Below are 55,250 nucleotides of genomic sequence, written 5' to 3' on the forward strand. Positions count from 1 at the left end.
CATGTCTTCTACTGACCATGTGAAAACGTCCTTTTTGGCTCGTAAGAAGTTGGTGAATAGTTTTTTCTTGATTGGTCAACTTCGAACCAATCTTAATCTTCATTTTCGACCTGTTGGGGTCGAGGCTAATGTAAATGGCATCTTCGTCAGCCTTCGACTCTAGCGTGCCGTCATCCTGGGGATCAAAGTCCAGGTCAAACTCCTTGTAACTCGTCTCCTGACCCCCAGGCTGTGATTGCTATGTTGTTTCATCCATTTGTGCACTAGAGCTTTGTTCTCCTTTCCAGATCATGTTCATGCTTTTAATGGCTCAATAGCATACTACCGACTGACCTCCTTTTATTTCCTTTACCCAGCTGAGAGCCGAGTAGTGAAGTAACTGGTGATAACTGGACAGAACGGCGTTCACCTTATGGAACAGTTTCAGCTAAAAATGGCATTGTGCGGAGTTAGGCAATCCATCACATGAAAAGTTACCAAGTGGTTATAGGGTTCCACTTGGACTAATAACTTCAGATGATGCTTTTTCCGTCGAGTATTGGACAAGGTGCACATACTAAAGCCTTGGGGATTTTCTGGGGTGCCTCTCTAGGGTAGTTCGTTGAGACGACCTGTCTAACATTAGTTTGATCACCTTTTCTTTCTGGGTGGTTAATTCTCCAAAGCGAGTTACTGCTTCTTTGAGATCTTTATTACATGCCTTCATGTCGGCGAGCCTAGTGGGTTTTTTAGCCAGGGAGTTTCGTCAAACGCCCTCTAGGGAAAAGCAGATTTTCATGACATCTTCCCATATCTCGTCAATTGCAATGATGTTGTCGTGCCTTTTCTAGGTAATGCTTTGAGAGGTGGTGAAGTCGATATGATCAACTGAATTTTCTAACATCTCAAATGGTAAAGTGATATGGCCAAGAGGAATATAAGTTCACTCTCAATGAAAGCACTAATTGTTAGAACCAAATTTGCTCACCTTCATGAGTGCTGATCGAGTGCAAATCCGAGTAAACCTGAGCAACCTACAACATAGTAAACAATTGTGAGCAAACCTAAGACCGTGCGGAAGGGGGTGGTGGGGGTGAGGAAGGGGGCGTGCCCGCCAAAAGCTCATTGATGGTCAAGTTAGTGAATGATTTTAGACTTAAGTAGTAGGCAAAAGAATTTTAAGTGTTTAAATGGTGCTACCATAAATGAAGCCTAGGTGGGTGTATTTATACCATGGGAAGAGAGATATTTTTAGGACATAATTCTCATTCCCAGCCAGGAGAATCCTAAAGGATATCCAGTAGTAGATATTGCACCCTTTTTGAAATTGTGATTACTTGTGGTGCACATCAATCCCTAGGTTGTAGGAACCCTAAGACTTAGAAGATCTAATTATGTCCATATCCGGATCAGATTATATGTCATGCGGAAAAGGAATGGTCATCCATCGAAGTCACTAGAACTTTGCCTAGTGCTTCAGAGTAGAGCGATGGTGGCAAAATTCGATAGAAAAATCAAACCAAATAGTAATTTCGGTTTTGACAAAAAATCGAACTGATTGAAACCAAACCCAATACTAGTCTTGTGCTTACATGTGAACACTATGTTGGGTGCATCTATATATTAGAGTATCTATAATCATATTTTCTATCTTATAGCAAAATTTAAGCTAAAACTATCAAAAAAATTATATTAGAAGCTTCGTGGAAAAGTAAAGTTATACTTCAGCCATACTCTTTACTTGAGAGAGTTATAATGACTATGATTCAATAATTAGCCAATTAGAATGATTAATGATTTAAAATAATACTAAAATAGTTAATATTACTTATAGAGAACACTAGGAGCTCAATTCTATCCCATTGTATTTAAGAGCTTATAGATGAATCCCTACCCAAGGTTCCAAAAGGTGTTAGGTGCTACTTAGGCGGTTAGTAAGAGCTTAGGGGCCTAGGTGGTTTTTATATTTTAATTAAATTATTAATAGGGTAAATTACATAGTAGCCCCTCAGGGTTGAGATCTATTACAACCCTATACAACATCTTTAAAACATTTCACTTTCATACCTCAATTACTATTTTATTTCAAAATAATACATCCGTTATATTTTCCATCTATTGATCCGTTAAGTGCTGACGTTACTGCCACATTTATGCCACGTGGCAAAAAAAATTAGAAAATCCAGATCCCTCCCCCCCCAAAGCCCTCGTACCTGAACCTTGAACCAAAGAAAAAAAAACATAAAGATCTGAAACCCCGATCCCATTATCCCCCCACCCCCGCAAAAACCCAGTTCCCATTAAAAAAACCCCAGATCCCATTATTCCTCCCCTCCCCAACAAAAAAACCCAGATCCCATACTTGGCGAAGTCCGACGGTCCGCCCCATCCTCCACCTCCTCATCTGCACCCAACTCCACCTCTTCCGTGCACCCATATTCTGCTACCCCAACCTACAACCCAGAAAGAAGAAGAAGAAAAAAAACCAGCGCACCCACCCTCGCACGCATTCACTTCCCTCCTCTACACACCTCACTCCTTAAAACCACACTCGTTGGAGAAGACGGGATCTGGGTTGCAGGGAAAGGGAGATGGTTTTTTTTTCTTTTTTAGGTTGCAGGTAGTGAGTACGGAGGAGGAGGTGGAGGATGGGTGCACGGTGGGTTTGGGGAAGACAGGAGGGGGAAGAAAGGAGTGGGTTGCAAGGAAGGGGGGTCGGGGAAGATGAAGATGGGTTTTTTTTTTTTTTCCCTCTCCTCTTCTTCTTCTTCTGGGTTGCAGGTTGTGTAGGTGTGTTGCGGGTTCAGCTTTTGATTTTGGTTTTTGGTTTTTTTTGTTTTGTTTTTTAATTTAGAAGATTCAGGTTTTTTTTTAAAAAAAATTGCCACGTGGCGCACATTTGGCAGCCACATCATCACTTAACAGATCAATGGATGAAAAATGTAACGGATGTATTATTTTGAAATAAAATAGTACTTGAGGTATGAAAGTGAAATGTTTTAAAGATGTTGTATGGGGTTGTAATAGACCTCAAACCTGAAGGGCTACTATGTAATTTACCCTTATTAATAATATATAAATAAGTGTCTACTTAGGTAGCAAAAGCAGTCGCTCTTATGAAGTACCAAAGAGCGACCGCTTTCGCTACCTAAGATCTATATTGCAAAAGAACGGAATGTTGGATGGAGACCTCAACCATAGAATACAAGCTGGATGGATGAAGTGGAAAAGTGCATTCGGCGTGTTGTGTGACCGTCGTATGCCACTAAAGCTCAAGGGAAAATTTTATAGGACGGTAATAAGGCTGGCAATGCTTTATAGCACAGAATGTTGGGCGGTGAAGCATCAACATGTACATACAATGGGTGTAGCGGAGATGAGAATGCTTCATTGGATGTGTGGGCACACGAGAAAGGATAAGATTAGGAATGAGGATATCCGAGGTAAAGTAAAAGTAGCCGAAATTGAAGGAAATATGAGAGCAAATCGGTTACGGTGGTTTGGACATGTGAAATGAAGGTCTATTGACGCTCCGGTTAGAAGATGCGATTACGAGACAGAGGTTGAAGGTCGAAGGGGTAGAGGAAGACCTAGAAGGACTTTGGAAAAGACTCTAAGAAAAGACTTAGAGTACTTGGATCTAATGGAAGACGTGACACAGAACCGAGCACAAGGCGTTCTAGGATTTATATAGCCGACCCCACTCAGTGAGAAAAGGCTTTATTCTTGTTGTTGTTGTTGTTCTTGTTAGGAACATAAATTACAAAATACAATGATATATGTTATAGATAATATTTATTATGAGGACATTCACTTTTGAGTCAATAAGTACTACCTAAATAGTTGAACATCTTTCTATTTAAATTCTACGCCTATAAATAGGCACTCTAATAAGAAAGAAAACAAACCTTAATTTCTCCTCCCCCAAAGAAAAAAATAAAGCTCAAGGTGTGGAATATCCACTCTCTCTTGTGAATACAGAGGTTCTATTTTTCATTTGTTGTCTATGTATTCCCACATTTTCCTAATTTATAAAAATTATTTGTTACTATGAATTTCTTAATTGAGCTTATTGTTATATCCATTTGTATATCGGTCAATTTATTTTTCCAAATTAGTGTACACTTGTCAAGAACCAGAAGTTCAGTGGTCAAATAATGGCATATGATTAACATGGTCATTCATGATATACAATGACGTGTCAGACTATTATAAATCCATATGGACATTTTTTTTAGGCATAAACGAACCTCTGAAACTTGTTTACCTTAGTCTTTTCAAACTTAGACACATCAGGTTGAGTCATATAAAGCTCGTCCTCTAGATAGCCATTCAAAAAGACTGTCTTCACATCCATCTACCATATCTCATAATGATGGTATGCAACTATAGCAAGCAAAATCCCAATGGGACTTAACCATGACTATAGGAAAGAAAGTTGCTTCATAGTCAATCACTTCGCAAGATGTCGAAAGACAGATATCTCAGCTCATTAGGTAATGACCACATGGGCACTTATGAACCTTTTCTATTGGGGAAGATGTCCAAATCTCAATTCACTGGGAAATGAGAGCATGCCAAAGATATACTAGGGTTAATCCACACAGATATGTGTGGTGTCCACCACATCAGGCTTCTCATACTATACCACATTTACCGACGTTCCCTCTCGATTTGGCTATGTGTATCTTATGAAGTACAATTTAGAAACCATTGAAAAGTTCAAAGAATTCAAGAATGAAGTAGAGAAGCAAACTAGGAAACAGATAAAGATCTTAACATCAAATCGCAGGGGTGAGTATCTAAGCACTAAATTCCTAGATTATCTCAAAGTGTGGAGTAGTATCACAGTGGACTCTACCGAGAACTCCTCAACATAACAAAGTTTTGGAGAGGAGAAACTGAACCTTGATGGACATGGTTCATTCCATGATGAGTTTCGCTGATTTACCACTATCATTCTAAGGATATGTACCACAAACGGCAGCTTATCTGCTAGACACAGTGCCTCCAAATCAATTCCACAAACACCATATGTGTGATATGGCATGGGAGAAGCCAAGTCTTAAACATCTTAACCTAGTGCATTGTGCACGTCCTTACAAGTAGTGCTCACATAGAAAATTGGTCCTCAGACCATCTTAGTCAACATGTAAATGTGGATTATTTGACCTAAATGTATTTACAAGATAGTCATCATATAATTTGCTTGTTATTACAAGCACAGTGTCCTAAGTTTTGTTGGCTATTTCATGCCACTTGGGATTAAATTATGAGCACACAATGTTTCATGGCTTACCACAAGTTTTAAGCAATTTATTCATTGTCATTTTTTGCTTATGAGATGCATCTTGATCACATGCATCATCATGATCAATTCGGTTGAGGTAAAATTTTCCAACCAATAAGTAATTGTGTACTGATGAGTCAATATTATGTATATATTTTAGAGAGCTTTAATAAAAAGGGGTTAAGCTGAGTTTAATTTAACAAAAAATCATCCTATAATATTAGTTAATCAAAAGGGATTCATATTAAATCGTAAGAACAAAACTAATCTATATCAAGTCCCACAAACATTGAACACATATGGACTGAATTAAAAGCCCAAAATGAGATAAATTTGTTTCCAGCCCTTGCCCCTAACAGAAACCCTTTCTCTCAGCCAATTCTAAAAATTAATTTTTTATTTACAAGTGTGCCACTACCTCATTAATCCACCAGACAAAGGGCTGGTTTGGTATTGATGTGCTTTGAAAAAAAAGTTGTTTTTGCTGTGCTGTAAGAATAAGCGGCTGTGAAATAAAGCTATAGAGTGTTTGATAAATTTTTTTGTAAAAATGCTTTTGAAAAAAAAAAGCAGTATTATAGTGTTTGGTAAACTTTTATGTAAAACAAATGTGAAAAAAAGCCGGTTTTTCAAAGCTGGGTTTTGCAGCTTCTTGTTTTTAGCTTTTTTTCACCCAAAATTGTGAAAAAAAAAAACTGAAGCTAAATGTTTACCAAACACAAAAAAGCTTCCAGCTTTTTTTCATATCAATTTTCTTTTTAATCACCTCAATCCCAAACTGCACCAAAGATTAATGGGTTGGTTATTCAAAAGGTGCCTACCTCCTCCAACGAGGCGCAGCCGACATTCTCGTCGAGATGAGGAAGTTTGACTGAGCAAAAATATGAGAAGGATGGAGGATCAACATCCCAGTTTCATTTTCGATTCGTGGTTTTTTTAAGGAGAAAGTTTAAATATGGGGTAATTTCTTGATGATTTATATCAGTCAACATAGAGCTTCGCTAATTCCCAAAATTTGGGTTGCGAATCAAGCGAAGAATCAAAACAAGCAACAAGGGAGCAATCAACAGCAGTAAACCCAGGATGGCGTTAAACCTTTGTGGGTTACGGATAAGGAAAGTAAATTTTAAATATAAAATTTAAATTTAACAGCTTAGAGTATCTTCAAAAGAGATGTCAAATATAACTAGTATTTGCCTACACACTTTGTGTGTATGAAAACAATTTTTTAGAAAATGAGAAGGAGAGAGGGAGAGAGAGAATGTGGGGGGAGGGAAGTGGGAGGTTTTTGTTTTTGTTTTTTTATTTTTAATATATGATGTATTTTAAGATCATATGTAGGTGAAGCTTCAATAAAAAACAGTAAAATTTGTACCTATGAAATTACATTATTGCCCATCAATTTTTTTGTTTGATAGAAGACTAATTTGTCTTTTCACTCTCTTTTGGTTGACAAAATTTTTTTTATTAATTAGTAGAGATATGTCAAAATTTTATTTGATGGCTGATATGACAAATTGAATACAAGTGTTAAATTCTTTTCTTTTCCAATGGATGTATCAAATATTTATTTTATTATTTTATTGGGCCTAGAGTTACATTAACTATTAAAAAATAATCAAAATTAATTGTAGTTTTTATTCTATTGGTTGTTAATGGGACCCATGTATTAAAAATTTAATTAAATATATTTGACTCCTTCTTTATTTGCTGTCAAAAAGGCAGCTAGAAAATAAGGAATCAAATGATTCACATGCCACATCATATATGGCATATCCATTGGAGATGATCTTATGTGGCACTTTGATATTTTTGAAATTTTTTCTCTCTATCATTTGTCAAATTAAATTATTATTTTATTAAAAAAATTTCCTTTAATTCTGTTTTAATTTTAAAGATAATGTGAAATTAATAGAAAAATAGTAGTCTTAAGCAAAAGGAACAGCTTCTAAAAAAATGACAGGACATGGCCTTCTACTTCAGTGAGTATTTCACCGAAGCAAATCTTAAGCAAATACGCTTTGAGTTTTTGTGCAAGATCAAGTTCCCAATTGAATTCTAGGTGATGCTCTATTGCACTGTATGAAATCCGCCTCCACCGCACCGATGTTGCTTCCACCCGAATACTCATCAAGTTTTTGTGTGAGATCGAGTTCCCAATTGGATTCTAGGTCATGCTCTGCTTGCACTGTATGAAATCCACCTCCACCGTCGCCGTTGTTGCTTTCAACCCAGTTTGTCTCTGGCGTTAGTGATCTTCTAGGAGTCAGATTGTGCATTGGCGCATTCTAGAGGTGCTGGATTCATATTTGGGGGAGACTGAGTTTTCAATTTGGGGGTTTTCTGAAAGCGATGATTTTCTTTAGTCGAAATTAGTCCACAGTGTGTGATAGATGGAAAATCAAAGATTTCCTCTTTGTGAGCTTGGTCTTGGTTCGGCAGGAAGATAGATAGAGCATGAGAGAGAGCGAGAGAGGGCAAAAAATTTAATAAAAAAGATTTAATAATAAATTATAAATTATTTGAAACTGTTGTCAAATTTGACAGCAACCCCTTCTGCTGGAGAGATTTTTCAGTGTTCAGTTGGAAAATTCTTGTGCTGTTTTTTAACTGTTATTAATGATTTGGACTTTGGACATCTCCTTTAAAGATGCTTTAAATGAAGCAGAAAAATAACATTTAATAAGGTTTTACTCCCTGCTTTTCGAGCTCATATAGATCAAGATTCATGGCAAACCTTTATAATTAAGTCAAGTAAGAGAAAAGGCATGTTAAAAACTCGTTCAGCCAAGGCCATGTGAGATGCAAGTTTGAACTTTCTTGCGAATACATTTTATCCCATTTAAACAGCCCCTCCAACTTCCGAAAAATAACATCAGAAAGATGTAATTAATTTGACTACAAGTCAGACTTTACAAGTAACCGAGAATTAATTTTTCAACTTCATTTCATCCCATAATATTTCAAAAATAAATTGAAAATTCTAGAAAGTAGATATTATATGGGGAGGAGAAGGCCTACGAGATAGAGAAGGGTGACGAAGGCTTGGTGGATGAGTTGTCGTCAAAGATGTGGGGGGTAAGCTGGGTGGTGGCTTTAGTAGGGAAGGGTAAAATTAAGAGAGAGAATGAGAGGCGTCATCTTAGAGAAATTTTTCATTATGATGAGAACATTGGTGGTACATCACATGTTTTTATATAAGTGGTAGAAAATTATATTTTTTAAGTTATTAACTTTTTATAGCACACATATTCCATCATTGATATAGTGAGACGTGATGTACCATTCCGTATTCCAATCACCCTGAAAAATCTCTCGCCATCCTGGGGTAATTTTTGTGCTAGTTGGTATATCAATATTTTTTAAACTGAATACTGATTATTTCTAGAACTAAACATGAGTATTATCATTATTTGTTGAACTGAACACGGGTAATATCACTATTTCTTAAGCTTAAAACTAGTACCATAACTATTTTTTAAACCGAACACTAACTATTTCTAAAACTGAACACGGATATTACCAATATTTCTTAAACTTAATACTAGTATTATCACTATTTATTAAACTGAACACTGACTATTTCTTAAATTGAATGCTAACTATTTGTAGAACTGAACATGGATACTATCACTATTTCTTAAACTTAACACTAGTTCTATTACTATTTCTTAAACTAAATACTGACTATTTCTTAAACTAAAAACTGACTATTTCTAGAATCAAACAACGGTACCCTCACTATTTCGTAAATTGAACACTGACTATTTCTTAAACAGAACATTGACTATTTCTAGTACTGAACAACGGTACCATCACTATTTCGTAAACTGAAACTATTTCTAGTACTGAACAGCGATGCCATCCCTATTTCGTAAACTAAACACCAACTATTTCTAGAATTGAACACGGGTACTATCACAATTTCTTAAACTGATGCTCACTATTCCTAGAACTGAACAGCGATACCATCACTATTTCGTAAATTGAACACTGACTATTTCTTAAACTGAATGCTCACTATTTTTAAAACTAAACAACGGTACCATCACTATTTCATAAACTGAACACTGATTATTTTTTAAATTGAACACTGACTATTTCTTAAATTGAACACTGACTATTTCTTAAATTGATCATTGACTATTTCTAGAACTAAACAACGGTAGTAAACTGAACACTTACTATTTTTTATGTTGAACACTAACTATTTCTAGAACTGAACAACGGTATCATCACTATATCGTAAACAGAACACTGATTATTTCTTAAACTGAACACGAGTATTACCATTATTTCTTCAACTGAACACGTATGATATCACTATTTTTTAAATTGAACACTGACTATTTCTAGAACGGTTTAGGTTCGTGATGAGAGAATGTAGAGGTTATGAAGATGGAGAAACTAAGGTTTGATCATGAGATTGGAAGGCAAAGAGAAAATGGAGGCGCTAGCTTTCCCTAATGACATTAGAGATGTTTAACGAAGTTCGTTACTTAACAAACTTAGGCCATTCTAAGCATTCGTATTTTATTTGGCTACTGGATGCCCTGGAGTCTTTCAGTTTTCACATTTGAATTTGAATGGTTCGTTGGCTATCCATTGTTACTATCTATATGTATTATGGCGATTAAATAAAACACCTTATCACAGATAAACAAGAAAATGACAAAGTAACGGTTCTTGCATAAAATTTCGATTTAATAAAATAAACAACACATAAGTCAAGAAAATAAATAAACCCACCACTTCCAATTAACCAATTTGTAAAAAAAAAAAACAAATAGATTCAACACAGTTTTACAATAAGCAGCAAGCAACCCTTGGAGCTCTTTGCATTCATGTCAAAACTTCCAACCCAATAAATAGATAACGCCAACATTTTTTTGACTATATATACCAAAAGAAGATGAGAAAAAATAGGGAAAATTGCAGATAATGGCCACATGAAAATATTAGACTTGGAGTGCATGGAACCCTCAGCTTAAATCCTTGACTATGCGAAGGTAGTACGGATCAAAGTGAAAAATCATGTGAGTTGAAGTTTGGGAGCTACTACCTTTTTTTTTTTTTTTTTTTTGGTTTTTTAGAAACTTTGGGAGCTACTACCATTAGTTGAATATCAGAGTGCTCATTAAATAAGACTAACAAGAATAATAAGAATATTATTAATAAAGAAGAATGCCGGAACAGCTACAAAACCCTAAGAGACTACATTATGACTAACTTGTTTATTCTACGAGCTATAAAGCATCATATATATATATATATATATATATATATATATATATATATATATAACTAACCTAACCCTAATAAGCAAGAAAACGAAACCCTAGTACTAACGGGATAAGCCCAAATTCAAATAACAAAATAATCCTAAATTCCAACACCCCCGTCAAACTTATGGCGGTACACGTCATGAGTTTGCCAACAAGAAGATGCGGATGCAAGCTCCGTTAGGCAGACAAGACAAGACAAGCTCCGTTAGGCCAACACGACAAGGTAAGCTCCATTAGGCGGACACGACAAGACAAGCTCCGTTAGGTGGACACGACAAGGCAAGCTCTGTTAGGCGGACACGACAAGACAAGCTCCGTTAGGCGGACATGACCAGGCAAGCAAGCAAGCTTCGGTGTTGAAGCGGACCTCAAGTTTTCACTTTGATTTCGTGATTTTCGGGACAAATTCGTTATGCGCGTTTGTGTTGAATCTGGTGGTGCTTCTGTTGGTGGGAAAGACCTCTGCTTTGACTATGAATGTTGCTGGGGTCAGTGGCGAAGCCAGGATTGGCCAAGGGGAGGGGCGAAATTCAAAAGAGTGCAAGGTTCAATCGAAGCAGTTGCTTTCACATTTGAGAGTGCAAAGTTTTGATTCAATATTCATAGCAGAAAATAATCTCTCCGCCAAAGCGGTTGTAAGCAATAGTATCAAAACCAATGTAAGAAGCTTAAATTGGCTAGGATTAGATTCTAAAAAATATTAGGCACTAGTCAAACAACAAACTGGGACCTAGCAGCTTGGTGCCTAGGCAAGATCTAGGCAGGAGCCTATATGGATTTAAATTATCGTAAAATAAGCATTAAACAATGTTTACATTGTTTTTAAAAAGTAATACAATATTTATAAATAATGTGAGAGTTTAAAATAAATAATGTGAGAGTTTAAAAATACATACAGGAATAAAAAAAATAAAAAAAAAGGAGGAGAGAAATGGGTTAATAAACCACAAAAAAAATATTGGGTCAGAATAGAAAAAAGGGGGGGGGGATGGGTAAACAAACAAGTAGGGAAAAAGATAAAGACCGGAAGAGAAGTGGTGGGTCAGCATAGTATTTTAAGAGAAAAAAATGTAAACAAATGGCCAACAAGATAATACCTGATAAGGTATCAGTACCCAATTTTTACTAACTTAAGGGCACGTTTGTTTGGACTCTTTAAGTCTCACTGGATTGGACTGCCTTAGATAGGAGTCCTAGCCCGTGTTTGGCGCAAACAAGGACTATCTTTAATGACGTTAAGTCGGACTCGCTCCGACTAAAACCTTCCCTAGCTGTTCTTAGCGAGGCCGGTCCAAAACTGGAGGATTGCTAATCCCGTCTCTAGCGCCTACGTCGTCTGTGGCGTCGCCCTCATCATCCAGCGAACCCAATCACCAAATCTGGCCTTCTCCTTTGTACATGAGCTGCAACCCCCTTCTCCAGCCACCAAATCAGATTAAATCCCAAATACAGAAAACACCAAAATTTGCGATAAACCCAGAAAATTATTACCTTGGGTTGTAATGCTCTTCTCCATAAATCCGTAGGCATAAACTAAATCGAATTTGGAGATGGAAATCATAAATTCTATTAGAACTTGATTTGGGATTTTTGAGTAAAAGAGATGTGAGAAACAAAAAGAAATACATGTTGATCTTTGAATCCAAATGAAATCAGGTGCAGAATTGGTTTCCCCCTTTGAAGAAGAAAACATGGAGAAACAGGGGAAAAAAAAGAGAGACGGGAGAGGGACGGTTGGTCGGAGAAAATGGGATAGAAATCAAGGGAGAGGGAATGGAAAATGATAGACCTTTCGAGAGAAAGGCAGAAATATCCTAAAACAAAAAAAATAAATTAATGATAAAATATTAATTGATATGAATAAAATAATATAATATTATAATTTATTAATTATTCTGCTCCTTAGTCCGACACTGCACCAAACGCTTCACTAAGTTAGTTCAGCTTAGTCTAGTCTAAGACAGTCCAGCTTAGTCCCTGCAGCTAGTCCAGTCCGAGACAGTCCGGCGCAACAAACGCCCCCTAAATCGCCTAATAATTGTCCAACATCTATCTTTAAAACTCACATCCAAATTCTTGCTATCCTGATAACCGAATCCAGATCCCCTCTCAATCATTCATTACGGATCCACGCTGACCAATTCATCCTAGCCTTTGATTTAAATCTCACGGCCTAGGTTTAATTTTCACCTTTTTAATTTCCTTCTTTCGCGCAAAACGAAGTCTTTTTTTCTTCCACCAGATGCATCTTCTTCGTTCTTTCCTCTTTAAGCTGTCCATTCCCAATGAAAAAAATGGAGCAACAATCACAAAACAAATCTGGTGGGGAGGTATCAAAAGAATTAGATGGATTTAAGAGGCCTTGTCCCACTCTCGCTCTCTTTTGCCCAATCTCTTTCTCTATCTGCAATTTTTCCCTAAATTTAGCCTTCCGTCACCAGAATAGACGCCGGAGACGACGGGGTCGGTGATGTCGCTGAGTAAGTGGGTGAAGTATCGAGTTTGAAATCAATATTCATCCTCGTTTTGGCCTGGATGTTAAAAAAAAAAAAAAAAAAAAAAAACTCAGCTCTGCTGCACGCAGAGCAGAACCAGACAGACACCGACGGAGAGCAGCAGCAGCATAACCAAATAGGTTTTCAGGCAAGGGGAGGGGCTGAACCAGCGCTCCAGTCTTGCTTTTTATTGCATTTTCGTGGTATGTGATCAAGGATACCGTGACACAGTGGCGGAGCCAGGAATTTAAGACAATGGGGTCAAAAAATAACTTTAAAAAATCGATCATACTTTCATTCATAATTGTCCACGACGTGTTCTCATATTTTGGAAACGTCGTATTACAACATCATTACTAATAGAATCATATACATCTTTCTCAATGTACACAACCAAACTATCATTCAACCATTGATCACCCATCCTATTACGATGTGGATTCTTCACAATTTTCATCACCGAAAAAGCTCTTTCAACTGAAGCAGTCGCAACAGGTAAAATCAATGCTAATTTCACTAGCAAGTACACCAGGGGATACTGTCTATCCCTCTTTGTCTCCACCAACTTTTGTGCAAGGTTATTAATTCCTTTCAAAGCAGAAAATTCATTATGCAAACGCATATCAAATATATAATTCTTCAGTTCATCTTCAAGAAGTGTGAGCTCCATATCAGAAAAATCCTTTGGATAAAATTTAGCAAGTCGAACTAACTTTTCAATGTCAAAAGCTGAGAATGAGTCATCTGGGCTTAAGCATGCAACACAAAGAAGCAACTCTGTACTTGTCTCATTAAAACGATTGTTCAACTATTGAAGTTGCTTATCAATAACATCAATAAAGAGATCAACACGGTAGTGATGAAGGTTTGTCAATTTTTCAACTCTACGTCGTGACCTCCCTCGAGCTACAAAGATGTCATTCATATCAGGAATATCAATATCATGCTTGCCACAAAAAGAAGAAACTTTATCAAGCCAAGCATCCCATCCATTATCCCTCATCGCTTGTAGTTGTTGCTTACATGCTTTGACTAAAGCCATAGCACTCACTATATCGAGATCTTTCTTTTGCAATGCATGTGACAACACATTTGTGATTCCCAATATTTCTTTCATCAAAAAGAGACTAGAGACAAAATCAAAAGATTGCAAAAGATTCAACAAAATATCCGCTTCACCTCTTTGATCAAGACTTACACCATCATCTACAATCATCTCAAGCACCTCAATTACAGAAGAAAACATATTAACCAAGCTTACCAAGGTACCATAGTGTGAGCCCCAACGTGTATCACTTGCACGTTTAAGACTAGTTTCTTGGTTCAAGCCTTGCCCACTTGGAAGCTCATAATCTTGAATAGCTTCCATAACTTTGGTTTGTTGTCTTTCTCTAACCATGTCTCGACGTTTACATGATGCTCCGACAATAGTAACGACATTATTAACCAAGCAGAAAAAAGAGCCAATTTGAATATGATTTTTCGCCACGGCTACAAGAGCAAGTTGAAGTTGATGTGCAAAGCAATGAATATAAAATGCACTTTCATTTTCTTTCAAAATAAGTGTCTTAAGGCCATTAAACTCACCTTGCATATTGCTAGCCCCATCATAACCTTGTCCACGCAATCTAGATATGCTTAATCCGTTTATAGAGAAGAATTGATCAATTGCCTCTTTAAGTGAAATAGCAGTGGTATTAGGAACATGCTTTATGCCCACAAATCTTTCAACTACTTGTCCGTTGGTATTCACATAGCGAAGTACAACTACCATTTGCTCCTTGACTGATATATCACGCGATTCATCAACCAAAACAGAAAAGAAAGCATCATCACCAATATCAAACATGATAGCATTAGTGGTTTCACATGCTGCTGCATACACAAGATCTTTTTGAATATCAGGTGATGTTAACTTGAGATTTTCAGGAGCATTTTTAAACACCACATCTTTAATACCCTCATTATGATCTGCGAGAAACTTCAAAAGCTCAAGAAAATTACCCTTATTGCTTGAATCTTCACTTTCATCATGACCGCGAAAAGCAAGACCTTGTCGCAATAAAAAGCGAATGCAATCAAGTGATGCATTCAAACGAGTGCGATAATCAATACGTGCTTGATCCGACTGCTTGTGAACAATTGTTTGAATATGTTGATTCTGATTCATTAAAGCTTCACAATGAAGTAAAGCTTGGTTGTGAGCACTATTAGGGCCTCCAACATGAACTCGAAGTCGACATTTTTTCTTCCAATTATGAAAACCTTTACTAGTAAAATTGTCATTACCTGCTTGGTCTGGAATCTCTAGCTTGAAGAGATAACAACTTCGACAAAAAACAGCATTTTTGGATATGCTATACTCCAACCAAGTAGGAAAGTCATCGAACCATTTCGGATTGAAACGGCGTTGTACTCCTGCAAATGAAGTATATGGAAATTGATGGGTTCGAGGTTGAACCAATTCCCTTTGTAAATAAGCTCTTCGAACCTGATCTCTAATATTTGGATCATATTCTGATATCCGGAGTCGAAGCCCAGGATCTCCTGGAAGATTTGCCAGTATACTTTCTATGTTATTTTCATTTGAACTTTCAGGAATATCCGTTGTAGAGGGTGAGATGTTATCTTCGGTTGATTTTCTCTTAAAATACCTCTCCATAACTGTTTTAAATAAAACCAAAAAGACTTTCAACAACATAATATAACTAAGTTCGGGATTCCCGAAATATTTTGTGTATTTCGGGATTTCCCGAAACCGAACCTGCATTAAAAATTTAAAATAAGAGACTGGTGAATCGATCAAAATTGAAACCCTAACCTTGATTTATCGGAGTCTGATTGTGAGAGGATGAGTGGGTCTTTGAATTCGAGAGGAGAGACAGAAAGAGTCTGATGGGAGAGAGTCTCTTCTTCTCATTTCCATCCGAGAGACACTTTGTCCAAGGAGTGAGTCTTTAGACACATTTCTGCAACTTTCCTTATTTTAATGTTATATAATAATCAAAGTTTGCAATTTGCTTGATTGTAATTTAGACAACACACAACAGTCATGTGCTTTTCTGCACACTTGATTATTTTAGTAATATATATTGATATTGCAGTTTGCTTTTCTGCACATTTTGATTATTTTAGTAATATATAATTGATATTGCAGTTTGCTTTTCTGCACATTCGCTGGAGCTGCTGCAAAGCTGCTGTTGCAGTGTTATTAAAGGGGTCAAATTTTTATTTAAAGGGAGAAATTACAGATCCATTGGGGTCAAGGGAGCCCAATGCCCCCGCATTGGCTCCGCTACTGCCGTGACACCTATCAATTTGATGGGGTACTTTATTGCGTTTGGCGGTGTTGCGTACTACAATCATGCCAAATTGCAGGCAGCAGTGCGGCGGGGATCGTTGCGAATCACAATGGTGGGGAAGGATCAGGCTAAAGACATGTTCTGGGTGCAGCGACAGTGAGTCATGCAGGCTAGCTGGGGCGAGTCAAATTGGTGCAAATGCAGTGGATCTTGTACTGGTGCAAGAGTGGTCCAGGCGGGCCTGGATGCGGTGATGCAGCGGTGGGGTTAGGGCAGATTCAACTTTTTTTTTCTATTTTTTTTCAAACAACAAAACCCTAACTAAAACAAAACCGAAAGTCTAATACTGAACAAACAAACAAATCGATATCAACCCAAAAAAGAGATTAATTCCCGAATGATTTAACCTGCTCTAATACCAAGTTGAATATCAGAGTACGTAATTAATAAACGAACAAGACTAACAAAAATAATAAGAATATTATTAATAGAGAAAGATGCCGGAATGACTACAAAACCCTAAGAGACTACATTGTGACTAACTTGTTTATTCTACGAGTTACAAAGCATCATATATATAGAGAACTAAATTCCAATTAGGAGCTCATTTAGAGAGCCTATCTTACGTTTTATGATTAGACTTTTTAGTAAAAATGGTCCCTTAGATTGACATAACTCCTCATTTTGGTCCTTAGGATTTGAAATTGATAGAAGTAATCCCTGAGTTTGTCTACTATCAATCATTTTGGTCATTCCGTGAAAAATCTATGTTAAGTAAGGACCAAAATAACAAAAATGCCCACAATTTAATAGGAAAAATAGGGCAATTTGATTTGACAAAGTTTTGAGAGTATTTTTGTCATTTTACCTTATTAAACGGAGATTTTTCACGAAAAAAATTCAAAATGATCGATGGTGGAAAAACCCTAAGGAGTGGTTCTATCGATTATAAATCTCAGAGACCAAAGTGAAGAGTTATGTCAGTCTCAATGACCAATTTAACTAAAAAGCCTTATTATTGTTATTATTCACATAAGCGTTGCACCTTAACTGGTTTCGTCCCCAACTTTGTACACCATTTCACAGTATAGGAGTTTGATTTAGCAGTATTGGGACAGAGCGTTTGGACAATAATGACCCCATTTCTGCATAGAATTTTCCTCAAGTATAAATATAAACAGAAAACACCCAATTTCCGGGACCACGAACCATTTGTCTCAATATAAGTTGCAAACACAAAAGGTATAATAAGATAGTTCATGTTTAGTTGTCTTTCAGATTAAGGCTTATTCAATAGTAACGTTCACAAACTGGACAATGAACCTCAACACAAGTAACATGAGATGGAATCGCATCTATCGCCAGTTCTCGTTTCTTTTTAGTTTCGCACTATAAACAAATCTAAAATATGTTGTAAAACGTATATACTTGAACCATATTCGTATCCTTACTGAGATCAAGTGATGGCGATTGACTCACATTTTAGGTTCTTTGGCTGTGATGGACAAATTAACCAGCATGATCATGCCTTCCAGCCATAACGTACGTTTATTCTCTGCCTACAATCCATTCCAAGTACCTCTCCACAGCTTCCAGCCCACACAGCTCCTTCACAACAGGCATGGTAGCGGGAACATCCAACTGGAATATTGATGCCGATCCATCTAGGCCGCCCCACTCAAGAAGCTGTTTTCTTGATTCTTTAATGGCAGCCCTTGTCGCACAGTGAACAGAAACCGCAAGAAGTAATGGTGGCTCACCAGAAGCTGCACACAAGATTTTCAATGTGTTTTTTTTCAAAATTTGGCTACTTTTATGCACACAAAATACTTTTCAGGCATCGGTTGTAATTGATGTAAGTAGAATTGTGCAAGGCACGACATGGCATACCTTTTGAAGAGAGCACGCGTTTTTTGTGATGCCCACTGCTCAATACTTCAACGTTGAACCGTTTGGGTATGGTGTCCATTGTAGGAATCTTATACGTCCATGTACCTTCTGAAATCACCAACCCATCAGAGTTTTCCGAGTATTCTTCAAGCATGAAAAACCCAATACCTTGAACAAAAGCACCTTCGATCTGCAAGAAACATGTAATGTCAAACTTAAGTTAACTAAACCACATTGACTACGCGCCAGTGAACTGGTGTTATGGATCTTAACAGATTGTAGAAAGTTGAAAACTACGATCTTATTCCAAAGACGACTAGATGATTAAAATGCTACAAAGCTTCGAATAGAGAAGGCCTAAAGACGCTAAATAACGAAAGTATCCTTAAAATGTGTAAAATAAACCAAACTATTAACTTCTCTTACAATGGATTTTGAAAAATTCTCCAAGGCAGAACCTACCGATTAGCAATACAACAACAACAACAACAACAACAAAGCCTTTTCCCACTAAGTGGGGTCGGCTATATGAATCCTAGAACGCCATTGCGCTCGGTTTTGTGTCATGTCCTCCGTTAGATCCAAGTACTCTAAGTCTTTTCTTAGAGTCTCTTCCAAAGTTTTCCTAGGTCTTCCTCTACCCCTTCGGCCCTGAACCTCTGTCCCGTAGTCACATCTTCGAACCGGAGCGTCAGTCGGCCTTCTTTGCACATGTCCAAATCACCGGAGCCGATTTTCTCTCATCTTTCCTACAATTTCGGCTACTCCTACTTTACCTCGGATATCCTCATTCCCAATCTTATCCTTTCTCGTGTGCCCACACATCCCACGAAGCATCCTCATCTCCGCTACACCCATTTTGTGTACGTGTTGATGCTTCACCACCCAACATTCTGTGCCATACAACATCGCTGGCCTTATTGTCGTCCTATAAAATTTTCCCTTGAGCTTCAGTGGCTTACGACGGTCACACAACACGCCGGATGCACTCTTTCCATCCAGCTCGTATTCTATGGTTGAGATCTCCATCTAATTCTCCGTTCTCTTGCAAAATAGATCCTAGGTAGCGAAAACGGTCGCTTTTTGTGATCTTCGCTAGATTGCTCCGGTCATTAGTGTGGATAAGTATATAAATGGATAGAGATAGGAAAGCAAACACAAGATGTACGTGGTTCACCCAGATTGGCTACGTCCACGGAATAGAAGAGTTCTCATTAATTGTGAAGGGTTTACACAAGTACATAGGTTCAAGCTCTCCTTTAGTGAGTACAAGTGAATGATTTAGTACAAATGACATTAGGAAATATTGTGGGAGAATGATCTCGTAATCACGAAACTTCTAAGTATCGGAGTGTGGTGTCGTCTTGACTTGCCTTATCTGTCTCATAGGTAGATGTGGCATCTTCTCTGGAAGTACTCTTCCTCCATCCAGGGGTGGTATCTTTAACTGGTGGAGATGCGCAAGGTAATGTATCAATTTCACTTGAAGCTTACTTGTAGTTGCAGGCTTGGTCAAGCGCGATACAAACCATGTAGTAGGAGTCCCCCAAGTCGCCGAGCTAGGGGGTCTGCTGAAAGAGGTGACAGACAAGGTAAGCAATCAGAGCTCCGACTGATTGTTCACCTTCTCCCCATCTTGCAGCAGCATGAAGGATAAAGAGAAGAAAAATGAGAAGAGATGATATGAGATACTTTTGCTTTTGAAGAAGTAACTTTCCACAGACTTATTCTTGAACTAAGCTGGAGGGTTTTCTGGTTTCCTCCAGAGTATAAGGCCGACTGAAGAATTTGAGGGTCAAAACAAGTCCATCAAATCTAGAGTACGTTCCACCCTGCTGATATGGGATACTTTTGCTTTTGACAGAGTAATGGATGAATCGGCACGTGTGCTGTTACGCTTGTCTCCACATGCTTCATTGTATCCTTCGCACTTGCCCTATCTGCTCCTCAAGCAGATGCGGAATCTTCCCTGGAAACATAAGATGTTGAAGATGAGTACTCGAGAGCAATGCCAGGTAAGTAATCAGGTAAGGGGTTCCAGGTAGTCAGTTCCTGGCTGGAAGCTTGATTCCAAGTGCTGACTGATTGCTCTCTTTCTCCTTGTCTTGCAGGTAAAAACAAGGCCAAAAGAAAAGACAGGGAAAAAGCATGATATGGGATACTCTTGCTTTTAACCCTGATGATATGAGATATTCTTGCTCTAGTATAGCTTGTTTGCAGAGGTATTATCGGGGGGAAAGAAAGCTGAATATTTCGAAAGGCTTCGTTGGGAGTGCCCTCTCAGATATGATGAAGGGTTGAGCATTTTTGCAGGTCTGCCTGTCCGTTGGGGATGGAGGTCGACATATATAGGAGTCTCCCTAACAACAAGTAGTAATGCTATTCCTTTACCCTGCTTGGTCATAGCACGGTAGTGGGAGCTGTCAGTTTCACATGTTTTAACTCTGTCAGAGCACTTTGAAAAAGTGGTCTGTGGTATCTGGCTCTCGAGATTCGGAGAACGATGCCTCTTCGATTTTTGAGAAAGCAATCATGCTGGGGGTCTGACTCTCGAGATTCGGAGAGCAGTGTCTCTTCGATTTTTGAGGAAGTAATCATGTTGGGAGTCTGGCTCTCGAGATTCGGAGGGCGGTGCCTCTTCGATTTTGGAGCAAGCAATCTTGTTGGGAGTGCTGTCTCGAATGTGAGTAAAGGTTGGGCATGTTTGCTAGTCTACCTTGCCACGAAGCACAAAGGTTGACACACAGGGACTTTCCAATTATCCAGCAATGGTACTGTTCCTTTACCCTCTCTTCGATTTTGAGAAAGTAGTCATGTTGGGAGTCTGGCTCTCGAGATTCGGAGGACGGTGCCTCTTCGATTTTGGAGCAAGCAATCTTGTTGGGAGTGTTTTCTCGAATGTGAGTAAAGGTTGGGCATGTTTGCTAGTCTACCTTGCCACGAAGCACAGAGGTTGACACACAGGGACTTTCCAATTATCCAGGAGTGGTACTGTTCCTTTACCCTTGTGGGTAATAATATGGTAGCTAGACCTTCAAAATTTATGTGCCTAAACTTTGTTAGTGCTGTTTCTTTGCTATTATTTTACCTTTCTTGGTCAGAACGATGTAGTGGGAGCTGCAAGCTTCACGTGCTCAACTTTGGCAGAGAACTTTGGCAAAGTTTTCTGTGGTACCCATGAGCTATTGTTGCGTGTGGGAAGTGGGTGATTAAACAGTAAGATTCATGTGCTTTCTACTTCACCAGAAGTCTTCGACATAATGCCCATAATTTCTGCAAAGCTGAGTGTGCGTGTGACAGGTGCTGACAAGGCTAGAAAAGTAGGTGCCTCTTCGATTTCTGAGATCGGCCCTCGTGGTCTCTCAGCAGCCTAGCTTTTGAGAAAGCGAGCGCCTCTTCGATTGATTCGGAGAACGATGCCTCATCGATTTTTGAGAAAGCAATCATGCTGGGGGTCTGGCTCTCGAGATTCGAGGAGCAGTGTCTCTTCGATTTTTGAGAAAGTAATCATGTTGGGAGTCTGGCTCTCGAGATTCGGAGGGCGGTGCCTCTTCGATTTTGGAGCAAGCAATCTTGTTAGGAGTGTTTTCTCGAATGTCAGTAAAGGTTGGGCATGTTTGCTAGTCTACCTTGCCACGAAGCACAGAGGTTGACACACAGGGACTTTCCAATTATCCAGCAATGGTACTGTTCCTTTACCCTCTCTTCGATTTTTAAGAAAGTAGTCATGTTGGGAGTCTGGCTCTCGAGATTCGGAGGACGGTGCCTCTTCGATTTTGGAGCAAGCAATCTTATTGGGAGTGTTTTCTCGAATGTGAGTAAAGGTTGGGCATGTTTGCTAGTCTACCTTGCCACGAAGCACAGAGGTTGACACACAGGGACTTTCCAATTATCCAGCAGTGGTACTGTTCCTTTACCCTTGTGGGTAATAATATGGTAGCTAGACCTTCAAAAATTTATGGGTCTAAACTTTGTTAATGCTGTTTCTTTGCTATTCTTTTACCCTTCTTGGTCAGAGCGATGTAGTGGGAGCTGCAAGCTTGACGTGCTCAACTTTGGCAGAGAACTTTGGCAAAGTTATCTGTGGTACCCATGAGCTATTGTTGTGTGTGGGAAGTGGGTGATTGAACAGTAAGATTCATGTGTTTTCTACTTCCCCAGAAGTCTTTGACAGAATGCCCATAATTTCCGCAAAGCTGAATGTGCGTGTGACAGGTGCTGACAAGGCTGGAAAAGTAGGTGCCTCTTCGATTTCTGAGATCGGCCCTCGTGGTCTCTGGGGAGCCCAGCTTTTGAGAAAGCGAGCGCCTCTTCGATTTCTGAGATCGGCCTTCGTGGTCTTTGAGCAGCCCAACTTTTGAGAAAGCAAACGCCTCTTCGATTTCTGAGATCAACCCTCGTGATCTCTAAGCAGCCCAGCTTTTGAGAAAGCAAACGCCTCTTCGATTTCTGAGCAGGCGCCTCTTCGATTTCTGAAGCTCCGTCGAGTGCAGATTTTTATAGGGGCTGGCATTAAGTTCCAAAGCACACTTGAATCTCCACCAGCAGAAGCTTCATTCTTGCACTTCTAAGATCTTGATTTGTCCGACCTCTTCTCTCTTCAACACCTTTGAAAATGTATGGCCCCTCCGACCGTCGTTTTGACTTGAACCTTGTTGAAGAGGCAGCCCCGCCTTCTCCAGACAACATATGGCGCCCATCCTTCGTCTCCCCTACTGGTCCTCTTACCGTTGGGGATTCCGTGATGAAGAATGATATGACCGCTGCGGTGGTGGCCAGGAACCTTCTCACTCCCAAAGATAACAGACTACTTTCCAAACGGTCTGATGAGTTAGCTGTTAAGGATTCGCTGGCTCTCAGTGTTCAGTGTGCAGGTTCTGTGTCTAATATGGCCCAACGCCTATTTGCTCGAACCCGCCAAGTTGAATCATTGGCGGCTGAAGTGATGAGTCTCAAACAGGAGATTAGAGGGCTCAAGCATGAGAATAAACAGTTGCACCGGCTCGCACATGACTATGCTACAAACATGAAGAGGAAGCTTGACCAGATGAAGGAAACTGATGGTCAGGTTTTACTTGATCATCAGAGATTTGTGGGTTTGTTCCAAAGACATTTATTGCCTTCGTCTTCGGGGGCTGTACCGCGTAATGAAGCTCCAAATGATCAACCTCGGATGCCTCCTCCTTCTAGGGTTCTGTCCAGTACTGAGGCTCCAAATGATCCCCCTCCGGTGCCTTCTCTTTCTGGGGCTCTACCGACTGCTGAGACTTCTCCTAAGCAACCTTTGTGAAGGCTCCCTCTTGTGTGTTTATTTTGACTCATGTATATGTACATATTTGTATCTTATCGGGGATATCAATAAATAAGCTTTCCTTCATTTCAACGTATTGTGTTAAAAACACCAAAGCCTTCTTCGCTAAGTTCTTTGAATTTTCTTTTGTTGAAGCTTGTATGTTGAAGCTTTCTGAGTGGAGCATGTAGGTTGGGGTAGTGTTCCCTTAATTTCCCGAGTGAGGAAAACTTCTCGGTTGGAGACTTGGAAAATCCAAGTCACTGAGTGGGATCGGCTATATGAATCTTAGAACGCCATTGTGCTCGATCCTGTGTCATGTCCTTTGTTAGATACAAGTACTCTAAGTCTTTTCTTAGAGTCTCTTCCAAAGTTTTCCTAGGTCTTCCTCTACCCCTTCGGCCCTGAACCTCTGTCCCATAGTCGCATCTTCTAATCAGAGCGTTAGTAGGCCTTCTTTGCACATGTCCAAACCACCGTAACCGATTTTCTCTCATCTTTCCTTCAATTTCGGCTACTCCTACTTTACCCCGGATATCCTCATTCCTAATCTTATCCTTTCTCGTGTGCCCACACATCCAACGAAGCATCCTCATCTCCGCTACACCCATTTTGTGTACGTGTTGATGTTTCACCGCCCAACATTCTGTGCCATACATCATCGCCGGCCTTATTGCCGTCCTATAAAATTTTCCCTTGAGCTTCAGTGGCATACGGCGGTCACACAACATGCCGGATGCACTCTTCCACTTCATCCATCCAGCTTGTATTCTATGGTTGAGATCTCCATCTAATTCTCCGTTCTTTTGCAAGATAGATCCTAGGTAACGAAAACGGTCGCTCTTTGGTATTTCTTGATCTCCGATCCTCACCCCTAACTCGTTTTGGCCTCCATTTGCACTGAACTTGCACTCCATATATTCTGTCTTTGATCGGCTTAGGCGAAGACCTTTAGATTCCAACACTTCTCTCCAAAGGTTAAGCTTTGCATTTATCCCTTCCTGAGTTTCATCTATCAACACTATATCGTCTGCGAAAAGCATACACCAAGGAATATCATCTTGAATATGTCCTGTTAACTCATCCATTACCAACGCAAAAAGGTAAGGACTTAAGGATGAGCCTTGATGTAATCCTACAGTTATGGGAAAGCTTTCGGTTTGTCCTTCATGAGTTCTTACGGCAGTCTTTGCTCCTTCATACATATCCTTTATAGCTTGGATATATGCTACTCGTACTCCTTTCTTCTCTAAAATCCTCCAAAAAATGTCTCTTGGGACCCTATCATACGCTTTTTCCAAATCTATAAAGACCATGTGTAAATCCTTTTTCCCATCTCTATATCTTTCCATCAATCTTCGTAAGAGATAGATTGCCTCCATGGTTGAGCGCCCTGGCATGAACCTGAATTGGTTGTCCGAAACCCGTGTCTCTTGCCTCAATCTATGCTCAATGACTCTCTCCCAGAGCTTCATTGTATGACTCATTAGCTTAATACCCCTATAGTTCATGCAATTTTGTATGTCGCCCTTATTCTTGTAGATAGGCACCAAAGTGCTCGTTCGCCACTCATTTGGCATCTTCTTCGTTTTCAAAATCCTATTGAAAAGGTCAGTGAGCCATGTTATACCTGTCTCTCCCAAAAGTTTCCACACTTCGATTGGTATATCGTCTGGGCCTATTGCTTTTTTATGCTTCATCTTCTTCAAAGCTACAACCACTTCTTCCTTCCGGATTCGACGATAAAAAGAGTAGTTTCTACACTCTTCTGAGTTACTCAACTCCCCTAAAGAAACACTCATTTCATGTCCTTCATTGAAAAGATTATGAAAATAACCTCTCCATCTGTCTTTAACCGCGTTCTCTGTAGCAAGAACCTTTCCATCCTCATCCTTGATGCACCTCACTTGGTTTAGGTCTCTTGTCTTCTTTTCCCTTGCTCTAGATAGTTTATAGATATACAACTCTCCTTCTTTGGTATCTAGTCGTTTATACATATCGTCGTAAGCCGCTAACTTAGCTTCTCTGACAGCTTTCTTCGCCTCTTGCTTCGCTTTTCTATACCTTTCACCATTTTCATCGGTCCTCTCCTTGTATAAGGCTTTACAACATTCCTTCTTAGCCTTCACCTTTGTTTGTACCTCCTCATTCCACCACCAAGATTCCTTTTGGTGTGGGGCAAAGCCCTTGGACTCTCCTAATACCTCTTTTGCTACTTTTCGGATACAACTAGCCATGGAATCCCACATTTGGCTAGCTTCCCCCTCTCTATCCCACACACATTGGGTGATTACCTTCTCTTTGAAAATGGCTTGTTTTTCTTCTTTTAGATTCCACCATCTAGTCCTTGGGCACTTCCAAGTCTTGTTCTTTTGTCTTACTCTTTTGATATGTACATCCATCACCAACAAGCGATGTTGATTAGCCACGCTCTCTCCTGGTATAACTTTGCAATCCTTACAAGTTATACGATCCCATTTCCTCATTAGAAGAAAATCTATTTGTGTTTTTGACGACCCACTCTTGTAGGTGATCACATGTTCTTCTCTCTTCTTAAAGAATGTGTTGGCTAAGAAGAGATCATATGCCATTGCAAAATCCAAGATAGCTTCCCCATCCTCGTTTCTCTCCCCAAAACCATGGCCACCATGAAAACCTCCATAGTTGCCTGTCTCCCTGCCCACGTGTCCATTTAAATCTCCTTCTATAAATAACTTCTCCGTTTGAGCAATTCCTTGCACCAAGTCTCCAAGATCTTCCCAAAATTTCTCCTTCGAACTCGTATCCAACCCTACTTGAGGTGCGTACGCACTAATCACATTGATAAGTTCTTGTCCTATTACAATCTTAATTGCCATGATTCTATCTCCTACCCTCTTGACATCTACAACATCTTGTACCAAGGTCTTGTCCACGATGATGCCAACACCGTTTCTCGTTCTATTTGTGCCCGAATACCAAAGTTTAAACCCTGAGTTTTCTAGATCCTTTGCCTTACTACCAACCCACTTAGTTTCTTGTAGGCACATAATATTTATCCTTCTCCTCACCATAACTTCCACTACTTCCATAGATTTTCCCGTTAAGGTTCCTATATTCCACGTTCCTAAACGCATTTTGCTCTCTTGAACTCTACCCTTCTGTCCTAGCTTCTTCACCCTCCCCCGTCTAATAGGATCAAAGTACTTCTTTTGTGTGTCCCGGGTAAAGTTGATAGGAGCATATGCTCCCAAACAACTTTGAGTGGAGTCGTTCGAAAAGAAGTTTCTATGGCCCCCTTGCTCATTTAACACTGCATCCGGGTGCCGATGGAGATACAGCAACCCTTGCTCACTTATCACTGTGCTCGGGCCATACAGCGCGTCACTTACGGGTGACGCCCTAGCTTTAGCGCGATTTTGTTCTGGATTCATTTTCATAAGGATTCGACGTGATCATGGAGTGCCGGCTGTCGACTACCTGACGCCCTCCCCCTCCTCCTTTATCCGGGCTTGGGACCGGCCATGTAAGACATAGGCGGAGTTACCTACCGATTAGCAATACGAAAATAAAATCTAGGTAGAGCTTAACTCAAAGAAAACGTATGCAAACATTATAAAAATCTGAGTAGCAAGTTCAATCATGCTAACCTGTCCTAAATCCACAGCAGGGTTGAGACTCTGACCACAATCGTAGATAATATCCGATTGCAGAATTCTGGTTTGTCCAGTCAGAACATTTACCTCCACCTGTGATCAAGTAGTTTCATTGTTATTACTCTACAAAATTTAAATGATACAAACTGGTAGTAATCACCCTCAGACCACCTCCAATGGTGGGCTAAATGCTAAATCCCCCCCCCCCCCCCAAACCATCTCCAACCCATGCAAAAACATTGGGCTAAATGCCAAATGTTAAAGCTGGGCCAAATACCCCCCAAAATTCCCCCCTCCCCCCCCCCCCCCCGAGCGACTGGACTCGCTGGCCTTTAGGCGAGTCTCAGCCCGTTCAAACTCCAACGCGCCCCATGCGGAGCGCCTGCAATTCGCGCTATCAACGGTTTTTCGGCCACCCAACGCAGTCCAACGGCTACATTTTCAATCCGATGGCTGGTTTTCACGGACCGTTGGTTGATTCAACGGTCCAAATTTAAATCCAAAGGCTAAAATAATTTTAAAAAAAAATATTTAACTCAAAATTCACCCAAAAAAACTCTATAAATACCTATGTATTTGTTCAAACATCCACACAAAACTCAATTTTCTCTTACAATTCTTCCAGTTTATCTTTCTACCATTTCTTTCCATTTCCAAATTGTTCAACATGGCAAGAGAGCATATTAGAGGTTGAGGTGAATTGAAAGTTAGCCCAGGGTTGAAAGATTGGTAAAAGTTGAAGACTTGCTTTGTGAAAAATTTAGTGATTTTTCAATATTTATAGGAATTTAAATTTTTTTTAGATTAAAATGTTCATAAAATTAATTTACAATAGTCTACATATTTATTTATTTTTTTAATTTAAGAAAAAAAATAACCTAAGTTCATTCTTTAATAATCTCGGGCTAAAATTTTATGCCATAACGGTTGAAGCAAAAAAGTTGTTTCTGGGCTAAAAGCTAAATTTTCCGGACTAAAATATTTGGCTTTTAGCTCAATCGTTGGAGATGGTCTAATAGTGTGACTGTGACATTGCACTATGATTTTCTCTGCATTTTGTAAACCTGCATCAATGCCCTTTGGTTGCCGAAAATTCAACAGGCGCAAAAGAACTACAATATACAAGAATGAAAATGGAGTAAGACAGTCAACACAAACTTGCCTCACTCACAGCAGCGCCATAGTTAAGGTATCTCTTGGAGGCAAAATCAGGGACATAATAAGAACTTGCTGATAAGTTCACATCTTGCAAGGATGCCTGCATTTTGACAGAAGAAAGATAAACTGCAACGAGTACATATAAATTTCGGAATAAAGGAAAATGCAAGCTAGAGAGATTTTCTTTTTCTTTTTTTTTCGGTCTATTACTCGGAGAGAATGTTTGCTAGTCCTAAGCTGCCACTGGGAAGTAGGGCAAGCCTGAAACTTTGAGAAATCATTAAATTCATAAGTCTAGAGAAGTTTTCAAAATCACCCATTTACTCCACCTGCAAGAGTTTCCTACAAAGGAATTCTAGGGCGTGGTGTTGCTACTTAAGTGCGCTGATTAATTTTTATTCCTCTGGGGTTTGAGTTTCTTGGGCAGTTCAAGATTCAGTGTGAACTATTGGAGCGCCATGGCATGGATGTGAAACAAATCAATAAATTAATTCTTTCAAAAGAAAAAAGTGATGCATCACTAATTTCCGGGCAATCCAAATAGAATACCTGCTGAATAAGAGTCTCCCAGTTAATAGAGCCCATTTGCTCCTTCAATCTCCCTTTGAGAGTAGCTAACCTCTCAACCAAAATATTACAGCAAAGTCTAACTGCCTCACAGCTTGCCTCAGATGTAGTGCTCCCGACAGTAATTCCCCCTTGAATTAAGCTCAACGTATCTGATTGCACCACCCGTACTCTATCCGAAAGATCTCCACTACCATCGCATTGAATCGAACCAAGAGCAAAAGCTGTCACCTGTTTTACCTTCGTCCAGAGCCCCTGACCCAGTTCAATTCCTCCAACTTCAACAACAACAGACCCATCACTTCAAATGCTTACTTTTCCCGGAGTTGGCCTCAAAGACACTTCACACAATATCGGTACTCGAGAAATTCCTCTTTTCTGCCATTTAGTACACCTATTAAATTCTTTTACCATCTCAGTCCTTGGGTTAAAGCTTGAAGACATGGCCAACTTGTTCCATATCAATGGTAAAGTATACTCCAGAGGTTCACCAGCGCTGTGCTCGTAAAACAAATCAAGGCTGCGAGACGTGTGAAGATTAACACTTCTCACAGAATCTACTTCTATAGAAAGGGTGGATGCTACATGTTCAATTACAGCTTCAGCGATAAATGACCCCTGCACCTCCCCAGGGGCCCGCATAGTAGACCTACTCGGAGTGTTTGTTTTGCACACCTTGATATCGAAAGCCAGAGCACCCCAGTCATACTTCTTAAGTGCCCACAGAATAGTTCTTGGCAATACTGGACTAAAGCCTATGGAAATCCCAGCATTTATCAATATCTCAAGTTCTAAAGCTGTAATCTTCCCATCAGACTTGAATCCCACACTGTAAGTTATCTTCATGGGATGCCTTCCTCCAGCCATTATCATATCAGTCTTGCGATTGAGATACATCCGCACCGGTCGATGTAATTTGTGTGCTGCAAGAGCACATGCAGTTGCGACCTAAAACATCAGAATTGCAGCAGCTTTATCTTCTATTGAACATTGGGAATCAAGTACCCCAAAAACCATAAACATAACAAGCGATACATATTATGTGTGTGTGTGTGTGTGTGTCTCGTGTCTGCACGCATGTGTAAGATAAAGTTTATTGGTTTACCACCATTCCCAGAACTGACACTAGTAGCACATAGAACTATTGGTTTACAACTATTCCCAGAACTGACACAAGTAGCATTTGTGCTAACTATTGCTTTATATTTTAAAACTTCGGGTCAAGTGTACACCTCTCTGCACCGCTAGAGAGCCAAGACATTCTATTCAACAAACATTTTTTTTAACAGAAACGAATGTTATTGATCATTTTAAAATCATATTGAGTTCAACATTCGCAATTGGTTAAAAAACCTCCTATACTCATTCCCAACTTATTTCTAAATTTCTGTGGTGCATGGTGAGACTAAACTAGTATGTTTCTCTCAATCTGCATTTGTGTAAACTACGCATGCAGGATCGGAGTTGTATGTGCTTAATCTACACTTAAATGGACAATTGGAGTTGCATTCATTGTCTAACAAGTGCTTAATCTACACTTAAACGGAAAATCTCGTCCACGATTAGATTGAAATATATAGATTTCTGTAGGTTTTATACTCACAGGCACTGATTGTATGCCCTTTCCACCAAAGCCCCCTCCGGCCCTTCTTGTAATTACACGAATATTATTTTCAGGAATACCAAGACATTTTGCAATTGTAGAGTGGGCATACTCAGGCCCTTGACTTGAAGTGTAAACCACCATGCAGTTTTCTTCATCTGGTACAGCAAGGGCTGTTTGTGTCTCCATGTAGAAATAGTATTGTGAACCAAGTTTGATCTGAAAGCAAGGCATTCATGGATTTGTAAGTTAGTGGGCGATTCTACTTGAAACCATGGAATCCAAATTACAAGAACATAGAAAAGTAGAAACAGGGCAGAACATTAGTGTGGGAAGGAGACCGGGAAACAAAGAAAGAATGTCATACTGATTTCAAGTACCTCAGCAGAAATAATCTTGTGATCAGCTGCAGCCATTCCATTTGATATGTCACCAACCTGTTTTGGATACAAGAAAGGAGGGACCTCAAAAAAACTTGCTCTCTTAACTGCCTCTTCGACTGACAAGATAGGTGGATCTGTATCTTCCATGCCATAATCAACCACCGCAAAGTTTGTAGCCATATCTGCATGTTTCTGCGTATCGGCTACCTACAAATTTTTTTTTTCACGAGTAAACTGACATACAATCCAAAGAAAGAAGAAAAAGTATTTGTGTATAATCACGATTATGGATAATGTTTAGCATTCATCCCACTAAGGTTGTTGGTTATAATCACAGGATCGTTGAATTACCAGGAAAGCAAGACGCTGACCAGCACATTCGGTAAGATCGTCAGCAAACAGAGGTTCTGTACCAAACATAGTCTTAGACCCTATGTTCTCCCCAGACTTGGGAATATATTTAAAAGATATCAGTGCACCAACTCCAGGATGTGGTTTAGGTTCAAATTTTATTCCCTTCACTCTAGCCAGAGGCTTTGTACTATAAATGAACGCTCCATGTAAGCAATATTTCGGAGATGGAATGTCATCTACAAAGACTGCCTCACCTACAAATTGATGGTCATGAATGAGATAAGCAAAAGAAATATAAAAGAAACAGTAAACACTGAAATCGTATCAAACCCACTGTTTTCCCTGTTGGAAAACAATCGACAACTATTTCAAACGAGGAAACAAAACAAAACAAAAAGGCAAAAGGTCAACGGAAGTATGGTGCCATAAAGTTATATAGAGAATCATTTTAAGCATGATCTGTGTGTAAATTTATATAAAAGATTGGTTTATCCAGATTGGTTTGTATTCTGATCATCAGTTTGTATTCTGTCCATCAAGATTGGTTTGATCATTCTTATATAAAAGAATGATCAAAAGATGGAAAATAAAACCTTTCTAATTATCTCATATTGTAAGTTTATAATTCAAACTCTCACTACTTTTAGGTATTTAACATGACTGGCCAGCGGGAAAAGGGATATCAAGAACCAGCCATTCTAATCCTAAACACAATTTTCTCAGCTAGATAAAAGGGAACATTTTGGAGCAGAGAACAGGCCTGCAGACCAAGTCCAATACCAAAAAAATAGAGACAATGATTGCTTGTTGCCTTACTGGTGTATTTTATGCAAGTCAGATTCGGAATCTGTTGATCAAATATTTCTTCATTTAACTTTAGGTCTGTGGCTGAAGCTGGTTTGGGAGGGAAAGAAAGCTAAGTTATGTGGGGCTCACACCATGGTTTGTTTTGGGTGGTTTGGATGAAGAGGAATAGAAGGATTTTTGAAGATTTCGTGGGAGCTGGCTTAACGGAGCTTTGGATAGCATTTGTTGTTTGTCAGCCCTTTGGGCTTCTGTTTTCCCAGAGTTCGTTAGAAGTTTTTAGAGTTTGGTTGTTTCGTTCTTGTTTTGTTCAGGCTGTAGTCTGCTAGTCCTCCTCCCCCCACCCCGAAAAATAAAATAAAAGGATGCTTAGTAATTAGACATCCGTATAATCATCTATGTGAAGGATGACTAACCTGAAGCTTGTATGAGACCTCCAGATTTTGTAATTGGCTTACCAACCGGATCATACTCTGTACTTAGTTCAATCACCTGTTTACCAGATGACAGAACAGTTCTCATCTTATCACTAGCACTTTTGTTCCTTTTTAACTTAGAAGCATTGGCCAACGAAGTATTTCCCAAGAATCCATTGGAACCTTCACTGTCAATTAAGGGGCTAAAGAACTCGAAAATAAAACCAGCAGCCAAGCTTGACCTGTAAGCAGGGCTCGTAATTCCTTCTTCAGGAACCACAGCATCCCTAACTAATTTAATAGCGTCATACAGAACACCAGGACTCAGCACTTTCCCAGTTAAAAATTCCTCAACCTTTCTCGCTCTAATTGCATGTTTAGTTCCATAAGCACCAAAAGCCAGACGACAATGATCCACCATAATTCCATTGGAAATCTTCCAAAACGATACTTCAGCTAGGAAGGCAGCATTCAAATAAGCCAATGCGCTTCCTAGGGGTCTTGGTGCAGCTCGATAGGTTTCAAAAAGCAACTTGGTGTTGGTTTCTCGAGAACCTTTTCTAATTGCTTCCCAGTTTGGGATTTTAACACTTAAAAGTACACTTTTCGGATCCAGTGGAGGCCTTCTCAGAAAATCCTCCAACATAATCGTCTCAGATCTAGCACCATTCATTATATCTACCTCTGAATCCACAGCAAGAAGTATTGTAGCAATATCTGAAGGAAAACATTTTCTCTGTGCCATCACCAAATTGCCTCCTATACTAGCTGTATTTCTGATGAACCCGGAAGCAATTTTCTCCATATGATTGGCAATATTTTTTAACACATCACCACCTCTTGATGGAGATCCACCGTTGTCATTCTTTCTCAAAGACTCAATAACTTTAGAGATTGTTACAATTGCTCCGAACTCAGCCCCCGTAGGATCGATCTTAATCATTGATAATTCAGGAACACATCTGAGATCAATGTATCTGTCATAGCGCTTTAGTTCCTTGTAATAGCCCGTCCCTGTGTTTCCAACAACTAATTTCATCTCGTTTGCACTATCAAAATCATTATCTTTCAATAAGTTTTGAAGCTCCTCAACTCTAACAGGATTGTACCAACCATATCTCTTAGGATCCAAGGGCATGGAAGAATGAATTTCTTTCTTTAAGAAGTCCGGAAATGTACATATGTCTCCATTACGGTTATATGGAGGCAAACTCTTTACTTTTACTTCCTTACTATCTCCCTTTTTCCAAAAGGAGTTGAACCCCAAATCCTCCATATCAACATCAGCTGCAAAACTCTTGCAGGCATCAGCAATCGGTCGATACCCAGTAAATCGACAGAGGTTACCTGCAATAGACTTTTCAGCTTCGGAAACAGAAAGCTTGGAGAACCCAGGAGGGGGATCAGGTCTGTTCGTCTTTTCAGCATTGACAAGAGCTCCAAAGAGTGAAACACACATGCCAGGAGTACAAAAGCCGCATTGAGAAGCATGGAAACCAGCAATCCTTTGGTGAATTGGGTGGAACCCGTCTTTGATATTTCCAAGGCCTTCAGATGTTGTAATTGAACATCCATTTATACTACAAAGCAGAGTGAGACATGAACTTGCAGTAAAATCTTTCACTTCGTCGACAACAGGGTCGTACTTGGACAGTAGCACAACACAAGCACCGCAACCACCTGCAACCAATTTATAAGTGCATATCATAAAACTTATCCAAATATTTATAGTAAGACGTAGTTTTCCTTGAAAATTTTGAAATCCAAACTACAACCTCATCTAATATGATCACTACAGAAGTAAGAAAAAAAACACCTTACATTACAGATTTTTCATCACAAAAGAAACCTCTTTAAGCATCAATTGGTCACCACGGAAGCGAGGTGATTAACGAGTTTCGTTTCCTGAATTACTTTAATTTGAAACAATTGTTCAGCATAGTAAACCAAAATTTCGAAAACTTCATTTTAATCCTTAAAAAAGATGAGTTTTAGACTATAACCTTGTGTAAGATTAAAATCCAATTTTAGTCCTTCATACATTTAATCATCTCATTTATTATTTATATTTTGATGTTTTATTTATCTTTTTCTTTCTTTTTTAATGTATTAATTACATTTAAATTTAATTTTCATTTCATTCATTGTAATATATTTTAATGTCTAAATTTAGGCAAACTAAACTTTTTATAATATATTCCAATAACAATTTTGTATGTTCTTCATTTAGGTATATTAATACATTTGAATATTTCAATATATCCATCGATACAAACATATAGGTACATTAATGCAATGTAATGCATTTTGGTGCGTACATTTTGATACACACATTTGGGTATTGACTTTTAGGTACATTAATTCAATATACTATATTTTGGTACATACATTCTGGTACGTGCATTTCGGTATGTACATTTAGGTACATTAATTTAATATAATACATCTCAGTTCATACATTTAGGTTCATTATAATATATTTCAGTACAAACATTTAGGTACAAATAAGTCAATTTTATATATTTCGGTACATTCATTTGTGTACACTTACGTATTTACATATTTTGGTATCACAAATTTCTTTTAATATTTTCTCATTTATGTTCATTTATAATTAAAGAACTAAATATGTGCATATTAATAAAATTAAAATTTAAGGAAAACTAATGAAAATAGCTTGAAAACTTTGAGTTTTAACGATAAGGACAAAATAAAGGGTAAAGTGAATAGTACCAGGATTGACTTTTTAGTGTAAAAATGTGGTTTTTCGGTAAAGTGAACAGTACCGGGAGTTTTTCGTTAAAGTTCTCTAAAATTTAATGTGGAGAGATTAAATAAAAATACACATTAAATTACAAAAATTGAATATAAATTTTAATAAAAATACATTTCAAGGGATTAAATTGAATATGTAATCTAGAATAGGTTTTTTTTTTTAATTTTAATCTTTTGCAAGGACTAATGTTCAAAAATCCCCCAAAATTTCAAAATTCCTTCTTTTAGAAGCACAAAATTTCATCATACCATGCAACATAGTAAGTATTACAAAGTGGTCCGGAAGATCCCAATAAGGGTTGGATTTTGCATAAAATCCATAACACAGAATGGCACGTGCCGGACCCACAAAGCTACAAGCATAGCTAACGCACGAATGATGATATCTTGGAGATCCGTGAATAATATCCGTTCATTATACATTGTGTGGTTAGAAATCATTTTAATTTTTTTTAAATTAACATTGAGCAACAAACCGTTCTTGATGAAAACTAATCGCATGATGTACAATGAACGGACACGATTTACCGATCAGAAAATCCATAACACTGCATGGTACTTGCCGGGCCGATAAAGCTACAAGCATTGCTAACGCACATTCAATCAGCATATGGAGGAAGAAAGGTATTCGGGAAAATCGAAGCCACAAACGACACTCATAAATCATCATGTGTATAATATACATAAAAAAGCCACAGAAATTCATGATCGTACACGGACAGAGCACCAGTCAAAGTTAGAGAGAGAGACCTTCACCACAGCTGAGCTTGACACTTTCGAATCTCGTCTGAGAACGCAAGAAGTGGAGCAAAGTGGTTGAAGGGTCAACAGTCGAGAGCTCAAACCTCTCCCCGTTAACTGCAAAAACAAGGCTGCCACCGCTTGCTGCTGCTGCGTCTCTTTCGTCGGCCATTTCTGTGAGCAAAGCGAGAGGAACACAGCTGCTGCTTCAGAGGCAAAGCTGCTAAGCTACAAGTCCAAATCTCCCCATGCAAAACCAACTTCACTTATCCTAAAACTAACCCAACAACCACTCCAATAACAATAAAAAAGAAAGAAACAAATCGACGATTTGAAAATTAATAACTTTAGATTATTTTATTTTGAGAAGAATTTCACTCACTCACGCCACCTGACTTTTAAAGCATGTTTCACCTCATCCTTTGAATATAGGGTGAAAATGGCAATACCTTGACTTTCCTTCTTTTGTGATTGGTGGAATGTAAAAGTAAAGCCACTGACTGTCCGACAGAAAAAAAAAAGAGTGCATTGAGAAATTTGGTGTAGAGTGTTTGGATCTAACGGAAGAAGTAACGCATAATCGAGCGCAATGACGTTCTAGGATTCATATAGTCGATCTCACTTAATGGGAAAAAGCTTTGTTGTTATTGAGAAATTTGGTGTGAATTGTAGTATATTGGATGATTTATAGAATAGTACATAGGTGATATGAGCATATTTATGCGACTTTGTTAGCTTGTTTCTTTGCATTTAGTGAGTTAGTTTCTGTTTATTATAGTGATTTAAGCTATTTCCGTGTGTTTGTTGGTCTAAATGTCAAAAGAGGCAAGAAAAGGCAATTTGGAGCATTTTAGAGCAGTTTTGGGCTTGGAATGGATAGCATGCGTATGGAGCATAATGGATGGATGTTTTTGAAGTTTAAAGAGGCTAAAAATGTGCTACAAATCTGGAAGAATTAATTCAAGACTTGGAAGATAAGGAATCAGCTAAAAGGAAGGAACATTATCCAACCTTATCTTATCCAAACAAACATTATCTTATCTTATCCTATCATAATTTTATACTACCTTAATTCCAGCTGTAAGGGGGAATCAATTTCACATTAAATCACCTAAATATCTGGTTCTAGAAGCCCTATCCTCTGCCCTAAATTGGTGTCGCACCCTCTTATCCCTTTCCTTCTAGAAACCTGTTGTGTATCCTATTCCCTTTCCTCCTAGGATTGTGCTATCCTTCTCCTCTACAAATTATTTATGTGCAATCCTTTTCCCTTCAGAAATTGTGCCGAACCCTAGCCCTATAAATACACATCTTTGCCGCACCATTCAGAACACCACACGCAAGAGAGAAATTCAAAGAGGAAAATAAAAAGAGTGCCGCAGGTTTCTGAGAGTTTTTAGTGACTTGTGTCGTGCTTGCAAGGATTTTTTAGAGACTTGTGTCGTGACCCTGCAGCTAAGGATTGTGCCAAATCTGCCATTGGAGTGCTGGAGCGTTTCTGGGTTCTTTCTATCCTTAGTTTTAGTCCAATGTTTATTTTAATTTGGTCTTCAATTATGATGAACATGTGGAACTAATTTCGTTTTAGCTAGAGGAGAATCAAAGCCATGAACATATATGTGATATGAATTGATTACATCCAGTTATGATTTCATAAATCATGAATGCAATTTACTTATCTGTTTGATTGATAACTTATTCTTGTGTGTTGATTAGGGATGCATATTTAGTTTGCATGCAGGGATTTGATGCTAGAATATGAGGGAATTTCACCTAATCGTTATGAACTTATATTCACAAGTAGTAAAAGTCACTAGTTATGATTGTGTTAAGTAAATTCTTGGCAGGAGTATCATGCAGTTCATAGTTACGAATGCCTTGTCAATGCTTATGATTTTCATAGAACTTAATGATCTTTGATATGTATCTCTATCATGTTGTTCATATAGGGAACGTGATAAGAATAATTTGGTTGCGTCGCTTAGTCCAATTCAATGAATTTAGGAAAATCTGAAAGTTAATTTGTGCTTCTCACGATTAATTTGGGGCATTATCATTCATGGTCGATAGGAATAATAACTGGAAATCGATTTGTATGATTATGTGTCATGTGTGGAGAATGACCCTCTAGCTAGCCTTACACCCCTAAAAACATCCAATTTCGTATTACCTTTAGTTTTTTCTGCAAGTACTTAGGTTTACTTTAAATTCGTCAAACAACCCCCATTTAGTATTCTGAGTCTTTTTAGTTTAATTTTCGTCCAAATCACCCTCTAGTTCTTGTTTTGAGTCAATTTAACTTAGTTTTGTGTTATTTGAATTAGTTTAGTTTGTTTTGAGTTGTTTGAGTCTAGTTTTCAGTTTTTAAGTTTAATTTGTGTTGATTAGCATCCCTAACTAATCCCCGGCCTAGAATGATCCCTACTTACGCGTACTACAACTATCTTAATAGGGTTTAATTTGCGTGTTAGTTTTTACCACATCAAATTTTGGCGCCGTTGCCAGGGATCTCTTTGTTTCTGTTTTTGGTTTTCTTGTGTTTTTTATTTTGTTTTGTTTTGTTTTCTTTGTTTTAGGTACTAGTTTATGACTTGAAGTTCTCAACCTATTTGTGCACACATATTGGAGTTTGACGACGATTTTGAACGAACGTTGAGAAGGAAGAGGAAGCAGCCAAAACCCAATCCACCTAGTTCTAGTTCCGAATCTGAATCTAAAGCGGAAATTGAAGAGGAATTCGAAGAGGAACAGGACATGGTTGTTGACAATCGAACAATCAAGGAACTTTCAAACTCGGGATTGGACAATGTCGTTCCTCTTTGCATTCAACACCCTACAGCACTCAAGGCAAGACCGATGAGTTTGAATTAAAGTCTAGTTTGCTGCATCACATTCCCAAATACCATGGGCTGTCCATGGAAGATCCAAACAAGCATTTGAAGGAATTTGAAGTGGTGTGCTCAAGCATGACACCAATCAACGTGGATGGCAATATTCTGAAGATGAAAGCCTTTCCATTCTCTCTTGTAGACAAGGCTAAAGATTGGCTCTATGAATTAGCACCTGGAACCTTCACTTCTTGGGAAAGCATGAAGAGAGCATTCTTAGAGAAATTATTCCCAACTTCAAGAGTCATTCTTTTAAGGAAGAAAATTAGTGGAATTCAACAAAGCCAAGGAGAGTCATTTCCAACGTACTATGAGCGTTTTAAGACGTTAGTTGCATCCTGCCCACAACATCAAATGAAGGAAGATCTTTTAATTCAATATTTCTAAGAAGGACTACTTCTAATTGAGAGACAAATGCTAGATGCCTCGGCAGGTGGTGCTTTGGTTGACAAAACCCCAGTTGCAGCAAAGATCATAATAGTGAACCAAGCCTTGAATGCACAACAATACGAGGGAGTTGGACAAATAGACCCCCCACGGCAACACCAAGTTAATGAGGTAAGTTCAATGGCTGAAATTCAATCTCAATTGACTAATCTCACTATTTTTGTGTCATAGGTTGTTGAAGGATCCAAAGGGCAAGAAACAAGTGCTTGTGGCGTGTGTTATATGCAAGGGCATCTCAATGATCGATGTCCTCAGTTGATAGAGAATGGGGGATGGGAAATGCCAATGCCATAGGTTATCAAAGCCAAAATCAACCACGAAACGACCCATTCTCCAACACTTACAATCCGGGCTGAAAAGATCACCCAAATATGAAGTGGTGGGAACCTCAAACTCAACAACAAGAAGGATATAGACAGCCACCTCTAGGGCTCTTTCTAAGGCCATTCGCACCACCACAACCTCATCCACAATCTGCCCAACCAAATTCAGGTTCGTTAATAGATAACGATAAAATTCTTCAAGTACTAACTTCATTAACGCAGGGCCTACAAAATCAAGCCAAGGAGATGGGCGAATTAAAAAATCAAATGGGGCAAATGGCGGAATTCATGGGACAGTTTAGAGAACAAGGCAAACTACCTAGTTCAACCATTGTCAATCCAAATGGAGGATTTGAAACCGCCAAGGCAATCACATTAAGAAGTGGCAAGGAGGTTGGAACTAACCCGCAAACATCCAAATCAAGCCAAAAGAAGGACGAGAAGCTGATACTTGAAGAGGAAGAACAACCCTTGCCGCAGCCCTCTAAACCTTCCACACCGTCCAATTCAGGTAAGGTTGGTTCAAATTCGATTCTTTCTAATCCTATTCCACCAAATGTGCCTTTTCCTAGCAGGTTCAAGCAATCTAAGAAAGAAGAGAATGAAACAGACATTCTAGAAACCTTCAAGAAAGTACACGTCAATATCTCACTCCTTGATGCAATCAAGCAAGTTCCAAAGTATGCTAAATTTTTTAAAGAGCTTTGCACAACAAGGAAAAGGATTTCAAACAAGGAAATGGTACGGGTAAGTGAGAATGTTTCAGCAGTTTTACAAAGGAAACTGCCTCCTAAATGCAAGGATCCAGGTAGTTTCACAATCCCTTGTGTTATTGGAAATACTAAGTTTGAACATGCTACGCTAGATTTAGGTGCTTCCATTAATGTCATGGCATACTCTATCTATGCATCTATGAACCTAGGAGAGCTTAAAAACGATGGGGTTATTATTCAATTAGCTGATTGTTCTAATTCATATCCGAAATGAGTTTTGGAAGATGTTTTGGTGCAGGTTAACCACTTGATATTTCCAGCAGATTTTTATGTGCTTGACATGGAAGATTCGGCCCATTCTACACCATTGTCGATCCTACTTGGGAGACCTTTCATGAAAACAGCCCACACCAAGATAGATGTGTTCAAGGGGACGTTAACAATGGAATTTGATGGCGAGATTATTGATTTTAACATTTTTGAAGCTATAAGGTATCCTAAAGACGATCATTCTTGTTTTTCTATTGATGTATTTGATTCATTGGCGCATGAATATCTTGACTCCTTGGAGAGGGATCCCCTTGAAACAACCATTGCCGAAGGAATGGGACTCAAACCCAAAGTGGTCGTGCCTAATTGTGCAGAAATTGGCGAGATGGTGGTTGCCCTTAAATCTTTGCCACAACACATTGGTAAGCCTCCAATCCCAATTCCAATTCATGTTTCTACTAATAAGTTATTACCCTCAGTGATTCGGGCACCCTCCCTCGAGCTTAAACCGTTACCAAATCATTTGAAGTACGTTTTCTTGGGAGATAAAGAGACGTTGCCTGTCATAGTCTCTTCATCACTCACGGAAATGGAGGAGGAGAAATTGGTTCGGGTGTTGAAAGAGTACAAAACAACCATTGGATGGACCTAGGCCGACATTAAGGGAATTAGCCCTACAACATGCATGCATCGCATACTTCTAGAGGAGGGGGCTAAACCAACTCGAGAGGCTCAACGTTGAATCAACCCTCCAATGATGGAAGTTGTGAAAAAAGAGATTATCAAGCTTCTTGATTGTGGAGTGATTTATCCAATTTCGAATAGTCGTTGCGTTTCACCAGTTCAAGTTGTTCCAAAGAAATCTGGAGTCATTATGGTGAAGAATGCAGAGAATGAACCTGTGCCCACTCGTATCCAAACAGGTTGGAGAGTTTGCATTGACTATAGGAAGCTCAACGCCACCACAAGGAAAGATCACTTCCCTTTGCCGTTCATTGATCAAATGCTTGAAAGGTTCGCTGGTCATTATTTTTATTGCTTTCTTGATGGTTATTCGGGATATAATCAGATTGTTATAGCTCCAGATGATCAAAAATATACTACTTTTACTTGTCCATTTGGTACTTTTGCTTATCATCGAATGTCATTCGGTTTATCTAATGCACCGGCCACGTTTCAAATATGCATGGTAAGTATCTTTTCAGATTTTGTTGAGAAGATTATTGAAGTATTCATGGACGATTTTAGTGTTTTTGGTGATTCGTTTGATGATTGTTTAACTAATCGCACATTAATCTTGAAACGTTGCATTGAAACTAACCTTGTTTTAAATTGGGAAAAATGTCACTTTATGGTAAAACAAGGCATAGTTTTAGGTCACATAGTTTCAGAAAAGGGAATTGAGGTTGATAAATTGAAAATAAATCTTGTACGCTACTTACCCTTTCCCATTTCGGTGAGAGAGGTTCGTTCTTTTCTTGGACATGCAGGATTCTATAGACGATTCATCAAAGATTTCTCGAAGATCTCCACACCCCTATGCTGACTCCTACAGAAGGATGTGCCATTTAAATTCGACGATGAATGTGAGAAGGCCTTCAATCACCTCAAGGAGATGCTCACTTCGGCACCCATCATAGTTCTACCAGATTGGAGTCTTCCTTTTGAGCTTATGTGCGATGCTTTAGATTATGCATTAAGGGCCGTTTTGGGACAAAGAAATGACAAGCAACTGCATGTCATCTACTATGCTTCTCGAACCTTAAATGACGCTTAATTAAACTACTCCACCACTGAAAAAGAACTTCTTGCTGTTGTGTTTGCTTTAGATAAGTTTCGTTCGTATTTACTTGGTACTAAAGTTATAATTTACTCTGACCATGCAACTTTGAAGTACTTACTCACAAAGAAAGAAGCTAAGCCAAGACTTATTCGCTGGATGCTTCTTCTCCAAGAGTTTGACGTGGAAATCCGAGAAAAGAAAGGAAGTGAGAATGTAGTGGCTGACCACTTGAGTCGTTTGATGAAGATCCATTACCTATCCCAGAAGCATTCCCGTACGAGCAGCTGCTGTCCATTGTGGTAAGTGAGCCATGGTATGCCGATTTAGTTAATTATTTGGTGTCTATACAAGTTCCAAGCACCCTAAACAAGCACCAACGTGACACGAAGGAAGATTTTGTGAAAACATGTTCATTTAAGCAACATCTATAAGCATGCAATTAACAATTAAAGGCGGAATCATGCTAGCATGCACTTAAAAACAAAACATTAACCAAGAAATTCAAAACCTAGTAGATTGGTGAACCATTAATCAACTCAAAACAAAGTGAGTTGAGATTTATACCTTTGTAGATTCCTCTTTGCATAAGTAAAGGCTAATCACCCAAAGAGAGGGCCTTCATTCCTTGCATCTTAAATCTATGGATTTGGATGGATGAAAAGGTTTCTCCAAGTTCCCAAAATTGAGAACCTCTAAGTCTCTTCACCAAGGTTAGATTGGAGAAGAAATGAGTGACCTTGGAGTAGTGGGATTGCTAGATGCACCCTCCAAGGGGCCGACCTCTTTAGAGAGAAATGGAGAGACATGTTCTCTCCAATTTTCTCCAAAACAAACCCTAAATGAATTTTGGCTATAAAGTCATATTTATAGCTTTATTCATTTGAGTGGCAAACTTGTAAATAAGTCCAAGTTCACTACCCTTAACAATATGGCTGGCCTTAGGGTGTATTTGGGTTGTTTGGGCCTTTGTGAATATTTAGTCATTAAGTTGTCATACAACTTAAGTCAATGGGCTTGACGTTCGAAGCCCATTGGGCCTTAAGGTCCAAAAACTATCCCGAGGTCTTTAACGAACTTATTCGTTTGATTAATTAACATATTAATTAATCCTTGCCATTAATAAATAATTAAACCATTTAATCATTCTTACTCATCTCCATTGTTTCTTCAATCTTCACCTTACACGGTGTACGATCCATTAGGTTCCTTTTAGCGAGGCAGTGGGCGATTAAAACCATTTCACATCGATTGTGAATTGAAACTTACTTTCAATTCTCCCTTTAGTGATTACACACGTTTAGGGCTTCCACAAACCATGAGTGACACCTAGCAGCATATCATGGTTACCCAAGCTAATCAGAAGAGGTGGAGAACCTATTCAGTTTAGGATTACAAATGCAATACGGTCTTTCTCTAATACAATACTCTTGACCACATTGTTTGGTTTGATAGTTTATTTATTCATGTCTACTATCCAATGTGATTCGTGTGCTTATATGATTACCTTGAATGTGATTTGGAACGCTTTCCTAAATCTCATTCATACTTTGGCCAAAGATTCTTAATCATATCATAGAGTATTCTCCCTCAAACGGTTTGAAGGTTAGAGATCCCTTGTTGCGCATTCACTTGCCTTCATGACTAAGTGGCTTAACCCCAACGATGTCGTGGACACTCTCCTTTTGGAGTGACTTTTGACATAATCAAAGATCAAGGACTTAACCACAAGACAGCTGTGATGCCTCAGGTCAAAGGACTACTTTGCATTATCCCAACCATGAGTTCTCATGTGACATGAATATGAGAACTCTTCGTTGATCGTGTTCAGTGAACTCATTCTCTATTGAGCACCTACGTACTTGTCTTGATGTCACACACACCAATGACTCGAGACTAGTCACTCTCCCTGAGAGAAGACACAGTACGTACTGATCTTAACGGACTGTCAATGCCCAATTGGCAATCCTATGATCAGGAACGTTTAGGATGTGTCTACGAAAGAATGGTCTCATGAATCTAACTTCTTTAGATCGCATTCTCCCAATCACATATTCATTGGACTTTATCGTTTAAGCATATAACATTTATATGAGACGGCTCAAACAATAATCTTTGCCCTTTATAGTTAAACTAGATTAGTTTAACATGTGAAATGTCCGTAAAGTATCATCATATGATTGGTTTTAGGGCACATTTCCAACAATCTCCCACTTGCACTAGAGCCAATCAGCTTGGTCATCAGTGATGATACCTCCTATGTAGTCATTTCATAAATGGCTAAATAGTAGGCCTAGACAATGGATATCTATATGTTATCCATAAAAGCAACCTTGAGAATTACGACGTCACCATTATACATGATTCTCAATCATGTGGTTCAGTCTCTCATATGAGTTCGGACCTTGATGAGACCTTGATTCCCTGGCTTGAGCTATCGCCCCATTAGTGTCATAGTGTCAGTACACTAGATACACTTTCTGGTTGGAACCGAATAGAGAGTTCATAAATGAACTTTCTCATCCAAACAACATTGTTTGTAAACTTCTATATGGCAATATATTTTGCATTCATAATGGAACACACTAAAGTCATTACTTTAATGTTTCCATCCAAATATCTCTTTAGTCATAATCAAGAGATATTCGTTTATCTCTTCATTCATAATGAAGAAATATCCAATGATGGATTAGATTCATAATCTAATACATTTACGCTTCCATTACGTTACTCTAATTCTTCTTCATTCTTTGAGGAATCTATCCTTTAGTATTTCTTAAATACTTAAGGACTCCCTTGACAGTTGCCATGGTTCTGATCCTGGGCTTGCACTGATATCGTCTTGTACCTTTCTAGGTACAACTTATATCAATGTTTTTCATACAATATGAAATACATAAATCACCTTTGTGCGTATGCATAAAGGATTCTATTTATGCATTATTTCTTTGGGAGTCAAAAGGGCACGTTCCCTTTGAGAAGGGCAACTTGCTAGTCACACTAGAGTCATCCTTCTAATTGAAGTTTATCATCATATGAGAAACTTCCTAGCATCTTTTGTCTATTATTAGGGATTGATATAATCAAATTATATCTTGAAATCTATCAATACAGATTTCTATCCCATGTATATAGACTATCTCTCCCATATACATTCTATCGTTATAGAATGCTTAAAGTCATAACTTTAACGAAGAAATATTCTTTTCATTTCCAAAATTAATATATCATATAGATATATATATATATATATTCATATATATCACATATATATTTATATATATATATATATATATATATACAAATTTAGGAATATGATTAACTCCCACTAATCTTTTGTAAACCTTGTAAACAAAAGATTCATTTACATCTTTATAAGAAATCAAACGATTTGATCCTTTTCTCACAAGATGCTTATAGCTCCCACTAGCTTGCTAAGATTCATGATGGTTGGATCTCTACAACTTACATGTCTTGTGATTCATAGTTTTAGACATATATTATTAAGACTATCTTAATAATGGTTTCGAAAACCCATATTATGTCCAAACATTGAATCACCATTTAGTTGTAGCTAGCAATCTTCGAATTAATTGAAACCAAGACTATCTCAAAGATGGTTTCTTCAAAGTCAACCATTCTCTTTGATTGTAGTCACCTTAAGCTACCAATTAGCTTATGAAGGTTTCATTATTTCGGGTCAAATGGTACTTTACCATTTCCTTGAGTATATATCATATATATACACTGAATGTAGTCATAAGGATTTTCATTCTTAGTTCTTTCGAATTAAGAGGTGCAACTCTATGACATAGTCATGAAGTTCAAAACCATTCAACTGAGACGGTTTATAAATCCTTATCGACTACCTTGGAGCTTGAGGTATAGGAACTAGGTTGTTTATATTTGTTGATTACTTTCTTGTCTTTCAAAGAACCCATTCTTTGAGTTCTATCTTTAGTTCATTTGCTTTTAGGCAAATCACATTGTAGGATTACAATGAACTACCCAACAAAACAATTTGTTAGTTGGTTTATAGAAGCGATATCCAAAAATTAATTTAAGGATATCCCACAAGATTGTTATCAAACAAATATTGCTTATTAGCTCACAACCCCAAATCTTAACATGCTTAAGATTTGTCTTTCTTTCCAACTACATCTTATGGAGTCATGAAAAATTTGGAAGATCTTCTAATTGACAATCACATTGTTTTAGAATTATATATCCTATATATGGGTAGTAGATAACATCTAACGAACTAAATCTTATTCGAGTTCGTTCTTCTCCTTAATGGAGAAATTTATTATCTTATGACGCTTCTTTCCTTGATATCTTTCAAGGAGACTCATCTAAAGTGTTTCTTTTCCTTGGATCAAATCTAAGGAAGTAAATACTTTAGACGTCTTACTCATCAACTTACATTTCTTGAATTCTTTGAAACCTTTTCTCAAAGTATTCGGATTTGTGTTTATTCAAAATAAACTATAGTCCAACCGAGAGTGATCTTCGGTGAATGTCATACAACATGAGTAGTATTATGTTTGTGGACAAGTGCCACTAACATCTAAGTGAATTAACCTCAACAACCTTGTGATTCTTTCTTCTTTCCAAAAGAATAAAGATTCGAACATTTCGCCTCTATACAATTTTAACAAGAAGGCATTGGATCCAGATCTAACGATCCAAAGCATCCATTTATTACCAACTCGTAATTTATGTTTTAGAGGTATCACAACTTTAGTTGGGATTAGTCACTATCTTGCAACCTTTTGGGTTTTAAGCATCATTGTATTCTAAACAGTTAACACTACCATATCATCTCTACTATAGAGATAATTAATTAGATTACAATAATCTAATCATTCATTAATAAAGAACAATGTTTTGTCAAACAAAACATTTATCCATTTCACATAGTGACGGAATTTAGTTCCTTAAAATTGGAATATAAAGACAATCTATGTTTCTCCAATTTCTTTGGTAGTTCATATGAGGAAGTAAGTACCATCTGCTTTCGCAGAGATCTACATTTGATTCACGTTTCGAATGTGAAGTACTTTCTCTTCTCTCATATATCTTCTACTTCTTATTAGTCACACTTTTACAACGATTGTAAAACATAGTTACTAATACGGAATCAAGCATTCAAGTAGAAGAACCAACTGTTTTGAACTATTCAAGAACAATTTACAACACCTTCGAAAGGTGTGTTCTTGACACTTGCAAGACATTTCTTGCAAATACCCCTTCCAACGTCCATCCTTTCATAAAGAAAGTTTGTTCCCTTGGAGTTAATTCTTATCTTCTTCATTTGACTTTCACCTTTGACTACATTAGTCATGGTCCCTAAACTCCCACTATCTCTCTTGAAACTTATTTCAATTGTGTTGTACACATCAAACATTTTGGAGAGCATGTGGTTATTGTTCACTACATAGTTTACAATAAACTTAGTGAACCATTAGGATAGGGACACTTAGGTGAAGTCCTTGCCTAGTTTCCGTCTCGTTAAGTGGTTTATCACTTCAACACTCAATGATTCAAAATCATCATAAGTCCATGTTGATGGACTATTTTTGTCAATCAACCATTATGTTCTAAACATAATTACAAACTTTCAAGAGTTGTACAAGGCAACTCTTATTTCTTCATACAACAATTTGTAAGTGAAGAATCATGGCACATTAAGTGTCTATGCCTTTGTGCTTTCTTCTAAAGTTCCTTGTTCATTTAACAAAGAAACAAGCACTAGTGTTTGCATTGACTAAGGGTTGTTCAAAGCAACTCTTATTTCTTCATACAACGATTTGTAAGTGAAGGATTATGACATTAAAAGTGTTGTCCTCTTTATGATAGACTTTTTCTAACATCTTCTTCCAATGATACATTATCAATGGGAAGATTGTGAGGATGAGACTACTTAGGTACATTTACAAGCCATTAAAGACAATCTATGATTTTGTAGTACCAAGTCCGGAAACTAAAGCTTTCGGCTTTTATTTGTCAAGTGTTGGATAGCGTTTGCAAATATATTGGTAAACAAATACATAACGAATATAAATTGATTGATTTTAAGCCATTTGATCTGGGTCTTTAAATCAAATAGCACCACCCACTATTTTTGGCAAATTCCATATCCCTCATTGGAATTCGAGAGTTTTGGAGGAAACTCTTAGTAGGGTATGGGAGGCTCACTATTACCAAGCCCACCTCAGAATTATATCATGTTGGCTAGCGTTAATAATAATGAGAGAGTACGCTTACTCATTTGCATCTCTTGCAAGTACCCATCTAATTTAGCCTCTAGAGAATGATGCCTCAGAATTATATCATGTTGGCGTCATTGCACTTAGTTAAGTCATTCCCACCATGCCTAGTTCGTGTAGGGGTTCAAGCATAGCCTCAGAATTATATCATGTTGGCTAAACTCGTTGCCTACCTCACTTCATCATGTATGTATATAGAACTCCTCCTGAGTGTAAGCACGCACTTTGTACTCCCCCATTATAGGGTGAAGCCGGTGTACGAGTCACATACGATCGAAGCCTACCACGGTGGAAGGCCACGAAAGAGTGTTCAAAGCACTTTCACGCTTATCAACTTAATAATGGTTTGGTTGAGGGTTTTAGGTCTCATCACATATAAACATACATTTTAATCTCTATTAAAACAATTTTGGTCCTATTACAACTATTGGTCCATATGATTGTTTTTAGTTGTATATAATACTCCCACTATGCTTATAAAACGGTTTTTAAAGCAAGAGTATATGATACTACTAACATAACCTTTGCATTCATTTGATGGACTATATAGTTGCCTTAGGGCCTTAGGATGATTATGAACCTTTGTTTAGATTCAACACGAGCCTTGTGTTGAATCTCGGTCTAGGGATGGTGATTGATTTTAGTTACGCATTTAATCACATTAAGGTGTGTTGTCTTAGGGGCGTTGGACCCAACTACTTCATTTTCATGCATATCAAATAAAGCAAGAAAGAAGTACTTCAAAGTAAAGGTGAGCTTATGCTCATTACAACATTTGCATAAAACAAATTACTTTAAAGTAAAGAAGAGCTTAAGCCCTTTTACAACATTTGATCAAATCAAATTACAACCAAAATCTAATCTACACATTCCCATGGTTCAAACAAATTTGAAACGGCCTATCACATAGCTCAATTATATTAGGCTTAGGTTCATAATCACCCTTTAATTAATTAACACTTTAACTAATTAAATTGAATGCAACATTTTCATTTGGTTTTTGTATCCATAAAATTGATTTAAATGGAGCTAAACAAAATGAAAATCCAATTCTCATTTAAAGAGACAAAACAATTTTGTTCTCTACTTAATTTGGGCCAATATGCAATAACCACAACTTATTTGGGCCATAAAGCAATTAACCTCAACTTTTGGGCTATATTGCAAAACTTATGGGGTCACTTTGTAAAAACACAAAAGTCCACTACTTCATGTAATTACAACTAGAACCCAAAATTTTAATAATGCAAAAACTTCATTAAAGGAGCAAAACAATTTGTCCTTTAGCGTTTTTTGACCTAAACGTAAAAACGTAAACTTTTGGGCCAAAGTGCAAATACACAAAAGTATCAAAACTTTATGTAATTGCATAAAAGGCCCCAAAAGTACCCCCACTAGGGGGTGGCCGGTTTTGGAAGAAGATAGAGTGATGTGTGTGTTGATTTGTGAGTTTTAGACATAAAGCAACAAGTGGTGCAAGTGGTGTGTGTGAAAGGAAATTAATCCTTACACACCCACCAATATCTCTTACACCATTTAAACAAATATCTAAAACATTTAAACATTTGAAAATCATAAAACATAAACTTTATGAAATAAATCAAAACACAAAACTTTTTGTTCTTGGCAAAAATGTCAAGAACAATGAAGAACATTCATGAAAAACCCAAAATTTTTTCATGAACTTTTTCCACCCAAAAACATTCCAAAACCATTCAAACTTAAGGGAAATAACATCTAACCAAACTAGGGTACATAGGGGTTCCAAAAGTCACTTGAAAACACTTTTAACAAGTCAAACAAGAACCCAAAAATCCACCCTTTGGATTTGGCCGAATTTTCCCAAAAGCATGGCACCAAATTTTAGCTCCAATATTCATGCTCATATGAACTACATCTACAACATTTGAGATGGCAAATTTTCTAACAAAATTTACATTCAAAGAAACAAGAATAAAGCTTGTAACAATTACAACTTTTAAATCAAAGACTATGAACTACAAAACCCAAAAGGATTCACCAACTACTAGACCTAGGCTCTGATACCACTTGAAGGAAGATTTTGTGAAAACATGTTCATTTAAGCAACATCTATAAGCATGCAATTAACAATTAAAGGCGGAATCATGCTAGCATGCACTTAAAAACAAAACATTAACCAAGAAATTCAAAGCCTAGTAGATTGGTGAACCATTAATCAACTCAAAACAAAGTGAGTTGAGATTTATACCTTTGTAGATTCCTCTTTGCATAAGCAAAGGCTAATCACCCAAAGAGAGGGCCTTCATTCCTTGCATCTTAAATCTATGGATTTGGATGGATGAAAAGGTTTCTCCAAGTTCCCAAAATTGAGAACTTCTAAGTCTCTTCACCAAGGTTAGATTGGAGAAGAAATGAGTGACCTTGGAGTAGTGGGATTGCTAGATGCACCCTCCAAGGGGCCGGCCTCTTTAGAGAGAAATGGAGAGACATGTTCTCTCCAATTTTCTCCAAAACAAACCCTAAATGAATTTTGGCTATAAAGTCATATTTATAGCTTTATTCATTTGAGTGGCAAACTTGTAAATAAGTCCAAGTTCACTACCCTTAACAATATGGCCGGCCTTAGGGTGTATTTGGGTTGTTTGGGCCTTTGTGAATATTTAGTCATTAAGTTGTCATACAACTTAAGTCAATGGGTTTGACGTTCGAAGCCCATTGGGCCTTAAGGTCCAAAAACTATCCCGAGGTCTTTAACGAACTTATTCGTTTGATTAATTAACATATTAATTAATCCTTGCCATTAATAAATAATTAAACCATTTAATCATTCTTACTCATCTCCATTGTTTCTTCAATCTTCACCTTACACGGTGTACGATCCATTAGGTTCCTTTTAGCGAGGCAGTGGGCGATTAAAACCATTTCACATCGATTGTGAATTGAAACTTACTTTCAATTCTCCCTTTAGTGATTACACACGTTTAGGGCTTCCACAAACCATGAGTGACACCTAGCAGCATATCATGGTTACCCAAGCTAATCAAAAGAGGTGGAGAACCTATTCAGTTTAGGATTACAAATGCAATACGGTCTTTCTCTAATACAATACTCTTGACCACATTGTTTGGTTTGATAGTTTATTTATTCATGTCTACTATCCAATGTGATTCGTGTGCTTATATGATTACCTTGAATGTGATTTGGAACGCTTTCCTAAATCTCATTCATACTTTGGCCAAAGATTCTTAATCATATCATAGAGTATTCTTCCTCAAACGGTTTGAAGGTTAGAGATCCCTTGTTGCGCATTCACTTGCCTCCATGACTAAGTGGCTTAACCCCAACGATGTCGTGGACACTCTCCTTTTGGAGTGACTTTTGACATAATCAAAGATCAAGGACTTAACCACAAGACAGCTGTGATGCCTCAGGTCAAAGGACTACTTTGCATTATCCCAACCATGAGTTCTCATGTGACATGAATATGAGAACTCTTCGTTGATCGTGTTCAGTGAACTCATTCTCTATTGAGCACCTACGTACTTGTCTTGATGTCACACACACCAATGACTCAAGACTAGTCACTCTCTCTGAGAGAAGACACAGTACGTACTGATCTTAACGGACTGTCAATGCCCAATTGGCAATCCTATGATCAAGAACGTTTAGGATGTGTCTACGAAAGAATGGTCTCATGAATCTAACTTCTTTAGATCGCATTCTCCCAATCACATATTCCTTGGACTTTATCGTTTAAGCATATAACATTTATATGAGACGGCTCAAACAATAATCTTTGCCCTTTATAGTTAAACTAGATTAGTTTAACATGTGAAATGTCCGTAAAGTATCATCATATGATTGGTTTTAGGGCACATTTCCAACATGACAAACTTAAAAAGGATGCACGGTTTTATGTATGGGATGACCCTTATTTGTGGAAATATTGCCCTGATCAAATTCTTCGTAGGTGTGTGCATGATTCTAAGTTTAATTCAATTTTAACTTTCTATCACACTTATGCATGTGGGGGTCATTTTGGTACACAACGCACAACACTTAAGGTTTTAGAATGTGGATTTTATTGGCCTACTATCTTTAAGGATGCTAGAACTTTTTGTATGACTTGTGATCATTGTCAAAGAATGGGCAATATAGGTGCAAAAGATCAAATGCCGCAAACCCCTATCTTTTATGTTGAGATTTTTTATGTTTGGGGTATTGATTTCATGGGTCCTTTTCCTTCCTCACATGGTCTATTTTACTTGTTGTGGATTATGTGTTGAAATGGGTGGCAGCAAAAGCCACCAGTACTAATGATTCCAAAGTGGCTACAGATTTTGTCAAAACTAACATATTTGCCAGATTTGGAATGCCAAGAGTACTTATAAGTGATGGGGGTTCCCATTTTTGCAATCGAACCATCGAGGCGCTGCTCAAGAAATATAATGTGACACATAAGGTTTCGACACCTTATCACCCTCAAACTAGTGGGCAAGCTGAAGTTTCTAACCGAGAAATCAAGCAGATTTTGGAGAAGACAATTGGGCCAACTCAGAAAGATTGGAGCTTGCGTTTGAATGATGCATTGTGGGCGTATCGTACAACCTACAAAACACCAATTGGGATGTCTCCATTTCGGCTCATCTATGGGAAACCTTCCAAAACGATACTTCAGCTAGGAAGGCAGCATTCAAATAAGCCAATGCGCTTCCTAGGGGTCTTGGTGCAGCTCGATAGGTTTCAAAAAGCAACATGGTGTTGGTTTCTCGAGAACCTTTTCTAATTGCTTCCCAGTTTGGGATTTTAACACTTAAAAGTACACTTTTCGGATCCAGTGGAGGCCTTCTCAGAAAATCCTCCAACATAATCGTCTCAGATCTAGCACCATTCATTATATCTACCTCTGAATCCACAGCAAGAAGTATTGTAGCAATATCTGAAGGAAAACATTTTCTCTGTGCCATCACCAAATTGCCTCCTATACTAGCTGTATTTCTGATGAACCCGGAAGCAATTTTCTCCATATGATTGGCAATATTTTTTAACACATCACCACCTCTTGATGGAGATCCACCGTTGTCATTCTTTCTCAAAGACTCAATAACTTTAGAGATTGTTACAATTGCTCCAAACTCAGCCCCCGTAGGATCGATCTTAATCATTGATAATTCAGGAACACATCTGAGATCAATGTATCTGTCATAGCGCTTTAGTTCCTTGTAATAGCCCGTCCCTGTGTTTCCAACAACTAATTTCATCTCGTTTGCACTATCAAAATCATTATCTTTCAATAAGTTTTGAAGCTCCTCAACTCTAACAGGATTGTACCAACCATATCTCTTAGGATCCAAGGGCACGGAAGAACGAATTTCTTTCTTTAAGAAGTCCGGAAATGTACATATGTCTCCATTACGGTTATATGGAGGCAAACTCTTTACTTTTACTTCCTTCCTATCTCCCTTTTTCCAAAAGGAGTTGAACCCCAAATCCTCCATATCAACATCAGCTGCAGAACACCTGCAGGCATCAGCAATCGGTCGATACTTAGTACATCGACAGAGGTTACCTGCAATAGACTTTTCAGCTTCGGAAACAGAAAGCTTGGAGAACCCAGGAGAGGGATCAGGTCTATTCGTCTTTTCAGCATTGAAAAGAGCTCCAAAGGATGAAACACACATTCCAGGAGTACAAAAGCCGCATTGAGAAGCATGGAAACCAGCAATCCTTTGGTGAATTGGGTGGAACCCGTCTTTGATATTTCCAAGGCCTTGAGTGGAACATCCATTTATACTGCAAAGCAGAGTGAGACGTGAACTTGCGGTAAAATCTTTCACTTCTTCGAGGACAAGGTCGTACTTCAGTTAAACAATACGATCAAGAGTATTGGATTAGAGGACAAGGTCGTACGTTGGTAATGAAGTGTGGTTTCAATTCATTAAAATTAGGCCTAATCGGATAAATGGTCCCCGTGGTCATAAGGTATTCGGATGATAGCCCCTGTGGTAAAAAAATTCGGATTTAAACCCCTGTGGTCATAGTCTGTTATGATTTAAACCCCTATGGTCTAAGTCTGTTAGGATTTATGTCATTCTGTTAAATAATGCTGACGTGGCTACCACATATATGCCATGTGGTTGCCAAATGTCTGCGACGTGGCAAAAATAATAATTTTTAATTTTTTTTAAAAAATACCTGAATTTTTACAAACAAAAAAAAACCCAGATCTGCAAAAAGAAGAAGAAGAAGGAAGAGGGAGAGGGAGGAGGGTCGCGCGGGGAGAGGGCTCCGGCGAGGGGGGGAGCTGGTCTCCGACGGGAAGAAGAATAAGGAAGAGGGAGAGGGAGGAGGGTCGCGCGGGGAGACCGGCGAGGGGGGAGCTGGTCTCCAGCGAGAAAAAGAAGAAGAAGGAAAAGGGAGAGGGAGGGGGGTCGTGCGGGGAGACCGGCGAGGGGGGGAGCTGGTCTCCGGCGGGAAGAAGAACAAGAAGAAGAAGAATAAGGAGAAGAAATCCGGCAGGGGGGGGAACGGGCAGAGGGCTGGGGGGAGCTTGTTCTTCTTCTGCAGATCTGGGTTTTTTTTTTTTTTTTTTGTAAAAATTCAGGTTTTAA

At 38.3% G+C, this 55,250-nt stretch overlaps 2 protein-coding genes and 1 pseudogene across 4 annotated transcripts; all 3 read right to left on the minus strand.

The window, feature by feature from the left end:
* Window positions 1-13,318: 13,318 nt before the first annotated feature.
* On the minus strand, window positions 13,319-13,857 carry LOC126590303 (uncharacterized; the record flags this gene model as incomplete). Its single annotated transcript, XM_050255788.1, has 1 exon — window positions 13,319-13,857. A coding segment is annotated over one exon (510 nt), but the record flags the coding sequence as incomplete, so codon positions are not given.
* On the minus strand, window positions 13,732-15,947 carry LOC126590798 (uncharacterized). 3 transcript variants are annotated; one of them, XM_050256307.1, is made up of 2 exons: window positions 15,054-15,947; window positions 13,732-14,924 (listed from the first exon to the last, which is right to left on the minus strand). In XM_050256307.1, the coding sequence occupies exons 1-2, from the start codon at window positions 15,817-15,819 to the stop codon at window positions 13,858-13,860; spliced, it is 1,833 nt and encodes a 610-aa protein (XP_050112264.1). In that variant the 5' UTR covers window positions 15,820-15,947; the 3' UTR covers window positions 13,732-13,857. The 3 variants fall into 3 exon arrangements, with proteins under 3 accessions (XP_050112264.1, XP_050112265.1, XP_050112262.1); XM_050256308.1 differs by having other exon boundaries at window positions 13,732-13,955; window positions 14,637-15,947; XM_050256305.1 differs by having other exon boundaries at window positions 13,732-15,713; window positions 15,871-15,932.
* Window positions 15,948-17,578: 1,631 nt separating this feature from the next.
* LOC126590793 (abscisic-aldehyde oxidase-like) lies at window positions 17,579-36,381 on the minus strand (annotated as a pseudogene).
* Window positions 36,382-55,250: the final 18,869 nt, after the last annotated feature.

Source organism: Malus sylvestris, chromosome 11 (genome assembly GCF_916048215.2).
Source record: "Malus sylvestris chromosome 11, drMalSylv7.2, whole genome shotgun sequence".
In the NCBI taxonomy this organism is placed as follows: Eukaryota; Viridiplantae; Streptophyta; class Magnoliopsida; order Rosales; family Rosaceae; genus Malus; species Malus sylvestris.

What these genes read in the sequence shown, in the direction of transcription:
- LOC126590798 (XM_050256305.1), bottom strand. Translation starts at nt 15,711, where the DNA reads ATGGAGAGGTATTTTAAGAGAAAATCAACCGAAGATAACATCTCACCC.